The following is a 60948-nucleotide window of genomic DNA, read 5'->3' on the forward strand; positions in this document are numbered from 1 at the left end:
TTCAATGGTAGCTGTAGAATAAGGCATTGCTAATAGCATATGTAGGGCTCTTTCAACCGTTGGATAAAAATTTTCTGCGTGGTGAATCAAATCTGATACTTCCAAAGTTTGAAGATCCACATTTTGCATGTTTTTCCAATAGATCTGCCAAAGTTGAGCTTCTGACATAATGCCTTCTAATTCATAAAATTTGGAGACTTCTTCCATACGAATTTTTAACTCTGCAGCTGCAATTTTTGTAATCTGAGCAGGGTGTAACAAAGATAAGGCAAAAGCTGGCGATTGATCTTGGCTAAACCGCGCTTCTAATGAGGATAGTAATGAGTCCAAATAGGGCACATATAGCGAACGGCGAAAATATTCACTTAATGAAGCAGCTGGATGATTTGCTCTATAAATTTGACGTCCAATAGTCCGGGGAATAAGCAACTGTATATCTAAAGCTTCCGCTATTTCATTGGCTGTTTTTAAAAGTTCCTCACTACCTTCTTCCGCGGAAAGTCTGTGTTCTATAACAGCAGTTTTTATTGTTTTAATGTGATCTGAACACTTAATTATATCCAGAGTTTTAGACTGCAAAATGTTAGCCACTGGTTCAAGCAAGGAGTTGTATTTGTCTATTATACATAAGGATAATATACGTCATGGAAGTTAGCAACAGAATCAGAAACGAAAATCAAATTTTTACAGTCGCCCAGATAAGTTCTGCACGCAATCTATTTGTTTGCATATTGAAGGATTAAATCTGATTTTAAATATTTAAAATAAAGTTAAGAGAAAGACTATAATTACATATAGACAAAAAAAGTGTAGATTTTATTTTTTTTTCGGTATAAAAGATAAATGTTTGTTAAATAATAAATAACGTAAAAAAATCACAGTAATTGTTAAAAATTTTATTACACCTTCAAACTTGGTGTATAAATAAAAGATAATAAAATACACCATATATCTTAGAGACACACGTTTTTTCAGGGGATGAAGGGGTGTAAGCCACCCCCAAATAACTTAAAAAATTGTAGTAATTAGTAATAATTTTGTTACACCTTCAAACTTGGTGAATAAATAAAAGATAATAAAATACATGATATATCTTAGAGACACACGTTTTTTCAGGGGATGAAGGGGTGTAAGCCATCCCCAAATAGTTTAAAAAATTGTAGTAATTAGTAATAATTTTGTTACACCTTCAAACTTAGTGAATAATTAAAAGATAATAAAATACAAGATATATCTTAGAGACACACGTTTTTTCAAAGGATTAAGGGGTGTAAGCCACCCCCAAATAACTTAAAAAATTGTAGTAATTAGTAATAATTTTGTTACACCTTCAAACTTGGTGAATGAATAAAAGATAATAAAATACATGATATATCTCAGAGACACACGTTTTTTCAGGGGATGAAGGGGTGTAAGCCACCCCCAAATAACTTAAAAAATTGTAGTAATTAGTTATAATTTTGTTACACCTTCAAACTTGGTGAGTAAATAAAAGATAATAAAATACATGATATATCTTAGAGACACACGTTTTTTCAGGGGATGAAGGGGTGTAAGCCATCCCCAAATAGTTTAAAAAATTGTAGTAATTAGTAATAATTTTGTTACACCTTCAAACTTGGTGAATAATTAAAAGATAATAAAATACAAGATATATCTTAGAGACACACGTTTTTTCAAAGGATTAAGGGGTGTAAGCCACCCCCAAATAACTTAAAAAATTGTAGTAATTAGTAATAATTTTGTTACACCTTCAAACTTGGTGAATATTTAAAAGATAATAAAATACAAGATATATCTCAGAGACACACGTTTTTTCAGGGGATGAAGGGGTGTAAGCCACCCCCAAATAACTTAAAAAATTGTAGTAATTAGTAATAATTTTGTTACACCTTCAAACTTGGTGTATAAATAAAAGATAATAAAATACACCATATATCTTAGAGACACACGTTTTTTCAGGGGATGAAGGGGTGTAAGCCACCCCCAAATAGTTTAAAAAATTGTAGTAATTAGTAATAATTTTGTTACACCTTCAAACTTGGTGAATAATTAAAAGATAATAAAATACAAGATATATCTTAGAGACACACGTTTTTTCAAAGGATTAAGGGGTGTAAGCCACCCCCAAATAACTTAAAAAATTGTAGTAATTAGTAATAATTTTGTTACACCTTCAAACTTAGTGAATAATTAAAAGATAATAAAATACAAGATATATCTTAGAGACACACGTTTTTTCAAAGGATTAAGGGGTGTAAGCCACCCCCAAATAACTTAAAAAATTGTAGTAATTAGTAATAATTTTGTTACACCTTCAAACTTGGTGAATATTTAAAAGATAATAAAATACAAGATATATCTCAGAGACACACGTTTTTTCAGGGGATGAAGGGGTGTAAGCCACCCCCAAATAACTTAAAAAATTGTAGTAATTAGTAATAATTTTGTTACACCTTCAAACTTGGTGTATAAATAAAAGATAATAAAATACACCATATATCTTAGAGACACACGTTTTTTCAGGGGATGAAGGGGTGTAAGCCACCCCCAAATAGTTTAAAAAATTGTAGTAATTAGTAATAATTTTGTTACACCTTCAAACTTGGTGAATAATTAAAAGATAATAAAATACAAGATATATCTCAGAGACACACGTTTTTTCAAAGGATTAAGGGGTGTAAGCCACCCCCAAATAACTTAAAAAATTGTAGTAATTAGTAATAATTTTGTTGCACCTTCAAACTTGGTGAATAAATAAAAGATAATAAAATACATGATATATCTTAGAGACACACGTTTTTTCAGGGGATGAAGGGGTGTAAGCCAACCCCAAATAGTTTAAAAAATTGTAGTAATTAGTAATAATTTTGTTACACCTTCAAACTTGGTGAGTAAATAAAAGATAATAAAATACATGATATATCTCAGAGACACACGTTTTTTCAGGAGATGAAGGGGTGTAAGCCATCCCCAAATAGTTTAAAAAATTGTAGTAATTAGTAATAATTTTGTTACACCTTCAAACTTGGTGAATAATTAAAAGATAATAAAATACAAGATATATCTTAAAGACACACGTTTTTTCAAAGGATTAAGGGGTGTAAGCCACCCCCAAATAACTTAAAAAATTGTAGTAATTAGTAATAATTTTGTTACACCTTCAAACTTGGTGAATATTTAAAAGATAATAAAATACAAGATATATCTCAGAGACACACGTTTTTTCAAAGGATTAAGGGGTGTAAGCCACCCCCAAATAACTTAAAAAATTGTAGTAATTAGTAATAATTTTGTTACACCTTCAAACTTGGTGAATAATTAAAAGATAATAAAATACAAGATATATCTCAGAGACACACGTTTTTTCAGGGGATGAAGGGGTGTAAGCCACCCCCAAATAACTTAAAAAATTGTAGTAATTAGTAATAATTTTGTTACACCTTCAAACTTGGTGAATAATTAAAAGATAATAAAATACAAGATATATCTCAGAGACACACGTTTTTTTCAGGGGATGAAGGGGTGTAAGCCACCCCCAAATAACTTAAAAAATTGTAGTAATTAGTAATAATTTTGTAACACCTTCAAACTTGGTGAATAAGTAAAAGATAATAAAATACATGATATATCTCAGAGACACACGTTTTTCAGGGGATGAAGGGGTGTAAGCCACCCCCAAATAACTTAAAAAATTGTAGTAATTAGTAATAATTTTGTTACACCTTCAAACTTGGTGAATAATTAAAAGATAATAAAATACAAGATATATCTCAGAGACACACGTTTTTTCAGGGGATGAAGGGGTGTAAGCCACCCCTAAATAACTTAAAAAATTGTAGTAATTAGTAATAATTTTGTTACACCTTCAAACTTGGTGAATAATTAAAAGATAATAAAATACAAGATATATCTCAGAGACACACGTTTTTTCAGGGGATGAAGGGGTGTAAGCCACCCCCAAATAACTTAAAAAATTGTAGTAATTAGTAATAATTTTGTTACACCTTCAAACTTGGTGTATAAATAAAAGATAATAAAATACACCATATATCTTAGAGACACACGTTTTTTCAGGGGATGAAGGGGTGTAAGCCACCTCCAAATAACTTAAAAAATTGTAGTAATTAGTAATAATTTTGTTACACCTTCAAACTTGGTGAATAATTAAAAGATAATAAAATACAAGATATATCTCAGAGACACACGTTTTTTCAGGGGATGAAGGGGTGTAAGCCACCCCCAAATAACTTAAAAAATTGTAGTAATTAGTAATAATTTTGTTACACCTTCAAACTTGGTGAATAATTAAAAGATAATAAAATACAAGATATATCTCAGAGACACACGTTTTTTCAAAGGATTAAGGGGTGTAAGCCACCCCCAAATAACTTAAAAAATTGTAGTAATTAGTAATAATTTTGTTACACCTTCAAACTTGGTGAATAAATAAAAGATAATAAAATACATAATATATCTTAGAGACACACGTTTTTTCAGGTGATGAAGGGGTGTAAGCCACCCCCAAATAACTTAAAAAATTGTAGTAATTAGTAATAATTTTGTTACACCTTCAAACTTGGTGAATAAATAAAAGATAATAAAATACATGATATATCTCAGAGACACACGTTTTTTCAAAGGATTAAGGGGTGTAAGCCACCCCCAAATAACTTAAAAAATTGTAGTAATTAGTAATAATTTTGTTACACCTTCAAACTTGGTGAATAAATAAAAGATAATAAAATACATGATATATCTCAGAGACACACGTTTTTTCAAAGGATTAAGGGGTGTAAGCCACCCCCAAATAACTTAAAAAATTGTAGTAATTAGTAATAATTTTGTTACACCTTCAAACTTGGTGAATAAATAAAAGATAATAAAATACATGATATATCTTAGAGACACACGTTTTTTCAGGGGATGAAGGGGTGTAAGCCACCCCCAAATAACTTAAAAAATTGTAGTAATTAGTAATAATTTTGTTACACCTTCAAACTTGGTGAATAAATAAAAGATAATAAAATACATGATATATCTTAGAGACACACGTTTTTTCAGGAGATGAAGGGGTGTAAGCCATCCCCAAATAGTTTAAAAAATTGTAGTAATTAGTAATAATTTTGTTACACCTTCAAACTTGGTGAATAATTAAAAGATAATAAAATACAAGATATATCTTAAAGACACACGTTTTTTCAAAGGATTAAGGGGTGTAAGCCACCCCCAAATAACTTAAAAAATTGTAGTAATTAGTAATAATTTTGTTACACCTTCAAACTTGGTGAATATTTAAAAGATAATAAAATACATGATATATCTCAGAGACACACGTTTTTTCAAAGGATTAAGGGGTGTAAGCCACCCCCAAATAACTTAAAAAATTGTAGTAATTAGTAATAATTTTGTTACACCTTCCAACTTGGTGTATAAATAAAAGATAATAAAATACATGATATATCTCAGAGACACACGTTTTTCAGGGGATGAAGGGGTGTAAGCCACCCCCAAATAACTTAAAAAATTGTAGTAATTAGTAATAATTTTGTTACACCTTCAAACTTGGTGAATAATTAAAAGATAATAAAATACAAGATATATCTCAGAGACACACGTTTTTTCAGGGGATGAAGGGGTGTAAGCCACCCCTAAATAACTTAAAAAATTGTAGTAATTAGTAATAATTTTGTTACACCTTCAAACTTGGTGAATAATTAAAAGATAATAAAATACAAGATATATCTCAGAGACACACGTTTTTTCAGGGGATGAAGGGGTGTAAGCCACCCCTAAATAACTTAAAAAATTGTAGTAATTAGTAATAATTTTGTAACACCTTCAAACTTGGTGAATAAATAAAAGATAATAAAATACATGATATATCTCAGAGACACACGTTTTTCAGGGGATGAAAGGGTGTAAGCCACCCCCAAATAACTTAAAAAATTGTAGTAATTAGTAATAATTTTGTTACACCTTCAAACTTGGTGAATAATTAAAAGATAATAAAATACAAGATATATCTCAGAGACACACGTTTTTTCAGGGGATGAAGGGGTGTAAGCCACCCCCAAATAACTTAAGAATTCGTAGTAATTAGTAATAATTTTGTTAGACCTTCACACTTGGTCTATAAGTAAAAGATAATATAAATCATAGTATTTCATTAAAATATATAACAAAATAGGTTTATAATAATGTTCTAATAATTCGTTAGAATAATAATTACAGTCAACATCATATGCGCTTGAGGCTTAAGCGGACGGTTCTCTAGTCGAGATCGAGAAGCAAAAACCCGATTGCAAGGCGTCGCCGCTATTTATACATTGCCCCCATTAGATGCATTTTGCTTCGAGAAGACGGTGAATGTTAATATACCGACGACCAGGAGTCCAAATAATATATCAAAATTTTGGACTTAGGACGGTCAAGACTAACTTAAGCCGGATTTATATAATAATTAATCTAAGTCGGCTTTTGAATATATACAATCACTTTATTAAATAATATTTTAATTTACAAGGTTTTTATTGAAGTTTAATATTTAAGCTTAAATAAAGAGAAAATTTTTAAGTGTAATCGTTATATTCTGTGTGTCAAGTCAGTTAATCACACAATTTCAGTTATAATGGCAGGTATCCCAGGAAGACCGAAAAAACGTGGAAATGAATTATATATTTTGAAAATAGGAGAGTTTTTATCTAATATGAAATTGCAAATATTCATAGTTGTTCTCCAAGAGCAAGTCCAAGTTTGAAGGTGTAACAAAATTATTACTAATTACTACGATTTTTTAATATATTTGGGGGTGGCTTACACCCCTTCATCCCCTGAAAAAACGTGTGTCTCTGAGATATATGGTATATTTTATTACCTTTTATTTATACACCAAGTTTCAAGGTGTAACAAAATTATTACTAATTACTACGATTTTTTAAACTATTTGGGGGTGGCTTACACCCCTTCATCCCCTAAAAAAACGTGTGTTTTTAAGATATATCATGTATTTTATTATCTTTTATTTATACACCAAGTTTGAAGGTGTAACAAAATTATTACTAATTACTACAATTTTTTAAACTATTTGGGGGTGGCTTACACCCCTTCATCCCCTGAAAAAACGTGTGTCTCTGAGATATATGGTGTATTTTATTATCTTTTATTTATACACCAAGTTTGAAGGTGTAACAAAATTATTACTAATTACTACAATTTTTTAAACTATTTGGGGGTGGCTTACACCCCTTCATCCCCTGAAAAAACGTGTGTCTCTAAGATATATTATGTATTTTATTATCTTTTATTTATGCACCAAGTTTCAAGGTGTAACAAAATTATTACTAATTACTACGATTTTTTAAACTATTTGGGGGTGGCTTACACCCCTTCATCCCCTGAAAAAACGTGTGTCTCTGAGATATATGGTATATTTTATTATCTTTTATTTATGCACCAAGTTTCAAGGTGTAACAAAATTATTACTAATTACTACGATTTTTTAAACTATTTGGGGGTGGCTTACACCCCTTCATCCCCTGAAAAAACGTGTGTCTCTGAGATATATGATGTATTTTATTATCTTTTATTTATACACCAAGTTTCAAGGTGTAACAAAATTATTACTAATTACTACAATTTTTTAAACTATTTGGGGGTGGCTTACACCCCTTCATCCCCTGAAAAAACGTGTGTCTCTGAGATATATGGTGTATTTTATTACCTTTTATTTATACACCAAGTTTCAAGGTGTAACAAAATTATTACTAATTACTACAATTTTTTAAACTATTTGGGGGTGGCTTACACCCCTTCATCCCCTGAAAAAACGTGTGTCTCTGAGATATATGGTGTATTTTATTACCTTTTATTTATACACCAAGTTTCAAGGTGTAACAAAATTATTACTAATTACTACGATTTTTTAAACTATTTGGGGGTGGCTTACACCCCTTCATCCCCTGAAAAAACGTGTGTCTCTGAGATATATGGTATATTTTATTACCTTTTATTTAAACACCGAGTTTCAAGGTGTAACAAAATTATTACTAATTACTACGATTTTTTAAACTATTTGGGGGTGGCTTACACCCCTTAATCCCCTGAAAAAACGTGTGTGTCTGAGATATATGGTGTATTTTATTACCTTTTATTTATACACCGAGTTTCAAGGTGTAACAAAATTATTACTAATTACTACGATTTTTTAAACTATTTGGGGGTGGCTTACACCCCTTCATCCCCTGAAAAAACGTGTGTGTCTAAGATATATGGTGTATTTTATTACCTTTTATTTATACACCGAGTTTCAAGGTGTAACAAAATTATTACTAATTACTACGATTTTTTAAACTATTTGGGGGTGGCTTACACCCCTTCATCCCCTGAAAAAACGTGTGTGTCTAAGATATATGGTGTATTTTATTACCTTTTATTTATACACCGAGTTTCAAGGTGTAACAAAATTATTACTAATTACTACAATTTTTTTAAACTATTTGGGGGTGGCTTACACCCCTTCATCCCCTGAAAAAACGTGTGTCTCTGAGATATATGGTATATTTTATTACCTTTTATTTATACACCGAGTTTCAAGGTGTAACAAAATTATTACTAATTACTACGATTTTTTAAACTATTTGGGGGTGGCTTACACCCCTTCATCCCCTGAAAAAACGTGTGTCTCTGAGATATATGGTATATTTTATTACCTTTTATTTATACACCGAGTTTCAAGGTGTAACAAAATTATTACTAATTACTACGATTTTTTAAACTATTTGGGGGTGGCTTACACCCCTTCATCCCCTGAAAAAACGTGTGTGTCTGAGATATATGGTATATTTTATTACCTTTTATTTATACACCTAGTTTCAAGGTGTAACAAAATTATTACTAATTACTACGATTTTTTAAGTTATTTGGGGGTGGCGTACACCCCTTCATCCCCTGAAAAAACGTGTGTCTCTGAGATATATGGTATATTTTATTACCTTTTATTTATACACCGAGTTTCAAGGTGTAACAAAATTATTACTAATTACTACGATTTTTTAAACTATTTGGGGGTGGCTTACACCCCTTCATCCCCTGAAAAGACGTGTGTGTCTGAGATATATGGTGTATTTTATTACCTTTTATTTATACACCAAGTTTCAAGGTGTAACAAAATTATTACTAATTACTACAATTTTTTAAACTATTTGGGGGTGGCTTACACCCCTTCATCCCCTGAAAAAACGTGTGTCTCTGAGATATATGGTATATTTTATTACCTTTTATTTATACATTGAGTTTCAAGGTGTAACAAAATTATTAATTACTACGATTTTTTAAGTTATTTGGGGGTGGCTTACACCCCTTCATCCCCTGAAAAAACGTGTGTCTCTGAGATATATCATGTATTTTATTATCTTTTATTTATACACCAAGTTTGAAGGTGTAACAAAATTATTACTAATTACTACGATTTTTTAAACTATTTGGGGGTGGCTTACACCCCTTCATCCCCTGAAAAAACGTGTGTCTCTGAGATATATGGTATATTTTATTACCTTTTATCTATACACCAAGTTTGAAGGTGTAACAAAATTATTACTAATTACTACGATTTTTTAAGTTATTTGGGGGTGGCTTACACCCCTTCATCCCCTGAAAAAACGTGTGTGTCTGAGATATATGGTGTATTTTATTACCTTTTATTTATACACCAAGTTTCAAGGTGTAACAAAATTATTACTAATTACTACGATTTTTTAAACTATTTGGGGGTGGCTTACACCCCTTCATCCCCTGAAAAAACGTGTGTCTCTGAGATATATGGTGTATTTTATTACCTTTTATTTATACACCAAGTTTCAAGGTGTAACAAAATTATTACTAATTACTACGATTTTTTAAGTTATTTGGGGGTGGCTTACACCCCTTCATCCCCTGAAAAAACGTGTGTATCTGAGATATATGGTGTATTTTATTACCTTTTATTTATACACCAAGTTTCAAGGTGTAACAAAATTATTACTAATTACTACGATTTTTTAAACTATTTGGGGGTGGCTTACACCCCTTCATCCCCTGAAAAAACGTGTGTCTCTAAGATATATCATGTATTTTATTATCTTTTATTTATACACCAAGTTTCAAGGTGTAACAAAATTTTTAACAATTACTGTGATTTTTTTACGTTATTTATTATTTAACAAACATTTATCTTTTATACCGAAAAAAAAATCAAATCTACACTTTTTTGTCTATATGTAATTATAGTCTTTCTCTTAACTTTATTTTAAATGTTTAAAATCAGACTTAATCCTTAAATATGCAAAAAAATAGATTGCGTGCAGAACTCATCTGGGCGACTGTAAAAATTTGATTTTCGTTTCTGATTCTGTTGCTAACTTCCATGACGTGGATAATATGAATGAAGTTTGACCAACCGCAGATAATAGTTGGAAAGCTGCCGTTCGAGTACCAGAATTTCCTTCTTGAGAAAGCTGCTCTAAACCTTTAACAGTTTCGATAAAATGTTTCTTAAATAATGCAATACTTTTATATTTTTGGGACCACCTTGTTTCGCAGAGCAATGGAATTTTTGGTGCATATTTTCGACGCAAAACTGATTCCCTGAAAAAATTAATAGTATCTTTGACAGTTCCAATGCAGTTACGGATCTCAGGAACTTTGTTCAGATCATTCACAACAAGGTTTAGTTTGTGGGAGGCGCAGTGAAAATATAGACCCTTCTTGTATGTTTCTCTTAATATTTTTTGGACACCACCATCTTTTCCCGCCATTGTAGCACATCCATCGTAGCCTTGACCCACACATTTGTTAACATCAACATTTAATATATTAATGAATTTATTAATTTCGCATTTATGACAATATTGAAGACAAAAAGATACCTCAAAATTCCAAGAAATATACACATTTTTAAATGTAATTGAAAACAAATCCCGACATAGTAGGTACATTGGTATTGCCAAATTGCACCCATAAAATCATTTAATAATTTGAACTCTTGCGGAATGAGTGAAAATAGCTTTATGAGTTCACAAAAAATAATAGCACTTTAAAATTCAACAATGCAGCGTGCAGTCAGACAGCAAAATGAAGCATGTCTATATTTTAACTGTTTTGTAAAAATAAAAACAGATAATGCGTACACAGTATATAATAACATATGCTTATGCCTTATATGCTGTGATGCGTACAGACGACCGGACGCGGCTGCTCTTCGACGAGATGAAGCGGTGTTGTCATTATTTTGGATAATGCGTAATCTTCAATTCCTCAACCAGTATAACTAAACCCTGAGGCTAAAAAGTTATATTAATTAAACGACGAAAACATAAAAAAGTCTTGCTTACAATAAGTTATAGAAAAAGTACATGCAGATTGACTATCATTAAGGTCAATAAGTCAATAAGTCTTAAGGTCAACCAAGCTTCAATTTTACAAAACATTTTCAGAAACAATGAAATGTTTCAATTAAATTGCCTATCCTATTAGCTTTACGTAACATGGATTGGCATGAAAAATAATTGGGAATATTATTAATTTAGGACACTGGACACTTAAGGATATAGTGGAATGAAAAAGAAATAAACAGACCCACAACAAATATTACCGTATATTTTTGTAAACTCATCCATAAAATATCTTGGCATAATTATATCGTTATTGTGAAAAAACCATTTACAACTAACCACTAATAACGTTATGCTAGTTACCTATTATGGTCTTGTGCACGAATTAAACAAAATAAATTACGACTACTTAAAAACCAAAATTTATAGCTTACTACAAAACCATAGTCCCAAATAGATTATCCCAAATCAAACAAAAAATGAAACTTGCATTTTTTAAAGTACAAGAATATTTATAGACATACCTAAAACCTTTCCTATGAGGCTCAAAATTGAATGAAACATTTTGAAAGTAAAAGCTATGTCACATTAAAAATAGATTTTCGTGCACAATTGTTCTCGCATATTTAAAGTAATATTAAAACTGATAATTACAGTAAATGTTTCTTTAGTTATTCTTAAAATATAATCTCAATCTACCTTAGTATACAAAATTTTCCGTTTAATAATAATAACCTTGATTAAAGCAAGTATTAAGCATATATAAATATAAACAAATTAAGTCATTCTACCCTAATGAAATATTTAAAAAAGATAGGCCTCTAGCTTGATGATTTTTAAATTTTAGAAAATGATTGTAGAATTAACGAAAAAAAAGTATGAACTCTCAGTATATAATACATTGAATTCTAAAGCTAGTGCCAATGTTTTAATAGTTTGCAAACTAAAAAAATGATCACTTATTTAACACAGATGGTACACTGATGTATATGTGCTGGATGAAATGTGAACATGAACTTTCTTGTTAACCCTTTCGAGACTAACGGGACAATACATCCCAAGGCAGATTTGATTTAGACTAGTGGGAAATGTGATCCCAAATAAGGTTCACGCCAGTTCAGTCTTTTTAACGCCCAGGGTCATTTAGCCGTTGTTTGTTTACAAATAAAACAATTCATGTGGTCATGACCCTACTGTGTCATGTAGTACCTCTATAGTAGTATGTCTAATGTTAGCATCATATTTAACGTTTTGGCTGAGGCAATATGAATCATTTTTTTTTCGTGGGACGTTATATCCCAGCAGGCTACTTTGGTGGGATTATTTATCCCAGTAGGCGTGAACATGTTTTTTTTCTTTTCAGAATGAGTAAGGGAAAATTAACTCAAAAGGAGCTAGAGGCAATCGCCGTGGAAAAAAGACAGCGATACTGATCCCTATCACAATAGTGAGGATGAATATCCAGACTGGACCTGCGAAAGTGAGTCTGCATCTAAAGGCGATAACCAGTCTTTAAGTTCTGATGAAAGCGTCATCGAGACTGAAGGTAACGGGGATTTTTTTGATAATAATATACCAGATACAGTTATGTCCGACATCCCAAATGCATCAGCAAGTCCTCAAACAGGGCCTTCAACTTCATCTACATCAGACAACATAATATATATATATAACTATACCCCAAGGATATAACTTCCTATTGCAAGGAATACCGAAATTCTCTTGAGCTCTATAAATAGTCAGTCTACGGAGATTGATATTTTTCTAAAGTTATTTCCAAAAAGCTTATACATATACTTATATTTATATCTCAGTGTACTAATGAAAGATTAACAATTTTGGAAATAAAACTAAAAAAAAAGTTAAGCAAACTGATCCTTCTGAAATTATGATGTTGACTGGTGTTATGATTGTAATGGCTTACAACACGCTTCCAAGTTTGAGTTGCTATTGGTCAAAGCATACCTCCATGGGTAATACTGCAATAAAAAATGCAATATCACGTGACCGTTATAAACTACTAATATCCAAAAGGGAGATCGAGTCTAAAGCAGTATTTGCCATTGAAGCCTATCAAACGAGGAATAAAGTTATTGGTAAGAAGCGACTCTCTTAGCGGTTATGTATATGACCTCGATGTATATAGTGGAAAGCAGGATGGACAAGCAGATGGAATAGTAGGGGAAAGGGTTGTTAGAAAACTCACCAGCTCAATAATGAAATCTGATGTTGTGATCTGTTTCGACCGATTTTTTACATCGGTGACATTGATGAAAACACTGTCATATGCTGCAGTAGGAACCTGTATTGGTACGCGAAAAAAATATACCAAAAAGTCAGGATAAATTAGAAAAAAGTGAAGCAACATTTTTATGCACGAATGATGGGATAACCTTTACTAGATGGCAGGATACCAAAGAAGTATTGGCAATTAGTAACTGTCATGGGGATCAGCGTACATTTGTTGACCGAAAACAAAAGGACGGCCAAAAACTTACTGTCGAATGTCCCGAGATAATCTCCTTTTACAACAAGTATATGGGAGGCGTCGATTTGACCGATCATTTAGCTGGCCTTTATGAATTCGACCGCAAGTCTACCAAGTGGTGGAAAAAAGTTTTCTACAAATTTTTAATGATAACAGCCGTAAACTCATTCATTATTTACAATGAAATTAGACGTAAGAAGATACCATTTTCGGAATTCTTGATAGCCCTAGCCGAAAGCCTAATTGACCAAGGGAAAAGCAAAGCCGGTGTGAAGAGGCGTTCAACTACCGGACGACCATCAAAGCGACAAAAAACTATGGTAAATGTTGGCGACCATATGCGGATTGTCGAGCAGAAACGGAGAAGGTGTATAAGATGTTCACAAACCAAGGTGGAGAAACGCACAAGAACTGTTTGCAGGGTATGTAGTGTGCCTCTATGCAATGACTGTTTTACCCCTTTCCATATGTGAAATTATGCAATATTTTGATAAAAACTATTTGTTCTACTTATGTATGTCTTTTATTTCAGAGCTGGTGGGACATATTGTCCCAACGGAATGGACTGATGAGACGATATGTCCCATGCACACTAAAAAAAATTAACGCGTTTGAAAAAAAATTTGAAATAATTACAAACATCTCTAAGAACCTTTTACTTTTGAAATATGAAATCAATATGTAAATTATGCTTTTCATGAAAAAACTAAAAATCTGTCTTGAAAGGGTTAAAAAAAAATTACATAAAAAACGTAAATAGTATACAAGGGTTAACAGAACATATAGTGCAATGTGTTGTTTGTAGAAACCTACAGATTCCTATTATTTTTAATACTCGTAAAAGGACTATAACTTTATATCCCGGTAAGTTCTTCAAACTAATAAAATTTATAATAAATGTTTTAAATTTATTCAATAAATTCTTCCCCTTTGTGGAATTTTTCATAGTGCAATTTTAAATGGTGTTTAAACTTAAAACTTTTACTGCAAATATCACAGCCAAAAGGCCTTATTTGTGAGTGTATACGCATATGAGTCTGAAGGGTGGACCTTTGATTAAAACTTTTTTCACATACCTAGAAAAAGTGTCACATATAAGTTGCTATAATTAATATATCATATAAAATGAACTAACCTCACATTTAAAAGGTTTTTCACCACTATGAACGACCATATGCCTCTTTCTGCTAGTAGCACAGGTAAATCCTTTACCACATTGGCTACATATGTACCTCTTAACGCCATCATCTTTTTCTTTATGTCTTTTTATATGATCTTTTAATACTCTTTTACTATAAAATCTGTTGCAAATGGAACAGTTTACTTTCTGAAAAGATATCTAATTAAGAACATTTAAAAAAAAAAATTGTAGAGGAGGAAATTGATAAATACCTCATTATGCACATCATTTTTGTGTCTCGATAAGGCACTGCTACTAGTAAATGCATGGCTACATAACTCACACATGTAAGGTCTTTCCCCTGTATGTCTTTGCCTTGTATGAATTTGTAACTGGTCAGTATTTATAAATCTATGCTGACAGATTGTGCAAATCGCTTTCTTATCCCCTTTGTGGAGTTTCTTGTGTATTAAAAAATAACCAGGCGAACTAAAACAATATATGTCCAGATTTTATTGTTATATTATTTTACATTTATTATTATAAAATACCATGTTTTTCAAAAGAATTATTGTAATTTTTTTTAATTATGAATGAATAAATTATTATAAATACTATTTGTATTGAATTCCTCACTCTATTTAAGGTATTGAATTATTATAAAAATCTCTAGTATGGGAAATTTGTGTAATATTGACAAACAATTTAAGTACCACTCAAGTGGCAGGTTTGATGATACTTGTTTAATATTGCGAGTCAAAAAATAGTTTTTCAAGTGGAATATACTTTTTTCAATGGAGGAGCACATAGATTTAATTTTTAATTAACATCATTATTTCAACAATATATTGTATGCTCCTCAGGTCGCAACACATTTAGATTCCTCTTAATAAAATTGCTTTAGTTTATAATTATTAGATTGGCAGGCTAGATAAATTCAGAAAACGAGCCATTGTTTTCAAATAGACCAGTATAAAATTATAAAGACAAATAAAAAGCAAGTAAATGGTTGTTTACCTGCTTTTTATTATCTTCATAAGAGAGATAAAGTTTATTTTAAGACACAGATAAGTAATGTATGGTTATGTAGTTATTTCAGCCTTATAGCATTATTTAGAATGTTATAGACTAATATTTCGGATATGTTTTTTTAAATTTCAGATCTTGTTATAAAATAAACAATTTGGGACCAATCAAAGATTCAATTGTTGAACTGATTAACTCAGGTCGCAACACATTTAGATTCCTCTTAATAAAATTGCTTTAGTTTATAATTATTAGATTGGCAGGCTAGATAAATTCAGAAAACGAGCCATTGTTTTCAAATAGACCAGTATAAAATTATAAAGACAAATAAAAAGCAAGTAAATGGTTGTTTACCTGCTTTTTATTATCTTCATAAGAGAGATAAAGTTTATTTTAAGACACAGATAAGTAATGTATGGTTATGTAGTTATTTAAGCCTTATAGCATTATTTAGAATGTTATAGACTAATATTTCGGATATGTTTTTTTAAATTTCAGATCTTGTTATAAAATAAACAATTTGGGACCAATCAAAGATTCAATTGTTGAACTGATTAATTTAGTTTTGAGGTATAACAATAATGATAAGCTTGTTATTATTAGGAACATTCAAAATATCAAAATAAAATAACAGATGAGAAAAAATGTGACTATTGGGCCATACTAGATTTCTTTTTAGGAGTTTTCTTTAGTATTAAAAAAAAAACAGATTTATTTTTATTTTTGGTGACTAGCAACTACAGTAAGAGACAAAAGTATTGGCACATGTTGATTTTTATTAAAATTCGTATCTGTCCTCTTAAGCTACCAGACCTATTACATTTAAATATTTTCTAATTTAAAGTGTATACCCAAGAGCATTCGTTTCTTAATATTTAATACAAATTTAATAAATAAAGGCTTTACAAAAGAACCCATATTAAAATTCTATCAAAAATCCCATGGACAAAAGTATTGGCACACATGTTTACAAAGCGTTTAAAAATAGGTGCCTTGTATGTGAGAATTTTGAAGCAGTTTTTTTACATTCTTTAACAGAATATTTATATGAAGTAAAATATTTCTTTAGGTTTAGTGCTTATTTTAAGTGCATACATTGCAAATATGGGTCGCAAAGGCCAAGAAACGACGGAATCCGAGCGAAAAATAATTGTACAGCAGCGAAAAGAGGGTAAATCGTATTCAGCGATTGCCCAAATTGTGAAGAAAAGTCGATTTACTCTGCGTAGTGTCTTAAAAAGATTTGAAACTGCAGAAATTTTCAAAAATAAGCCTAGAACTGGACGTCCGCCAAAGTTAACGGAGAGGCAAGAAAGAAAAATTGTGAATAAAATTAAGCAACATCCTTCAACTAGCGCTTCTGACATTGCGGCTATATTGACAGAAGAAGTTAGCATCAACGTGAGCTCAAAAACAGTACGAAGAGTTCTTCATAGGGCTGGATATAGTGCCAGAGTAGCTCGGAATAAACCATTTATTAATAAGGTTAACCAAAAAAAGCGTCTTGAATTTGCGAATGCACACTTTCATCAAGATAATATATTTTGGGACAAAGTAATATTCTCTGATGAAAGCAAATTCAACATTTTTCATTCAGATGGGAAAGTGACTGTGTGGAGGAAGCCCAATTGTGAACTAGATGCACAAAATCTGCATAAGACATGGTGGTGGTAGTGTACTAGTGTGGGGGCTGTATGTCATCGGGAGGGATCGGAAATCTGGTTTTTATATATGGTATTATGGACAAAAATGTATATCTAAATATTCTAAAAAAAAACTTAAGAGCTAGTGCGGAAAAACTTAATTTGGCAAATGATTATTACTTTTAACAGGACAACGATCCGAAACATACAGCCTATATAGTCAAGCAGTGGATTGCGTTTAATGTCCCTCATACTTTAAATACACCTCCTCAATCTCCAGATGTCAACCCGATCGAAAATCTTTGGAGTGAGCTAGGAAAATGAATAAGGAAACACCATATTTTCAGTAGGGAAGAGCTTAAACGTGTTTTGCTGCAAGAATGGAATAGTTTTGAGCCTTCCTATACGCAAAAGCTGGTCCATTCAATGAAAAGGAGGCTCACTCATATTATAAAAAGAAAAGGAGGTCCTACAAAATATTAGAACTGTGATTGAATTTTATTTTTATTTGGTGTGCCAATAGTTATGTCCATTTTAAATAGAATGTAATTTATATTTTTTTGTTATGCTCTCGTTATGTTTAAGAAAATCTGTTTTATTTTTCATTATTATTATTGTACTAAATCTTTTATATGCTTTTAGTTAGATAGTTATTATTGGGTTACATAAATATAGTAAACATTAATAAATTACTTTATACAATTATGGTGTGCCAATATTTTTGTCCCTCACTGTATATGATCAGCGGAAGAGATTTTCTGTTAATCTGCTGAAGAAGCTGAAAAATGGCTAAAAATTGTTAAATATATAAAACATATGCATATTACTTCGGGATATAATAGAATACTTCAAGTAATAAGTGTTATCAGATATACTTGTCTCAAAATAACAATGATGTAACACAACATCTGGAAAACTTTTGGAGACATGTAACCTTACATAATTTAAACTCCTCGCCCAATAGGATGATATATTTAAGGTCAAGACATAGTTAATAAGTTTAAGGTGATAAGATCAAGACATAGGTAATCTGTTTGCTCTTCACTTAAGCATAAGCTTAATTTCAACTCTGAACTGACTTCTTTAATCGAGGTGTATGATAGCCCAAGACAACGTATTTCTAGGTCATGATGGTCTGAAAGAAATGCGTTGGCGCTCTAAAAAGCCATTACATTAGTACATCACCAGTTTCTCCTTGCCCTCTAGTGATTTTCCTGATTTCTGGGAAAAAAGCTTCTGAACTCATCTGTATAAAATTAGGTACAGAAAGGATGTTGCTAATGATAGAGGCATAAGTACTCACTCTGAGATTTTGAAATTATTTGATAGTCTTTTTTCATAGATAATATAATTGTGGATGAACAGCATGAGTTTGTTATGGGTCAATCAACCATAACTAATTTGCTTACCCTTCATTATTGTCTGTTGGGCACCTTTGAGAAATATTGTCAGGTGGATAATATTTACACTGATTGCTCAAATGCGTTCAACAGAGTAAGTTATGAGCATATTACTAGCAAGTCATTAGCTATGAGTTAGGTATAAGCTTACGCGTAATGAATTAATAACTTTTTATCAAATTGCACTTAATTTGTACAAATTAATAACTTTATTTCACATGAAGTTTATGCTTTCTCTCTGGTGCCACACTGGTCTCATTTTATTCAATCTTTTTATGAATGATATACTATGCAGCATCATTCATCGCTATAATTTCTTATTGAAAGAAGAAAAGAAAGAAAATGTGATTTATTACGTAAGACAACAACATCTTGTGTACAAGCATCCTAAAAACTAAAAAATTCCAAATTCACTTTAAATTTCAAATTTCAAACAAACATAACATCTAAAACACTTAACCATAAAATTTACACACATTACCAAAATTAATCATAACAAAACAGATTGAGAAAAAAAAAGCATCTTTTTGATAAATTTCATTAAAAAATAAGTAAAGCTGTCAATAAAACAGAATTTAGAAGAACTAAATTAAATTATTTAACAGGAAACAAAACTAAAACACTAAAATGATGTCAGAACACAGGTTAAAAGGTATCATTAAAAAAATCGTCAAGGCTATAATATGCCCTGGATAATAAAAGTGATTTTAATTCCTTTTTGAATCTCTTAACTTCTAAAATTTGTCTGATACATAGAGGAACATGGTTGTAAATTTTTTTGCTAAGGTATATAAGTGAGTTCTTGGTGAGGGAGGATGTAGGGATTGGTAAGGGAAAATCGTTAACCTGGCTAGTCATATGACCAGTGTTAGAGGGAGGTTTAGGACATTTATGAATAAGAGTAGCTGTTTCTAAGATAAAAAGAGAAAAAAGAGTTAGGATTTTTTGAGATATAAAGAGAGGTTTACAAGATTCTCTTAACCCAGCAGAACATAGGTATCTAACTGCCTTTTTTTGAATCACAAAAATTATGTTTAATAATCCCTTGTTGCTTAAACCCCAAAAAGGCAAGCCATAACGAAGGTGGGACTCAATAAGAGAAAAGTACACTGAACGTGCAACCACCCCACCCAGCTCATGCCCCGCCATTCTTACTGCAAAGCATCCAGAGGATAATTTTGATGCAAGATTTAGGATATGATCTTCGAAGCGAAGGCGACCATCAATGGTAATACCAAGGAACTTACAGCTTTCTTTGTTTTGCAAGGGGGAGTTTTCACTAAACATAAGGCCCTGAACGTCACACTTAAATCCCATAATAAAGGTTTTGCCCACATTAAATACAAGCCTGTTTGCAGCACACCACTCCGATAAAATCTTAAGATCCTTAAAAAAGCCATAATCATTGAGCTTAGACAGCAGTATTCCATCATCTACACAATCAAATGCCTTGGATAAATCGCAAAACACTGCCGCCGCGGACTCTCTAGAATTTAAGGACACATAGACACTCTCCAAAAAGCCGAAAACAGCGTCATGAGTCCCTTTTCCCGTTTGAAATCCAAACTGATTTGCAGATAAAATGCAATTATGTTGCAAAAAAGATAAAATTCTGATTTTTGCAAGTTTTTCAACTATCTTGGAGAGGGTAGATAATATAGAAATTGGACGGAAATTACAAGGCTCACTCACATCTCCACTCTTATAAAGAGGGATAACCACTGCCTCCTTCAAACATGCTGGAAAGATGCCATTATAAAAGGAATTGTTTATGGCAGAAGCTAAGGCATTCAATGCTGAGTCAGGCAAAAGGAGTAGTAATTTTGATGATATTCCATCAGCTCCAGCTGATTTATGGTTTTTTAAGCTTTTAATTGCATCTCTAACATCAGTTAGGCTAACAGGATAAAAGAAAAAAGAATTTTGAACTGACACTTGTCGAATATAATGCAAAGGATCAATATTAGTATTCACATCCTTGAGCAATAAATGAGGAATATTACAGTACTAATCATTTAAACTATTTGGTCTTACTTCTGGTTCTGAAACTTTCTTGTGAGAATGCCTGAAGTCATTTATAATTGACCAACATTCTCTCTGCCTATTTGAGGACATATTCAAGCGGTCACTATAATATTTAATATTTAAATAATTATTGTTTGCTGAAAACCTTAAAACCTATAAAGATGTAAAGTCTCCATTACAGGCATCCCAAGGTCTTTTAAGCCTAAAATTAATAAAAAAAATAAATATCTGATACAGTAAACTCTTATTTATTGCAATGTCCCCGAAGCTGATGTTTTTTGGTTATTAAAACTCGAGAGGGGCCCCCACTCTGCCTCTCATTTCAATGCGACAGCACAGCATATCTGCCGCACTTGATTGGTCGACGCAAAGCACTCTAACCGCGCCACAACTAGCGAAACCTAACCCATATTAATTTTATTAAATTTAATAAAATAAAGCTTTAATACAAATAATTACAATAAATAACGTCTTTATTATTACAATATTATTAGAAAATAATTACGTGCACACTATGAAGGGCACAACTGGCGAAGTTTAATCTTGTGGCCATTCCTCCACTTAACCAATCGCGCCGAACTAAAATAAAATTAAAACAAACCCAAAACAGAAATAGATATTGTGACTAACAGCCAATCAATGAAAGATAAATAAAAATATATAAAAATATTTCAATTAATGAAGTTCTAACAAATATTGTTTAAATTCTAGTCTTGGGTAACTAAAATTGTACTCTTTAAATATCAAAGGCAGTTTATTATATAAACTAACTGAATTGTAGGTAAACCCTCTCTGAAATAATTATGTTCTTTGCTGAGGCATGTTTAATAATTTTTTATCTCTTAAACTACGACTATGTACACTATCCCTAAAAGTAAGCTTTTGATATAAATAACTAGGTTCTTTTTTACAATCAGTTTTCTATGAAATAATACAAAATTATAAACATATTGTTAAATACATATATGAATTTGCATGTGATATTTCATTTTTTTATGATCTACATTTATTTATGTAAATCTTGGTTTAATTTAACCAATTAAAACTCGCTCCACTTTCACTTTGGTATTTAATTAGTCAGAGTTATGATACACTGCAGTTTGGTGGGGATGAAGCAAGCATTTGGCGACAGTTGTAATAAATGGGAGTTGCAATAAACAAGAGTTTACTATATTTATTACTGTTGCAATAACCAAGTATTCTGTTGTTGGGATTATGTTCTATGTATTGGGTTTCTGGTATGTATTAATGGTCTAGATGAGTATATTTCTATGTGACATTTCTTTATCTTGTTTTAGGTTTTCATATTTCCTTTTTTTTTGTTATTCTTTTCTATAAATTCTCAGGTTCTTTCTCTTTTAAATTAAAAAAATTGAAAAAAATAGAAATAAACATTATCTTCTTTATGTTATAATTTGGATCAAAAAGATTTATTTCTCATGTGAAAAGAATAATTTAAGAAATCTGAATCTGTTGCATCCTGAGAATGACAATACCGAAACCAACCATATTTTACCTCAACAAGTCATATCATCAATTTTGTTTAGGAACTACATGAAATTTTTCTTTTTATTGCAAGATCTTTTCAAGATATCTATAGAAAAGCAAACTACTAAATAAGGTATTCATAAATATGTATATAAGACTAGTTTCCTTACGCAAATGATTTTCCACACAATTCACATGTAAAAGGTCTTTCTCCGGTATGAAGTCTATTGTGATAAGATAAGTCATATTTTCTAGCAAACTTTTTGTGGCAAAGCTTGCATTCAAATTTTCTCTCCAAGTGTTTATAGGCATTGTGGGCTTCCAAATGGCTCAACCTTTTAAAGCTTTTCAAACATTCTGTACATTCCAGTTTTCCATCAATTGTTATAGCTGTTTTTACCTTTGCTTTCTTTCTTTCAACTATTTTTTTTGAAGCTTCTTTAACTGTAGGAATATTCTCTTCATATCCTATATTACATTCTGATTTTATTTCTTTGTCAACTAAGAAATTTTGAGGAGAATTTGCATTATAATGACTAGTGGTTTTCTTAGCAGGGTAAGTACTCAGTTGTTCTTTTAAAACTTTATCTGAGCAAATAATTTTTATTCGAAAATTATGACATTTTAATAAAGTAGTGAAACATTCATCACAGATGAATTGTGGTAGCATGTCATTATCTAAAATCTAAATATAATTAATTGTTAATACTAAGTTATAGTGTTCTTATACAAACTATACCTCTATTAAAGATATTGTTACTATTGCTTCTAAAATACTACTAGTATTCTCATTTAGTTTTTCTGTTATGCTCTTACATTTATTTCTTGAGTGGTCTATCATACATATTCTACATTTTTCAACCATGTCGTAAATACAATTTAGAAGGTTAACACTGCCGGGAGGTAATATTATAACAAACATTAATTCTGCGGTATTGGTTTGAAAAGTTAATTAAAAACAATAATAAACATAAAAATAAAAAACATATGACCTTTAACCAATCAGGTAAGAGTATTCTGTTGCTATTAGTCTTGAACAAAACGAATTTGACTTATCAAACAAAGATTAGTTGTCATTCATGACAATCTGTCATTCAATTTCCTCATCTCATCAGGTTCATATGACATATTCCACACTTCATTTATTTACTTTTTGTTATTAAAAATCCAAAATATATTATTTTACTGTTATTCATTAATTAAATTAATAAAAATCACTTATTTAAGAGCCATGGCTCGGCATAGAGATATCCGTAATATGGATTATGAAGATGGTAAGTGACGTGAAATTAAAATATAAATTTAAGTTCCAATATTTTAAGCAAAAACCATATTGCATGAATTTCAATCAGTCCTTTTGATTTTTAACTAGAATACGATGGTTACGACGATATATATGGACACTCTATCGACGACGATTACTACATTTCTCCAAGCAACCGACAGTTCATTTATAACAGAGAAACTTCAAGGGATGCAAGATTAGAACCCGCAGATGATATTCCTGAGGTGGATACAATTGATGAATTGTCTGACACAGACAGGGTCAGGTTGGAGTCTTGTTTAGATGAGATAAAGAATACTTTAGGACCAAGCAAAGTTTCAAGGGGTGAACTGATCAATTTGGTGTTGAGACATAACTATAATGTTGAACTTGTTATTAATGCAATTTTGGAGGATCCAAAGTATCAAAATAAAATTGGAGACAAAGAAAAAGGTGACTATTAAATCATACTTTTCATGATTATTTGATAGTTTTTAAGATGTCTTATTTTTCATACATGTAAATAGCAATGAAAATGATCAACAGAATAGTTTTTTGTTTTATGAATTCTCTCATTTTACAACAAAATTTCTAGGTGTACCTGAAAATTATTAAAATTATTGTTATGAAAATATATATTTTTAAATGTGATTTGAATTAGTAGAAGGATTTTAAAAAGGATAAATGGTGGTAGCTAAAGATTTTATTTGCAACATTTGACATGTCAACTTTTTAGTTTTCATTGACCTTATATATTTTAGTAACACATTTGTTTCCATAAAGAATTTCTTTTTATATAAAAGTGGTTTTCAACAATTAAAGAATATTTCTCATAGTCTGTTGCTGATTATGTTCACATGTTACTTTGTAGTTATTCTCTTTAAATTATGATTATTCATTTAAATTTAATTTAATCTGAAATAGACATAGGACCCACAACTGTAGAATTGCAATGTCAGTCAAGGTAAAATTTTCAATAGTGTTTTGAGAATGCCTTCATTCTATTTTTGTACTTTGTGTAGAGACATTTCTTGTAGATTCTTTTGAAAAATCAAAAGGGGTCTTGCCGATTATACTGCTTTTAGAAAGGTATTTTATAAGATTACTCATACAATTTGTGTTTCTCAAAACAACTTGGCCAACCATTTTCAGCAAGTCTTTTATAAATGATGAAATCACGAAATGACCTTGAACCTCTTAATGGACATCTATTTTCTTGTTCACTATACTCAATCAATGGTATTACTTTAAAATAGGTTAAATTGCTAAAGGTTGGAAGTTTTACTGGAATTAAAATTAATTTTTTTTACTCTATTAAAAATATAATAAGTAAAACAAAAACTTTTTTAGAAGCATCATATATAACCTTAGTTATATTTAATCTAAAATTTCTCTCTTAGTGGGCAGACTCAGTAATACATATCTCTTTATACTTTATCTAAAAGGAGAGAAATTTGTAATATGTTTGTCTTATAAGAAATTGGTATTCTTAAGCTTTCTTCCCATTACATGTTAGTTGTATGTAGCAAAAATTATTGTTACATGTCTTGTTATTACCCTGTCGCCTAATTCAATCACATTAACAATTATTTGTAAACACCTAGGCTGATCCAATCTTGGGAATCAGTTTATGCTTAAAATAAGAAACTATTTTATAATATATGAGAATTATTTAAATCTACACAGATAGATATATAACCTTGTCATTTGTGATTGAGTGAATTTTGACATCCATTACTACTTTTCTCACTGCCTAAATCCAATCAGGAGTAGATCTTGTTTTTTTATTAGCAATTACATCATAAAATCTTGAAATTTGTATTATTTGAATATGATGTTGTGACTGGAATCCATCTTGGTGTTTCATTCTTAACCTTTTTTTCTGTCCATTTCAAAAAATTGAAATTTTTAAGTGTGAGATTTTTTTTTTGGAATTTTGACCTAAAACTGCCAGTTGATGAAAAGACATGTTATTATTAATAAGGTGCATATGAATGCATGCTCTGATTAAACAAAAATCTAGTATAAAAAGCAATTGCTTGTTGTTTTAAAATTTTCTGAACTTTGTCTACCCTCTATACTATAAAAACTTAGTAGATGGGTTTTTGTAATACATATTTTTATCTTTGAAAAAAGTTTGTATTTTAATTTATACACCTGGTTATAGACCAAGTTGATAAATACAAAGTTGATTAGAGTTGATGTGAAGAAGATGATTAGCTGATTACAAAAGATCCCTCACAGTAATGTACCAAAATTTAGATTTAGTTTAGATCTCCTGTCTAAAAATAAAAGATGGCCTCAAGGGCCAAGATTAGTGTATCATACAGAATTATAGTTGGGAGGGACTCACTAAACTCCAGGTGAGTAGTGTACACAAGAAAATAATTAAAAAAAAAAAGTATATGTTCTAATGCGATTCTCATGTGCTTTCAAAATATATTGTAATTACAAACAAACAAAATTTCCTACATTAACATGTTTTTAATTCTAGCTCTGTTTTAACAAATTTTATCTCCAATAATATCAAGATTAACCTGCAAAAAGGCCTTGTTGCTTTTCTAAGTGATTCATTTCTTTCTTTGATAAACATTGCCACATTTCTACTGCGTTGAATTAGGGCCTCCCGAGTTTCGACTTTACTCATTTTTAAACCAGCCCCACAAACAATAGTCAAGTGGTGTGAGGTCTGGACTTCTTGGAGGCAAACTGATTGGGCCATAGTCCTGGAAACTCTTCGCCCACATATTGCTTGACTTGAAAGAAATATGCGAGAGCTCCATCATGCTGATAATACATTTGCATTCTGATGTTTAGAGGAATTTCCTCGATTAATACAATCAGTAGTTCTCTCCTGTGAGACGATTTTCTACAATGTGTGGGTCAATTTAATAAATATAGACCATACCACAGCACACATTTACTGAAAACTTGGGCTGAAAATTAGTTTTAAACTGTTAAGTGACCATACATTGTGAGTATTAAGGCGGAAACAGACTATCATCACGTCACGTGAGCTCACGTGTTGTCACATGAAACCCCACATGCCGTCACACCTATAATCACACTATTTAACATGTCATATCACTTGTAACCATACAATTCGCTGTTTATATTTTTGTGTGTCTTGCAAAATGGAAAGTGAGACCTCAACCAGTTCCTCAGATTTTGAAGAAGACTTAGAAAACGTGGCTGCATTTTTAATAGTTGATGATGGAATAAAAAGGAAGTGGGTGCACGAAATAAATAAACAGAGGGAAGAATTAGGAGAATATCACAGATTAGTTAAAGAGCTGAATGAGCACCCAGATCGATATCATATGTATTTTCGGGTTACCAAAGCAGAATTTGATTTTTTGCACAGACTTGTTAAAGAAGATATCAAAAAGCAAAATACCCAATTCTGAAGGGCGATAAGTACTGAAGAGAGATTAGCGGTATATTTAAGGTAAGTTCAAGTAAATAAATGCATTTTCATCTTTTCGAGGTCATTTCTTAAAGCGTCGGTTGTCGCTCTTGTCCTGTTTCCAAGCAGTATGTGTTTCTTGACTTTGATAAATACTCATCATCGTGTTCCAGATAATTTTCTGGTGAAAAAGTTGATTGCACTGTAGACGATGACTGTGTAGAACTCAAAGGTGTAGGAACGACTCTGGGTATAGGGTGATATGATCGCCTTTCGCAGGTTCTTTGTTCGGCTTGAAGTACCTCATTGCTAACCTGTATTTTAACAAATGTTTGTTCAGGTTTAGATATTTTTTTTGTCATTTTTGCCATACTCAAAAAAAATAAATCGATCTCGTCCATATTTTCCAAAGAATATTTGTTTTGTTCTTTCTTGGCTTCTACCCTTTTTTCTCTATCTTCGTATTTTCTTTTTCTAAGATTGCTATTCTCCTGCATAATTTGAACTACTTCTGCCGCAGCATTTTTTTACTAACCTGTTTATGTTGTTGTCTTTTTTGTTTAAGTTTTTGTAACGCGTCCGTATTTTCATTCATATGTATTTGTTCCGAGACTTGTTCTTGATATTCTTCGACATCTGATTCTCCATTATCGTTGTCAATTGTGGGATCATTTTACGCCAGGATATCATCCGCATCATTAACATCGTTCTCCAGATTGCCGCACGTCCTTGAAAGAAGAATAGTTGCCGTCAGTATGATAATAAAGAATCATATTTACTCAAGGTATTTTTATTATTATTGTTATTATTATTATTATAATAAGAAATTTAAATTTTACCTTCGACCTTCAAGGTAAGGCAAAATAAATGCCATTTGTTGTTCAAACTTCCAGGGGGTAATATTCTTAGTAGCCTGACCACTTTTGGTTGCAAAGCGCCGATTCCTGGTATTGTTATAGCATCTTCTAAGTTTGTCCCACATTTGTTTGGCTTTATCCGCTAAAATAAAAATCACCTTCTTTGTTTCAGGCATCTCGCGACAGGCAATTCATTTAGAAGTATGGTTTTCAGCTATAGACTAGGATTTAGCACAGTTCGAGAAATAGTCATTGAAGTTTGTAATGCCATCTGGAAGAACTTGGAACCCATTGTAATGTCTAAGCCAACGACAGAGTTATGGAAAAAGTCTGCGGCTACATTTAGTCAAATATGGGATTTTCCGAATTGCATTGCTGCCAGAGATGGTAAGCATGTTAATATTCAGTGCCCAATCAATGCAGGCTCTACATATTACAATTACAAGGGGAGTCATTCAATAGTTCTTTTGGCCTTGGTTGATGCCGACTATAAATTTATCGCCATTGACGTTGGATCCTATGGCAGGAATAGCGATGGAGGTATTTTTGAGAAATCAAAAATTGGTAAGAAGCTTCAAAACGGAAAATTAGGAGTACCGGGAGATACTCCCCTCGAAGCAAATGGATTACCACAGCCCCATGTTATTCTTGGCGATGAAGCATTTCCACTTAAAACTTATTTGCTATGTCCGTACAGCAGATTTTATTTGGGGGGAAAATAAACCTAATAAGATATACAATTATAGGTTATTAGGGGCTAGGCGCATTGTAGAAAACGCCTTCGGAATTTTCGTCTCTCGTTGGAGAGTGTTTCGTAGACACTTCGAAATACAATCAGACTTCGTGGATAAAGTTGTACTAGCTGCATGTTGTCTGCATAATATGTTGAGTACAGAATCAATGGAGCCCGACCTTGCTACTTTACGTTCTCCAAAAGCAGCCCTCCTAAATATTCAAGGAATACGGAGAAATCACGCTAATGCTGCATTCAGAACTCGAGAGGCTTTTAAAGAATATTTCAATTCATCTACTGGTTCTGTGCCTTGGCAAATTGGTATGGTTCGTAGAGGAAGAATTTACAACGAAAATGATTAATTGAGTACTTATTACAACTACTTATTCCTAACTAAAATAAATAAATGAAAATCTGAGATTACCTGTTATTTTTAATTGTCTGCCTATTTCTTCCCAGGACTCCTGTCGTACTCGCTGATCCCTATATTCGCGCGATGAGTGATTATATAAACAATCATGTTGTCTCACTGTTTCAATTAATATTTCTTCCATATTTTACACTTCTGAGATATCTGAAAAACACTCCACAAAACTTTAAATACGTGACCTCATATGTGCCGAAAATGTAAATTTGCAGATATGATTCCGTGCTATCACGTATAACTTGTCATGACCTGCGTGAGGTGACAATAGTCTGTCTTTAACCTATTATTAAACATGCAAAATTGACTGCAGATATTTGGCGCCTGCCATGAGCTCACGTAACATGACGTGAGCTCACGTGACGTGATGATAGTCTGTTTCCGCCTTTATTGATGCTGTCATGGGTGAATGTTGCTAATAAAATGGTAAAAAGTATCCGCGACACAACCGGACGATTATTATTTATCCAACCACAAAATTGTATGCCCCTATAACATAATCTTCTGGTTGTAGGTGCTGTAGGCCTTGCTTGTGGAGCATGTTGATTATCTTTTCTGTGAAATGTGAATACATCATCTACCAAGATAGTCTACTGCTTCTAAACCTTGTCGAGTGGCTCGTTCAAATTTTATGTTAGTTAACTCTGATAAAAACGTGTTTGTTCGAATTTCTTCAGTGTGGAAATCGTCGACGGTATTCTTGAACAGCAGCTCTAGCATTCCCATTACAAAAGCCGTAAACAAAAAGTGTATTTGCATATTCTAAATTTGAATAGATGTGTGGCATTTTATACTACTTTTATCGTAGAAACTCGAAAATAAGCGAGTCAAACACACTGACACTAACACATATCAGAATAGCAAAGTGGTCCAAACAATCGGTACCTACAGCATACATGATAAGAAGCGGTCAACCATTTAAAACATTTTAATTATGCTATTATTTAAAAACAAAGAATCAAAAGAACATATCAGTTTTTTTTTTAATGATTTTCATATGTATGTACAATACTCACCTGGAGTTTGGTCCATTCCTCCAGACTCATCCTCTATACGCTGACTATACTAAATTTCATTCATCGATACAGTCAACCTTTAACAAAGTAAAAAACCTCTAAGAAGTAGAAGTAAAAATCTTATATATTGTATTGAACATAGTTATAGTAAGTAACTTTATGAAAAATGTCATACATGTTTAACATTAATTTTTTTTCTATTTCATGTGCTGTTCTTGGTGTTTTTATGGAAGGTAAGATGATACTTGTTTACTTTTTAGTAAAGTTATCAATCCAGACATGAAACCATATAATGAAAGTATTGTTAACAAAGAACGAACCAATTTTCAAATACCTAGTTTTAGTATGAGCAAACTATCTAGTAGTCCAAAGCCCTTTGTTATACCCCGCATATTTGATACCACCAAAGAGAAGCAAAGTGGTAGTCCTAACAAATCTAATATATTTAAGTCTGAATTGACCAAAAAATCATTAGAACAAACTGGAAGCCCTAAAAACTTTACAATACCAAATATATTTAGTTCTAAATCAGAGGGAAACTGTTCTATTACCGGTAGCCCTGCTAAATTATTTAATATTCCCAATATTTTTAGGCAAAATGAGCAACCAAGTGACCAACCTTTTGAAAATGGCATGCAAGTGGATGAGGAAAACTTTTATACCTTATCTGATCTAGTATCTAGCCATTTAAAAAATAACATTTCACTGTCTGAGGTACCTTTAACTAACCCTCAAAATTGTACAGACACTGATATTGATAGTGTTTCAAAAAAGATTTGTACCTTAAAGGTTGTTGAGCAGCTAGATATATCAAAGTCAGTTTTATCAAGTGAACTAAAAAATAACTTTAATATAGATCTATCCAAAGCTCTTAAGCCTACTGGAAGTCTACCAAACATATTAAAAAACAAAAAAAATAAGTTGAAAGAAAAATTTGATATTCCTTTTATTGATAGTGATATATTGATGAATAAAGATGCAATTCCTAAAGTCATTAAAAAGACTCTATTGCCTTGCAATATGGACATAAGTAGGAATTTTGATATCAGTAAAAAATATGGAAAAAGACCCTCAAGGCTTGGCAAAGTATTAGGGAGAAAGTATAAACATACAAGGGAGGGCGTGTTCCATCTAGGAATGCATTTTGATAAGACTTCTTTTCTAACGGCTGTAAAAGTATTTCATTTCAATACTCAATCTCCAGATGATTATATACTTTCCCACTTGCAAAGATAGCAATAACAAATTCTTTATTATGTTTAATTTTTTAACTAATTAGTAGTGTGACTATAAATAGTTGGTTTTGTACAATGTACATTTTGAAAATTTTAACTTTTTCTAATTGATTAAATAACTATCAACTGGTTTTATATAATGTACATATTGAAAAGTTTATCATTTTGAAGTTGATTAAATAAATGTTAACTACATTTTTTGGTTTGTGAAACTATTTACTTTGATTTTTTTAAGTTGTGTCCATATTTACATTTTAGGGTATTTTAGTATGTACTGGAAATTACCTGTACTATACAGTGTGTCACAAAATTCGATGCAAATGTTTTAAGAGTGTATTATTAAAGTAAAAATAAGTCTTTTTTTCCTATAAACAGATATAATTTGAGGAGATGATTCAGGGAGGCTTACCCTTCTGATGGCACGTACCTTATGTTTGTGATAAGAAATTTAAAATACCACCTACTAATTAGCCATGATAAAATCTAAAAGTTTTGTTTTTTGCATTTTTTGGGTAAAATTAATTATTTTCGAGAAAATCCCTAGTGAACGAAAGGACAGCACTATTAAACCCGATTAAACTATCAAATTAGAAAAAAACGAAGTGGACCGTGACTGCTTTAATTTTGGACAAATCAAATTAGTAGTATCAAAAAAATGCAAGAAACGATAATTTTAGATTTTTTCAGGGCTAACTAGATTGTGTTCTAGATTATCAAATTTCTTATTGAAAATATAAGATATGGACCATAACTTTCCCTAAATTAGGATTTAGGTACACCATTTTTAGGACGAAAAATTACAAGAGAACCCAAAAAAATAGGAACTGCTAAGTTTTTAGAAGATTTAACGCATAACTGTAGTCAATTAATACATTTTTCTTAAAGGCAATTTACGCAGGCTGTAGCTTTTGTGATGCATTTTAGGACACATGTTTATACGAAAAAAGTTGTATTTTGACTCCGAAAATACGCTTTTAAAATCTTTGTACCGAATTTTGTAACACCCTGTAAGTTTACATTTTGCTCGATATAAAAGAATAATCACTGATCATTGAATTTTTTTCTCACCTGACATAATCTTTATATTTGAAAAAGGAGCTTTTCAATGATTATGAGTTTTACTATTATTTTGTCTTTCTAGGTGTTAAGGGTATATAAATTTGTAATTATTTATTGTATAATTTTGGTTTAGGACAAGAAAAGACATTGTTTTTATTTAACAAATAAAATATTTATTCAGGATATATTTTTTTTGTTCTTTATACAGGGTGTCCCATTAGTGCGATAACGGACGATAGCTCCTTATACAGTGATACAAAAAAAAAAATTATGCAAGGTTACTTTACTGTCTAAGGTGCATAACATAAAAATATTTTTGGATATACAGGGTGATTCATAAATATGATATGATACACAACTTTTTTAATTTAAATGGAACACCCTATATTTTATTACATTTTTGGATTGCTTTAAAAATTCTGCCTACCTTTTATCAAGCATCGTCTATACCAAAACTTACCCGTTTGTGAGATATTTAATATTTTATCAAAAAATCGACGTTTGCACGTCTCCACAAAAACAAAAATAATTCACTCATTTGGGATCCTACAAGCCAAATCTTTTGTAGGTTGTTAGTTCATACTTACACTTACTTTATGGTCCTATGAGAATTTGATAATATTCTACAGGGTGTTCGCAATACACCAAAAACAAAAAATGTAAACAACCATATCTTATTTTTTTCAAATGGAATGACCCCTATTTTTTTATCTTAAAATGTTCACAATGTGATAAGCTTTCTTTTTTTGTTAAGCATGTCCTATACCTATCTGTAATAGTTATCGAGTTTTTTACACTTTTTCCTAATTTCGCCCTTAAAATCCACAATAGTCGCGTTTTAATTTAAAAGAAGTTTGCTTAGTTGGCCATGGAAATAACAATTGCACAAAAATCAAGCAATTACTTTGACAGAAGATTTAGTGTTGTCAGTTTATCACTAAAGCGAAACATTTTTTCAATAAAAATGAATTTTTCGAAAGAGGATATGGTGAAAATGATTTACTGTTTTGGTGCAAGTGAGAAAATTTGTTTACTGGCAAGCAGAGTTTATGCACAGAGATATCTGGATGAAAATCGATGATCAACAAATCGATTGGCATTTGAAAGACTAAAGGAGAGATTTGAAAGAATTGGAAATTTAAATTATGAAATGTCACAAAGACAAAAAACAGGGGCAAATCCACAAAATGAAATGCTTGTTATGCAAGCCCTAGTAGAAAATCCGCATGTCTCTTGTAGGCAAATTGAAAGGCAGTTGGACATTAAAAAATCCACTGTTAATAGAATCACCCGGAAACATAAATTTCATTCATATCACGTACAGCTTGTACAAGAATTAAGCGATCAAGATTTTGCTAATCGCCGGGACTTTTGTCGCTGGGCTTTGCATCAAATCCAACTGCAACAGGACTTTTTTGACTTTGTGTTGTTCACTGATGAAGCGACATTCCATAAAAATGAATTTGTAAACCGACACAACTTCCATTATTACAATGATGTAAATCCAAGGCATGTGATACCACTGGATCATCAACATAGATGGTCACTTAATGTATGGGCTGGTATCATTGGGACAAAGCTTCTTGGACCATATTTCTTTGATGGGGCAGTGAACGGTCAGAACTTTCTACATTTTTTGCAAAATGAATTCGAAGAAGAGCTGGATGATTTACCATTACAAACAGTAAGACGAATGTGGCTACAATTAGATGGAGCGACTCCTCATTTTAGCCGTGTTGTGAGGGTCCCTCTAAATGACCATTTTCGAAATAAATGGATTGGCAGGAGAGGACCAGTTGCTTGGCCGGCCAGATCTCCTGACCTCACAAAACTCGACTTTTTCTTGTGGGGGTTTGTGAAAAATCGGGTTTATCAAAGGCCTGTTACCACCAAAAACGACATGAAGCAAAGAATTCGGAATGTTTTTCAAGAAGTAACTAGAGAAATGTTACGGAAAGTAAGCAGTTCTTTTGTTAAACGAATTCGTTTGTGTGATCAATGGTGGACATGTAGAACATTATTTATAGTTTAATGTACATACCTTTTTGGTTTAGTCATTTGTTCTTGTTATTGTTCACAATTTTAATTTTTTTCATTTAAGGAATATTTTTTTGTTGATTTTTCGACTAGTTTTAAGATTTTATTAGTTGGTAAATTTTAAACAAAATTTCTTTTCTGTACATTTTGGTATCATTAAATTTTTTGTAATTTAATAAGATGCCAAATTTAAAAATGCTTTTCAATCCGTTCCGTTTACTACTTTTAAAGTTTTCAAACGTCTTTAAATGTTTAGCAAAATCTTTATCAGATAATTCTTGCATAATCTGTAGGTACCTACATAAAAACATGTGATTCTGTTAACAGTGGATTTTTGAATTATCTAACTGTGCTTGCCAATAAACAGTAAAGTTACCTCAATTGCATCCAAACAGTTGAAACAGTAAATCATTTTCACCATATCCTCTTTCGAAAAATTCATTTTTATTGAAAAAATGTTTCGCTTTAGTGATAAACTGACAACACTAAATCTTCTGTCAAAGTAATTGCTTGATTTTTGTGCAATTGTTATTTCCCTGGCCAACTAAGCAAACTTCTTTTAAATTAAAACGCGACTATTGTGGATTTTAAGGGCGAAATTAAGAAAAAGTGTAAAAAACTCGATAACTATTAAAGATAGGTATAGGACATGCTTAACAAAAAAGAAAGCTTATCACATTGTGAACATTTTAAGATAAAAAAATATGGGTCATTCCATTTAAAAATAAGATAAATGGTTGTTTACATTTTTTGGTTTTGGATAGAGTGTTGCGAACACCCTGTAGAATATTATCAAATTCTCATAGAACCATAAAGTAAGTGTAAGTACGCACTAACAACCTACAAAAGATTTGGCTTGTAGGATTCCAAATGAGTGAATTATTTTTTTTTGTGGAAACGTGCAAACGTCGATTTTTTGATAAAATATTAAATATCTCACAAACGGGTATAGACGATGCTTGATAAAAGGTATGCAGAATTTTTAAAGCAATCCAAAAATGCAATAAAATATAGGGTGTTCCATTTAAATTAAAAAAGTTGTGTATCATATGACATTTATGAATCACCCTGTATATCCAAAAATATTTTTATGTTATGCACCTTAGATAGTAAAGTAACTTTGTATAAAATTTTTTTTTGTATTACTGTATAAGGAGCTATCGTCCGTTGTCGCACTAATGGGACACCCTGTATACATATACGGATTGATAACCTTATTCTTCGCCATTTTAACGGGGCATAAATTAGTTATTTATGAGGTAACTTTTTAATTAAAACAAAATTGTAAAAAATCTTTAATTCAGTTCCATTCATGCCACCCTCAACTGTGGTAGAACCTGTACCACCACCAACAAAGGTGGTAGCCTCGACAGCTACAGCCACCAATGTAGTAAAAGGCTTCAATGTTCCACAAAAGGATGAAGAAACGTCTGTAAAACGAGCAGAAACTCCGCAGAAAGTGTTTGATTTAAAGTTAATTGCTACTCCTAGATCACCCAGCCCTGCTTCTGGTAGGGGTACTCCAGTATCAGCTCCAGGGGAAGGAGATGAACCAAAAGGTCAGTAGAAAAAATTGAATTATCTGTTGTTTTTATATTTATATTATTTTATGTTTTAGTTTATACCATTTTGATTATGCAAAAGTAATTAGGACTGTGAAATAACTCTAAATCTTCATATTCTTTGTATGACAATATATGACTATATTACAAAGAAATTATAGAAGGTTGTGCTATTTGTGCATATCAAGCGATATTGCCCAATTAGTACTGAAAGATCGAGAAGAAAGTGTACAATAACTTAATAAAATAAACACTTGAAATAATCCTACACTTTACAACCTTCATTAAAAAAACAAATAGACTAAACATTATTTATATAATTAAAAAACCCAATTCTTATAAAAGTTTTAAATGTGGTACATAATTCCATTAAGTCCAGTTAGAAGTTTTGCGACATTCATTATTAAAAATCCCTCGTAGCGATAGAAAAGCAAGTTGTGAAATCGACTGCAATAGCGTTTAACTGATACATATTGCGCAATATTATTTTATTTCGCGTTATACCGTTGAGCGTGTTGTTATTGTTACACTTGTCGGATATAAACAGTAACAGGGAAATATTTCTGGCAGTATATAGTTAGACTGCCACTGGTTACTAGTTTAAAACTTCCCAAGGAAATAGCTTTTTGTACCAAAAAGACTGAAAAACATATATGTGATATTTTTAGTGATTTTACACAGCATCATTCATCTCATAAATCATTTATTAAAACTAGCGACAATAAGCAACAAAATACTCTCCTTACTCAAAAGCATTCAGTATTATTTTATGAGCTTTGTCTTAAATTGTGCAGTAGGAAGAAGAGAACAAAAAGTGGACCCTGAAGCACAATTTAAAAAAGAGCGAGGGCATGGAAAAGAAAATCTTTATATGGTCGTTATTGGACATGTGGACGCTGGAAAAAGCACTTTGATGGGTCGATTACTGTATGAGTTAGGACAGGTAAGGAGGCATTTAAAAATTATACATATAGGGCTAATACAATGAAGTTTGCAGTAAATTAGTTTACTTAAATAGAAACAGTAAAGTTTTTTATGCCATAGAATTTTATACAGTGTGGTGACTTTAACTGGAATAAATTCAGTTAAAACTGATCAAAATTTATCTTGCAAAATTCCTGAGACCCGTCGATTTTTGTTTATTTTTTTTCACATTTCAAGATAGTTTTTGTATTTTTTCACCTACAGGGGAGGGTCCAAATTAACCCCAACTTTTTTTTTCAAATGGAAAGCCACTTTTTTTAAACTCTCATTAAAAAGAGCCCTTTTTCTTGATTAAATTGCCCTATTTACTTTTGTGATAGGATCGTGTGATTGTCGGATTTCTTGCCTAATACGTTCTTTGAGTTCGTCTAGGTTTCCTGGTTTGCTCATATAAATTTGACTTTTCAAATATCCCCACAGAAAAAAATCAAGTGGGGTGAGATCGGGAGAACGTGCCGGCCACTCGATTGCACCCCTTCTTCCAATCCATCTGTTTGGAAAATTGTCATCTAAATACTGGCGTACATTACGGGCATAACGTGGGAGAGCACCATCTTGTTGCATCCAGTTTCTTTCATCATACAAATCTGGATCGAACTGACTCGGATATAAGGCACGTAAGACTGGAACTAGTTCATGTTCAAGAAATTCTAGATATCTTTCCCCAGTTAAAGTATCATTGAAGAATATGGGCCCTATAACTTGCCTGCCAATTATGCCAGTCCAAACATTAGTTTTCTGGGGATATTGTGTATTAGTTTCCCTTACCCAGTGTGGGTTCTCGTCAGACCAGTAGCGACAGTTCTGCTTATTAACATAGCCATTTAGGGTGAATGTAGCCTCATCAGAAAAAAGGATCCACTCCGAAGATATGCGATTTTCGTCAATGGCGTTCATCATTAATTCACAGAACTGAACTCTGCGATCTGGATCGTCTTCCAATAACTCTTGAACGGGTTGCATTTTATAAGGTCATTTGTTTGCACTTTTTAAAATTTTTAGCACAGATTTATGATGAATAGAGTTTTCGCGAGCTACTCTTCTGGCTGCAGTTACCGGATTTTCTTCCATCGCTAACAATACATTTAATTGGGTGTTTTCATCGTTTTTAGAAGACCTTTGTCTTGAAACATCCCTCAAGCAAGATGAAAGCAGATTCCTTCTCGAAATCTGCTTTCGATTTTACTAACCGTACCTTGGTTAATAGGTGGTAAATCTGGATATTTCTGCCTGAATAAGTGGACAACCTCTAGCTGAGTACGACTTCTGTCCCCATAACCAATCATCATTAAGATTTCAATCTTGTGGGATTCGGATAAATAATGCTTTTTTTCAATATAAGTTAACTTATTTAGCAAGTAGTTGAAATTCACTTTACACAGTGACACTACAACAATGTCAGGAAATGTCTCGATACCAATAAAATAAACAAACACGCCAAAAATTTACCAACACAAAATATTTCGAGACTTTTAATAATTTAATGGTTTTTATTTATTTTTTCGTATTTCTCCTTTAGATAATCACAAAAGTAAATAGGGCAATTTAATCAGGAAAAAGAGCTCTTTTCAATGAGAGTTTAAAAAAAGTGGCTTTCCATTTGAAAAAAAAAATGTTTGAGTTAATTTGGACACCCCCTGTAGGTGAAAAAATACAAAAACTATCATGAAATGTGTAAAAAAATAAACGAAAATCGACGGGTCTCAAGAATTTTGCGAGATAAAATTTGATTAGTTTTAACTGAATTTATTCCAGTTAAAGTCACCACACTGTATAGCTTGGTAAGAAAGAGACCTTGTATAGTAACTTTAATTATAATGAGCGCACTATTGAATAACATAAAATTTTTTATTGCTATTCTGGGGTTCAGACTATTGTATCTTCTATCCCCACAATTAATTTGTGAATTTTTATGTAAGTTAATTTTTGTGCAATAAAGCTTATTCTGACTCGATATTGCACGCGAATATATTTAAAAAAGGCAGGTATTGATAAACATGAGTAAATACTATAAAACTTAAATGTTCTAATATTTATGTGGTGTTTATTAGAATCATACAAATTTCGTGGTTTATAGGTAAACAAGAAAACAATGCACAAATATGAACAAGACAGTAAAAAGGTGGGAAAACAAAGTTTCATGTATGCATGGGTTCTTGATGAAACCGGAGAGGAAAGAAACAGGGGTATTACCATGGACGTGGGACGACATTTGTTTGAGACAAAGACGAAACATGTGAGTTACTTAAAAGCAGTTATTTTTTGTATAATAGTTTGAAATATTATAGGTAATATTTACCTAGATAAATTTTAGGTTTATTAGACTATTTATTTATCCAAAAGTTTTATATCAAAAGAAATTATGTTAGCTAAATGCTTTTCTTGTTATTGTTAGATACAGCGAAACGTCATAAAACTGTAAATGATTTAAATAGAGATAATTAATCTGTCGTGATTCATGTAACCTTAATTAAATTTGTGCATATTTTCTGTCTAAAGTAAATTTCCTAATAAATAATGATACATCTTATCCTGTATTGCGGGTTTTCTCTAGCTATGGTTCGAAGGCATATATCACTAAAATTACTTGAATTAACAAACAACTCAATAATATTTTCAGTAATATTATCAGAGTAACTTTTTGGGAGAGTAATATCTCAGATCTAAAGAATTGTCTGCAGGGGAAAATGAAATATGTACCATTAGAATAATAAATAAAGAGGATTAACACGAATATTAAGAATTACTCATAATATGTAAATGATCTTTATGTCTGGTATATACAGATAAAAAAGCCCAATAATATATCAACAGTATAAAAATTAAAGAAACTATGGTAGATATCTTGCCAATTATTTTTTAAATAAAAATGAAATAGCAAATTCTAAAACTAAAATTAAAAGTACTTGAAGCATTTTAAATACGGATATAAACAAAAAAATTATAGGACCAAATTCAACTTAAAAGGAAATAATGGTGAAAGAATAGAAGATCCACAGGCCATCTCCGAAATCTCTAGCAATCAGTTTCATCTTTCTAAACAATCATCGCAACCCCTGAGTCCCAGCTGCAATGTTAATTGAGGCGGGTCATTCCAAAGTGATTCTTGTCCATTTTGAAGAATTGTTGGCAGATTGAAAAAAACGGATAAGTTGAGGTTTACCAGCATTGTTGCTTAAATTAACACTTTAATATTATAAATTTTGATATTCGAAAATGTACAAAGATTGTCCCATAAATAAGTTTTGCTTGGAATGCCTTAAAAATAAAATTGAATTTTGGACAAGATGCATTTTGAAACACTGCTGTGGATTAGACGCATTATGGAATAACAAATTAGACAAATCTTGTAGTATTATACCCATAATTTTTTTAGTTTATTTAAACTCAATATAAAACAAAAGGCCAGCATTAAACTAAATTAAACATTTTATTTCGTATGACAAATTTTAATTTATCAACTGAAAAACAAAAAAAGTGGTTGATAACAAAAGTGGTTGTCAACAAAAAAAACGCTTTAAAAAACTAAATTTTAAGGTCTTTAGGCTCCTCTGATAATCGGCAGAAGTTATCATCTTCTTCCTCTTGTATAGTATCAGAGTTTTCCATTGTTTCTTTCGATGTAATACAGCCTTCCATTAAGTTTCTAAAAAACTCACACTCAGAATTGTCCATCGACTGGTCAACAAAATGAGAGTTCAATAAGGTTTGAATATCTTTAACTTTCGCAGGTTTCATGGGCACTCCTTTTGGAAGATTGTAAAGACTTATATTGGAACTATTTTTTCCGCACTTCCATAGACTCGCAGACTTGCCAAAATCACTTCTATAGAATTCCTCTCCTCGCACTGTCACATCTCCTTTCTTGTTCTTCGTAAGAATGATCCTCTTACATTGAGATATTTTAAAATGCCACGACTGCACTCCTTTAAAACACTCTTTAGCTGTTTTTCGCCGTCTCGTACCTGACAATCTTCTAATTTAAAAACTGTTGCTTTTTCTGCAAAGAGTTCTATATAGGTGTTTGGGTTTGTTATAGTAGGCATCTTTTTTAATTTTTTCTCTATTCTGCCAAACACACGGTCGGATGGTAAAAAAGAGTGACCCCTGACTGGAAAAACTAATTCAATTTGTTTTAAAGAAATTGAAGAAATTTTACTCAAATAGTAGACCAGCATGCCAACCATTACTGAGTTTCTATTTTGTCCTCCGCATCCGTCTGCACAAAGTCTTAGTTTCTTAATGTTGTTCATATCAATAAATGAAAGCAAGTAAAATACTGCAGACGCGATTTCATTTCATTCAAACGAAAATACGTTTGTTTTTGAAAATTGAGAAGAAGATGTCCCTTTTACAACAGAAAAATTATAAGTATATTATAAGTATACTGTAATATGCTACTTGATCAGGTACTTTCGGATTTACTAAATATTTTTGACAGTCATAGGAGAAAGTCAACATCCCATCTTTCTCTTCCTTCAAAAAGTCATAAAATGTTTTACTGCGCAACTTATGTACTTTTGTTGTCTTTATTTGCTCTGATAGCGAGATACATTTTGAGCAAGCATCGGTAACTGGTGACCCAAAGCCAATATTATAATCTTGTGTGAAAATTTTTCTAAAGAACCTTCTTTTTACTTTTAAATTATTGGGCGCAGTATTATTGTACATGTCCATTATTTTTTTAATAGAAAGATCACAAGAAATGTACTGTCTCATACTTTAACCTCTACAGTAATGACTTTCTACACCTTTTAATCTTTCAATAAAAGCCTTCACAGAGTTCCTTTTCACTATATTTAATTCCTTTAATCTAGCGCCACCTCTTTTTTCAACAGGCATTTTACCAGTTTTAATATAGCGATTAGCAACCCTTTGAACTCTGCTCTTTGTTACATGTAAAATGCCTAAAAAAGTTTTTTGACAGACTTGTATATGGAACTTATCAGTATTGTACACTTTGACAAAATAATTTATTGTAATTTGTTTTCTTGATGAGGTTGGTTTTGTAGCTCTGTCACGTTTTGGCTTTCTTATATTTCAAAATAAATGCATCTTGTGCCTGTTTTTTCTTAACTTCGTAGAATCTTTCATGAGCATGTTTCACGTCTATCATTTTTAGTGAATGACATCGATAAGTAGCTTTGGTGGAGTGATTATAAGTCGGGTAAACCGGTGGTTTATTGGCAGAATACCTAAAAATAAACACAAGTTGAAAAAAATCTTAACTAAAAAGACCTAACAATAACTAATAACCCTTAACCAAATTAATAATGTAGCCAAAAAAAAAAACAACAAAAAACTAGGAATAACAAGCCTTACCTCTTTTCTTTTTTAATATTCTTTTCCCACAAATTTGGATCGGACATTTTTTTTCGTCCTCTACCACGTGGTACAGCTTTAATTGTTTCTTCCGCCATTATTAAATTTTACAAATGACCACTCTGCTAACGTCTTACTCGCGTAAAAAGTTGCAAACATTAATGACGATAGGAATAAAAAACGCACCACAACAAAGACGACAGATTATAACTACAATAACAATAATGTCCACGTTAGATTTCGCGCGCGCTTTAAAATCCGACTTTGTTATTGGTTAGTTGGATATGACTCGCTTTGAAACAATACCTCTCGCGGATAAGAAGCGCTTTGGAATAACACGCAAAATATGAATGCATTTTTAATGGGATTAGAAGCAATTTGGAAGAAAATTATGTGTTTCAGCTGGAAAATGTATTTTTGATATAGGTATCAAACTCAATTTTGAAAAAAAGTGGACAAGACGCACTTTGACCCTTTGACGCACCCGCCTCAATTACCCTAGTATTCTAGATAGCAATTGACCCTATGGAGTTATACACAATTTTTATGAACCTGCCAAACTTATTTTAGGACGGGTTTGAAGGAATTTCTGTGATAATTCTAAAAAATATAGCTTGTTTTATTTGTAAACAATTAGCTTTTATTATTAATGATTGCTACAGTTTAGGCAAATTTCCAACTTATCTTAAAACTGAAAAATTAACCCCTTTTGAAATTTATGAAAAAGGTAATACCACTAATCCAACAAACTGCCAACCCATCTTTATTGTCTCTTAAGTCTTTGAGAGATCCATACACAACCGTATTATAAACTTTCCTCATCATCGTAAAGTACTAGTTAGTGCACAATTTTAGCTTTAGCTCAGATCTGTCCACTAAGCTTGCAATACTGGGAACACTTTTTTTTATAACAGATAGCCCAGATAAGAATAATGTAGTTACAGGAATTTTCTTTCATCACTGTTACCCTTAGAGTACTGGTTTTTTTTTTGAAATGTATATGTTGCTTCTATGAATGTAAGTCTTAGGCTGGAATAATTTTGGCTGTTTTAGTTCGTCAGGATACTTTCCTGATTTTAATATGTTGTTGATAAGCTTGACAAAAGTGGGTGCAATTATATTCAACAATAGTAGAAGGTCCTTTTTAATAATTTTATCTTTCCCTGGAGCACAACTATTTTTCAGTTTTTTTTTTAATCTTATTTCTTGTTTATTTGTTGGCTTTAAGTGTATGCTTTGACTGTTTTCTTCTTCTAACAAGTGCATAATGTACTCATTTTGTTTTATTTTCTCTGCCAGTATTTGCCCTACCTTTCCGAAATGTTGGTTACACTCTATCTCCATCTGTTTATTTGTTTCTATCTTATTGTTTATATTTTTTTAATATTTTGATGTTCGTGTCTATAGCGGTTGTATTATTTCGTCTATTACTGTCCATGTTTTCCTGCAATTTCCCTTGACCTTGTTAAACTTTCTTTCTGCATATGTTTTTTGTAGTTTGTTTCGTAAATTATTTAGTGCATTTTTTATGGTATTAAATTCTTTTTCACTTTTTCATTTTGTACCCTCTTCCATCTAACATAAAGCCTGTTTTTTTTTCTGTCTAGTTTAGCCAGGAATTCCTGGTAAATTATTTCCTGTGTAAATTATTTTGATTTATTTTAATTCGTTTTTCCTTGTTACATTACTCTTTAGTTGAATTTATAATATGTGCAAGGTCTTTAAAAGTGTTCATATCTTTTTTTTCATATGTTTTTTCATAGCCATTTTTTCCATAAGTTAAAGTTTTTTTATTACTGTTTTTTGTTATACATATTTGTTTTTTTACTTCTATATACATTATTTTATGGTCTGATACATAAGGATCCTTAGGTTTAATGCTACAGGTTAAGTTGTTATTCGTCATGACATGATCTATGATAGATGCTGAGTTGGCAGTTATTCTTAATCCATTTTGGATTTTAAATTTCAATACAGTTTTTATAGTTTATAATAGTTTAAGAATGTTTCAACAGGTCCAAATTAAAACTTCCAATTATGATAGATGTTTTTTTCTTTTCGAGAAGCTCATCAAATTGTGTGTTTTGAAAATTTGCGCATTACTTTGTGGAGGTCTGTATACACCAAACAGAGAAAGGTTATATTGTGGTAAGTAAGCAGATGCAATATTGCAATTCTCTATCTGATCCTGATACTTGTCATTTTGCACAAATTGCAATTCTTCTCTTATGTAGACACTACAGCCTCCCCCTTGAGTGTCTTTGCAGTTATGTACCGTTACTTATTTTTTTATGTTTAAAGTAGTTTAGCTCTTTTGGATAAAGTCATGTCTCTGTAAGTATTATGAAATGAATAGTTACAGAGCTTTGTAATATAATATCATTACTTTAATCAAGTTCGAAGCCTTCTTATGTTTATATACAAAATATTTAAGTGTTGATCTATTTGAGCAATCAGTTTCAGTCTTTTTTGTTACAGTTTTATGTTTTACAATTATAAATATTAGAATCTACTCAGATCACTCTCACTACTCGCTCTTATAGGTAAATCACTTTTTCCTTTCTTGACATAAATTTTTCCATTAGCCACATATGCAGCAAAAAGTCTGTTATCTGTTTTATGTTCTTTGGCTTTTTTAAGTGATCTAATGTTCAAAAAACTGTTATAATCTAATGCAAAAACAGTAACAGTAATATATTTTTTTTTGTTTTGTTACTCCAATATTTGAAAACAAAATTTAGGTCCAATTGCCTAATGAATTTTTTTAAGCAAATTACGTATTAAATTTAATGAAATTATAGTCATTTTTTGTGCGCGACTAGTAGATCGTGAGGCCAGGGGACAAAAATGGTTCATGGTAGAATACCATGTGCCATTTGGATATATGAATATTATGTATGTACGAATTAATTTATTTTTAAAACTACACTCCCCCCTGAGCTTTTCTCGGAAAACCAAATGAAAAGTTGTATGAAAATTTGTTGTTTTTTCACAGTAGTATACCATGTGCTTATGTTCGTAAAAGAATGTTTACAATAAACAAATGCCGCAAAATCATCGGCACACGTGCAGGACTGCCCCTAAGGGGTCTAACGGATCCCTTAACTTGTTAATAAAATTACAATTTTTTCATGGGAGTATGCCATGTGCCTTTACAAAATATTGAGTAATTTTGACACAAAATGCACGTATACCAAATGGCACAGTGATCGGCGGAGCCAAAATATTTTTTAACCTTATAAACATTTGTTAAAAATGTAGGTTAAGTTTTCATGGTAGTATACCATATGCCATTTTAAGAACATACAAAATAAGAATGTATTAATCATATGCTGTATTGGCACATCGATCATACTGTTCTTAAGTAGTGGCACAGGTAAACAAACCCGTCAAAAATTGAGATTATGTTTTCATGGCAGTATGCCTTATGCCATCTTGGTAGCTATTAAATAATGATGAAATAAAGTGGTTTTTAAAAAGGCAAAAGGTTCTCGTGGAGCATAACCTCAAAAATGAACATTAAAGTTGCCAAAAATTTAAGTTAGGTTTTCATGGTAGTATACCTTGTGCCATCTTGTTTGCTATTAGATAATGATAAAATAAAGTGTTTTTTAAAAGGGCACAATGTTCTCTTTAAGCATAACCCTGAAAATGAATTCTAAAGTTTGAAAAAGTCAAGGGTCCCAAGAGGTCGAATCGTGCCGTGCCGTTCGTTCGGACGTTCGGCGATATATCTCTTAAAATCCTTAAAACATTGGTTAGGTATGATGCAAAGAAGATATACATCGCATTTGACGAATACAAGACTCCTTCAATAAAGGACTGTGAACATGTCTTTCGGGACAACTTTGTTCGTGATTTTTGTATAAAAGGTACGTTAAATTTTTATTTAGAAAAATGTAGCATATTGGTATAAAATATTGTCCTAGAAGTAGGTATCTAATTAAAAAATTATATTAACAGGTCTAGAACAAAGCAGACCCAATGATTTCAGAGCTGAACTTAAGAATACTGCCTTTAAAAGTGCTTTGGTATTGTTCCTAATCGATCATTGGTCTTCGACAGAAGCATGTAGCGTAATTGGCGACAAAACCGTTATAATTTGTTATAATAAATGCTTTTCATACTCTGTGCAACATGGAAAGGTCATCGTTCAAATTTTGCAAGATCTACAGTGTGATCAACACGAAGAAGCTAATATAAAAGTTGCTTTTATTATAAAGAAACTGCAAGACTGCAAAACCGTTGTTGTTCAATGATCCGACACTGATATACTTATTATTCTGCTAAGTAATTTCACACGATTCGCACAAGACTTACAAATTTGGATCTTGCTTGGGGTTGGAAATAAGCGGCAATACGACAATGTATATAAGATTCTCGGAGATAAGATGTGTAAAGCTTTACCCGCTTTTCATGCATTTACTGGGTGTGATTTTACTTCGTCGTTTTTCAGGATGGGTAAAGCAAAGCCATGGAAAATTTTTCAAGGTGACGAAATATATATTGATGCCTTGGAAAGTATAAGCGATGTCGCGTGCGATATAAATAGTAAAGCGTACGAGTCCTGCTTAAAAATCATGGAAAAATGTGTGTGCGAGATGTACGCCACAAAAAAAAAATGGTTTGATTAAGTGCAACTCGGTGAATGCCGCTCGTAAGTCTTTGTTCCAGTGGAACTTTGCCATGAGTCACAACACCGAATTATTTAAATCAACAGTGACCAACTTCGAGCCAAGTATGATACCTCCATGTTAGAGTTAGCTGCAGCAACATTTATTGCGTACAATGTATATCAGTAGCATGTGGTGTAGAGCCACCGCATACGCACCCACCATATTAAATCCACTTGATTACGGATGGATATTGAAAAGCGAACAACAGTACGGTATTGAATGGTTTAAAGGGGACCAAATGCCAGACAACGTTATTGATATTTTAAATGCATCAGTTGAAGAAGGTAATGAACTTATACACACTATAAGTTAACGTTGATTTTAAATTCACCTTTCAATTTTTAGAAACAAATAAAGACGTCTTGGTGTAAATTGTAACTATGCAAAAGTAGCAATAAAAATTACATTAAACAAAAATACTTTCAGCTTATGAAACTCCCGAACATCGTGATGCTGCAATCGCTGCCGAAGGAGGTAAATACAATTTTATAAAGTACCTAATAACGAATTACCTATAATTAAAAAAAATAAGCAGTTAATAACGTATACAATACATTGAAAAGCAAACTGAATTAATGCTAGCACTAATAAATAAAAAAAAAATAGAAATATCGAAAGAAGATGATGACGATTTAGATGATGACAGTGAAGGAGAAGGAAGTGAGGAACAGGAAGAAATTAATTATGACGTTAGTGATGATGATCCGGACAGTAGAGAAAGTGATGCAGATGATGAAGCTGATGATGGTGAAATAATTTTTGTTTAATTTATAGGGCAGTAATAAATTAGTTTTAATTAATTTACTTCCCTAAACATAAAGTATGAATAAAAAATTTTGAAAATCTTGTTTATAATCATTTTTTGCTTATTAATAAAGTTATTTAAATTCATTTTTAGGGTAATGCTCAACGAGAACCTTGTGCCTTTTTAAAAACCACTTTATTTTATCATTATCTAATAGCAAACAAGATAGCATAAGGTATACTACCATGAAAACATAACCTAAATTTTTGGCAACTTTAGTGTTCATTTTTGAGGTTATGCTCTACGAGAACCTTGTGCCTTTTTATATATAGTTTATACACGATCTGAAGTTTTATTTTAACAAGTTTTTTTACGGTATACTACCATGAAAACTTTACCTAAATTTTTAACAAATGTTTATAAGGTTAAAAAATATTTTGGCTCGGCCGATCACTGTGCCATTTGGTATACGTGCATTTTGTGTTAAAATTATTCAATATTTTGTAAAGGCACATGGTATACTGCCATGAAAAAATTGTAATTTTTTTAACAAGTTAAGGGATCCGTTAGACCCCTTAGGGGCAGTCCTGCACGTGTGCCGATGATTTTCCGGCATTTGTTTATTGTAAACTTTCTTTCTTCTACCGTGAAAAAACAACAAATTTTCATACAACTTTTCATTTGGTTTTCCGAGAAGAGGTCAGGGGAGGGGAGTGTAGTTTTAAAAATAAATTAATTCTTACATACATAATATTTATACAGATATGATCATTCTAACTTCGCCTAAAGGAATTATATATCGCGGTAGGTCTGGCAACGTTGTGACAACATACTTGCACTAGCGGACCTCGCCGAAGCCCGCCCGAAACCGAAACCACAGATGTAAATAGCTCCGCACGTGCGGAGCTATTTACATCTGTGCCGAAACCTTTCAGTATTCTTAAGGCGTTCGAGAGGGAATGCACTGCTCTGTGGCAAATTTAAAAAAAAAATTGTTTCGTTTGAGTCTTTGCTGCTGCCTGTCCTAACAGCAAAAAATAAACTAAAAATCGACTGCAATAATGTTGTAAACATAAATTAACTAAATTATTGGACAGGAAATCAAGGAAAAAATTAAGTTAATTTGATAATATTAAATAAAAATTAAAATTATCTTATGCCAGGTTCAAAAAGGCCACCCTGTTTGGCAGTGCAGTACGTCAATCGATCATAAAACGACCTTCTCGTGTTCGACAACATTTCAATGGAGATACTAATAAATGCTTGTATAATTTTAACACAAAGCTCTTCTAAATTAGTAGCCCGTTCATTTTCGTGTCTATAAATTTGTTCTTTTATGTATCCCCAAAGAAAAAAATCATTGGTGGCTAAATCTGGGCTTCTGGCGGGCCATTTAATAGTACCGTTTCCACTGATTGTTCGATCAGGGAAAAACGTTTCGAGAAATTGACGTACCACTAATGCGTTATGAGCAGGACAATCATCCTGTTGAAACCAAACTTGTTCTAAATTGATATTGAGCCCTCGAATAGCAGGAAGAACTTCATCCTTCAAAAGATTAAGGTATTTGTTGGCATTAAGGTTTCCATCGCTAAATCACCTAAAATGCCAGCCCATACATTAACCTTTTGAGGGTATTGTGTACGTGTTGGTATGCTTATGTGCATATTTTCCCTCAAATAACCCACTGTAATGGACGGATTATGTTTACCACAAATAGAGAAAGAGGACTCATCTGAAAACAAAACGTTACTAATAAACATTTCGTCCCGATTTGCCCTTTCCAATTCCTGTGGGAAAATTTCTTGGGTTTTTTTGCAACTTATAGCACTTGTACTTATTTCTTTTTAAAATTCTTCTAACCTTTAAAGGCTTAATACCCGTTTCTTTGGCAATGGTTGTAACTTGTACTATTGCAAGGAAAGTTCATTTCAGCAACAGCACAAACATTAACCTCTTGAAGCTCCCTTTCTTCGCCTAGCCGTCTAACAACAGGTGGTTGCTCATTTGCATAGCATTTCCTACAATTCTGCAAGCACCCAAAGGTCTCAAAACTATGGATAATTGCAGAAATTGTGCTGCGTACGGGAATGGGCCGATTTGCCTGATATTTCATCGACAGAACTGCCAGCATAATACCACTTAATATTCTGCTTTTTTTACTCAAGAGAACACATTTTAACAAGAAAATAGCGAGCTTATATTTAATCTTTGCTGATTAAGCAGGAAACTAAGCATAAAAATAACGTTAAACGTTTAAAATGCAATCTCATATTGGCGGTGCAGTGTGGTGGTGATAAGAATTGTCTCGTTTATCGATGAACCAGCAGGGAGCCGTGCGGCAGAAGTATCAGTGTTGCCAAACGTATTAATTTGGAAACGGCATGTATTGTGCCCTCTGTCTGTCTCATGCGGACTCCATATATCCCCTCTCGCTTACGCTCATAGACTATTTCCTATAGGCGAGGTTTGAATGATTATATCTGTATATCCAAATGGCACATGGTATTCTACCATGAACCATTTTTGTCCCCTGGCCTCACGGTCTATAGTACTATAATAACTAAGCGACAGTACAGTAATTTTTGCTTAAAAAGATGGATCTTTAATATCTAACCAAATGTGCCAAATTATATATCTAAATTAGTTTTGAAAATATAATCAAATTTAAATGTTTTGATTGAAACTTTGATAGCAAACCCAAATAAAAACATAAAAACAACACACAAATTGTTCAATCTATTTTTTTTAGTGCATAATATTATTCAGTTTCTAATCAACTTGTCTAATTATGATCCTTCGATGGCTCACAGACATCAACTACTATATTTTAAAATCTATATAATTTTACTTAATTCTAGGTGACCCTCTTAGATGCTCCTGGACATAAAGATTTTATCCCCAATATGATATCGGGAGCAGCTCAAGCAGATGTAGGTTTACTAGTGGTAGACGCGACTCGAGGGGAATTCGAAACTGGTTTCGACTTAGGAGGACAAACAAGAGAACATGCACTTCTAGTAAGATCTTTGGGAGTTACACAGCTGGCCGTTGCAATTAATAAGTTAGATACAGTCTCTTGGTCAAAAGAAAGGTATTGAAATAATAGATAATTCAATGATTTTAATTTAATGTATGGGTTCAATTGTAGATTTGATGAAATAGTTCAAAAGCTCAAGTCGTTTTTAAAACAAGCCGGATTCAAAGAAAACGACGTCACTTTTGTGCCGTGCAGCGGCCTGACTGGGCAAAACCTAATTAAACCTCCCACCGAAAATGAGTTACTTGAATGGTACAGTGGGCCGTGTTTAATTGAAGTTATTGGTAGATAAAAATTAATATTTTATTAATTAAAAAATTAACAATTTTTTTTTGTAAATAGATAAATTTAGATCCCCACTAAGGCCCGTATCAAGACCGTTCAGATTTACTGTAAACGACGTGTTTAAGGTATTATAATTGGTAAAATATATCATTTATTAGAGAAAGTAACAATAAAATCAATTTTAGAGTACAGGTTCTGGCTTTTGTGTTGACGGAAGGGTCGAAACAGGAGTTGTGAATATTGGGGATAAAGTCATGGTTTGTCCTAGTAGAGATCAAGCAGTTGTCAAATCTTTGGCGATCGATGAAAGTCCTAAAACTATAGCATTTGCAGGTAAATGAAATAACTGTCCAGGAGTAAATTTGCTAACGTTTCTCAATTTTTTTATTTCTTTTTTAGGAGATCAAGCAACCATCACACTTTCAGGAATAGAGATTCAAAATGTTTCAATAGGAAATATCCTTTGTGACCCCAATCAGCCCATACCTGTTGCAAGCAAATTTGAGGCTAGGATTGTTGTTTTTAATGTTGCTATTCCAATTACCAAAGGATATTCCGTGAGTATTTATTCATTTTAATTAACTTGCAGATAGAATTGTGATTTAGTGGTTTAAAAACTTATAAAATAAATGTAAATGATATATGGGGTGTCCGGAAAAAGGAGACCAATCCACCGGCCACATATAGGGTGGATCAAAATAATGTGACTTTTGTCATATTTTATTCTAGAGGGTATTGTCAGCGACACTCTGAGGTGATAAAAATGTGTACAACTTCTTTGTGCCTCAGTGTATATAAGTTTTTCATGAAAATCTCAGCTTTTCAATTAATGTTACTCTAAAAAGGTATACATTTGACAAGTCACTCAGAGCGATCGTTTTCGAGTATTAAAATCTTAAATTTCTAATACAGCCTAAATAAGATGTATGTTATTTACGATTTGAACTTTTTTCTATAAGGAAAATTTAGTTTTTCATTTTTGAATTATTTAAAAAGACATTTAGAGCTAAGCAGTACTATACTTGTGTTACCGAACAGATGGGGTGGTCACGTGATCGTTCTGCGCCGGAGGAGTGGCCTAGAGCCTCGATAGGATTCATGACTTGGGGTTTTATTTAATTTTATTAGTCGAGCGGCTTTAGATCGTTTTGGTTGAATTCTCTGCTATTCGAATATTTGAATCTTCGCAGTATTGAAAAGTTGAGATTGTGTTTATTTTTTTGTTAATTTGTTTGTTAACAAATAATGGCTGACGCGCCACGTGGGGTGTACGTGGCGCGTTCATTGTCACCCCCCAAGAAAAGAGTACGCAAACATTTGACCATTGCTGAAAAGGAAGTGATTATGAACATATCGATACATCAGTTCAATAAAGTAACAAGTCCAAAAATTTCAAATTTTACTTATTATATCTATGGCTATCAGAATATACTAATTTATCAGTTGCCATAGTTAAAAAATCATATTTTGTATTGTATTTTAAAGATTGTGCCGCCTAAATATGCAACAACTCTAAATTTATATTTGTCTTATTTCTATAATGTAACACTCGACTTGCTACGGTATAGAAATATGTTGATTTTATTATTTTAGTAATGAGGTGTGTTTTGAGTTGCTTTAGTATTTATAAATTAATAAGTGAATTTATATTAAATAAAATGGCTGAAAGTCATTCAATAGAAGAAAATATGGTGGGTTTAAAAACAATTTTAAGAACTTATTTTATTAAAAATACAGTTTTAAGATCTTAGTTTTTTTATTTTACTATCTTTATGAAGACAGTGATGATAGTGTAGCAGCTAGAAAATATAGACCATCGGCATCCTATTCATCTATAAAAGTAAATTTCATCTATTCATCTATATTATATTATAAAAGTAAATATTAATATAATTTATTGAAAAAAAATATACTGTCAAGGATAAATTAATTATATTAAAATAAGTGACAACACCATTCAAGTTTTGTGTTTTGATCTTCAGTATTTATATATCTTGTAGTGAAATTAATACTTTTTATAATTTACAAAGAATAAATTTTGCTTTTTTGGCATGAAAGAATTGCTAAAACAGGAGCAAATGACATTGCCAGTTCTGTGTAAAATTTTTTAAAGTGTGAGTCATGCAAGAGTAAAAATAGTTGCACAGGGTAAGGTGTACCTGTTCTGTATGGTTAATTCAGAAATCTTTTTTTTTTTTTTTAATAGAAAATATAATATTTAATAATATTTTATCGTTAAAGTCCATAATATATTTATTATCAACATGTTTACAAAAAATTTAGTTCATTATTATAACGACTCATCGAAAGTAAAAATTTCTTAAAAAGTTTAAATTACTTTAAATAAAAAATATCCAAAACCTATGTACCGTTTATACCTAGACTTTTATTTGCATACATACAAAAATACAGTAGAGAAACATATTTTGGCTTATAATGCATAAAATTCAATATTCTTTATTTTCTTAAATATCGGTCATTTTTATTTGTTACGTTATTGAATTGAGGTATCGATATATAAAACATGTGATAACGAGCATCCAGCATACAACAAAGTGCAAAAAGTCCAGTTTACAGCAGAAGCAGCAGGTAATAAATATTTTTAATATACAGTGTGTCCCAGGATGAGCGAATTTATACGTGAAAATGACAAAAAATGTTGTGGTTAAAATTTGACCGAACATTTTTTAAATTTTATAAGTAGGTAAAGTAGTAATTCTAGGCAAGATATAAAAAAAACTTTATAAGAAAAGGTTGTTTAGAATGCAAAATTATGCCCGAATACCGCATTTTATAACCATAGACCTACTTTGTTTTTTACGTTTTGTATACCAATGAATTTTTTTATTCATATTTATTAGAGATTGAAATTTGTAAAAATCAAAGTAGGCCTATGGTTATGAAATTCGGTATTCGGGCATAATTTTGCATTCTTTTCGGTAAACCTCAATATATTAACATAACTTTGTATAACAAAATAGGTACTTAAAAGGGATTATTATATCATTACCTGGCACAACCTCAAAATCGGTTTGGACCCATTTTACAGGCGACCGTATTATATTTTAAAAAAAAGCTGCTTACAAAGCAAAGCTATACGGTAAAATAATTTAAAGTAAGTAGGCATAATTCTCCTCGTCTAAATCTGCCAAGGTTGCATCGATGAGCGGGCCTATATTTCGCGCACATCATTTACTCCATCTGTTCGGTAATCCGACTATAATCGAAACTAGCCTAAATAAAAATAAGCGCCCCATCCTGCATTATCGAATCCATGACCTTTGGATACACGTCAATTTTGCAATCTTTTTATAGTAGCCTTTGATAGAAACAAATTAATGTTGGGACCGCGCGGTATGGTGATATCAAATATTATTTTTGTCTTTAACTTTTGGTGCTAGATTAAATGCGAAACATGATATGCGGATATTTCCAAGAAAATTTTAACGCACGAAAAACCCGCTGACGATATATGGATATGTTTCCAACTAAAAGGCATCCTGATTTCTATGGTTAGCAAATCAATAATTCCAATATTCAACTTATTTCACTCCTGTTCAAAATTTGCTACCCGCCAGCCTAGAAGACTAGATAGAAGATGACTAGAAGAGACTTGATTTTGCTCGTTTCTGTCACGACCAGCAAATTGCTGACCCATAAGATTTTGTTTAGTGACAAAGTGACTTTTACTAGAAGAGTAGTTTTCAATTTCAGCAATAAACATGCTTATCCCAAGCATTGGGATGGAATGCAAAACCCGCATTTGAAAATGGAACGTCACTTCCAGCATGAATTTAAAACAAAGTTTGGTCTGATTATTGGTAATTATTTTCTGGGACCAAAAGAGTTACCACCGAATTTAAATGGCGAATTCTATTTAAACTTTCTACAAAATAAACCGATCGAGCTTTTGTAACATCTTTCATTGCAATTACAGAAACGCATAATTTTCATGCAGGTTGGGTGCTCACTTCTTCAGACCTGTGATGGAATATCCCTATCGAGAATATTCTAATCGCTGGATCAGTCACTGGTAGCAGCCAAATGCCTTGGCTGAATGGAAGCCCTGATTTTAAATCCCTTGATTTTGACTTTGGGGATATATGAAATCAGTTGTTTATCAAGACACAATCAATAGTCGGGAACAGCTATGGGAAAGAATTTAGAATGCTGCATACCACTTTAAGCATATGTTATGAGATAAAAAAATTAAATTTCCATTGCTGTTGATATTGCCGTTTTGTTCTTGTTCGATATTTTTCTATATAATCATATTATAATAAGAAATATTATTTATTATGTAATAAACTATTGTATTCAACATAAATTTGACAATTAAATTAAGATATAATTTGTTTGAATTATTAAGAAATAATTAAAATAAATTTAAAACTTTAATATCCTCTATCTCAGTTATTATTAATCTTCGGACTCGAAAAATTTGGTCAAACAGCAATATTTTCAATCAAAGAATATGCTGTGGTTCTATCTTCACTAAATTAGGGCACTCTGTATTTTTACAAATGTATGGTTAAGCCTTTCTTAGTTTGCGCTCGATATTTCGAAAAGAGTTCTAAAAGAAAGTTACATAGTACAGAAGAAATATACGGGTAGAGATATATTAGAATAAACATAGAACATTGAAAGGCTTGAAGTAGCATGCCGTGGAACTATGGGCAGGTTTGTTTGCTTGCAACATTTTTGATGCAATAATGCCAAATGCTTATAGAGAAATGGCAAAAATCACTTTATAATATCATAAAAATTTTCAGTTGTTTCCGAAGGCACAAAACAATACTACTGATCCCCTTTAATAAAATATCAAGCATTTATGATACTCTATATCGAAGTCAATATACGTTAAATAAATGAAAATAAAGTACGAAGAAACGAGAAAACAGTAATGGCATCACAACGCCGCTCGATCGCATTGTTGATGACACCGATAGCACTCAAGCGACAAGCACTCTCTACCAGTGACGTCGTCAACAAATATTTACCTGATAAATTTTTATTAATTATTATAGATTTGAGTGTAAGTAATATTACCATTTATGAGCTATTTATGTGTTTTTTTAACGGACTTCATTAGAGGAAGGTCCTAATAAAAGGCAGCACTTTTATGGAAATTAAATATTTTATTATTATATTATAGATTTCTCAATAAATCATGTTTTAAGACATACATTTTTAACATTTTGCAAAATTTTATTGTTATTGTTATACTGGACAAAATTCAGTTTTACATCACATAATTTATACTTCTATAGTGCTGACTTTTTCAAAGGGGCAGTATTGCTTCAGCGGAAAGAGTTAAAATTACAAGGATGTTCAAATTGTGAAGGAGTTGCAGGAGTTATAGGTTATAAGATTTTTATTATGAGTATTTAGCCTGTACAATGGTTTTGAGACATTTAACAGTGACCTATATAATACCTAATACCAATTATTATATGATATTAATTTATACTAAAAAACAAAGCTTACCTAAGCATAAAGACTATGTACAATAGATTAGATTAGATAGTTTATTAGTAGTAATATACAAACAAGTACTTTTACAAGTCAAATAAAATATGTAGTATTTTGGGGTTTTTCGAAAATCATGCTATTATTTCTTAAGTATTTTAATAATGATTTGAGACATCTAATTCAATTTCTTTGGCGCAAATTTGTTTGTTGCAACCTTCGAATTTAAATTTTTTGTTCTTTATTTTTTTTCCATAATTTGGTGACAAGTGATTTAGCTTTTGAAACGGTAGAATCATCAGTGCTTAAGTCCTCAGGATATCATTTTGATTTTACCCTGGAATAATATACATAAAAATATAGTATTACCAAAATTAAAAAGAAAAATTTTAAAAAATGTATTATGACAATCCAATTATTCAATAAAATGTATGTTATTATAAAGAATCTTTGTAATATCATACATTTGATTAATTGCATTTAATTAAACAAATATAACACAATAAAATACTATATCACTTTTAAATAAGATATATAGAATAGGATGATACATGGCATAAAACTAGTAGTCTATTTTGAGTGTATTTTTACCTTTTCCTTGGCAGAGTCAGGGAATGTGTAACAGTTAAACAAAAACGGCTTGGATGAGAAATTGTAATTGTTGACCTAGACCCCATGGTTACTGTAGAACTAGTAACTCAGATGCAGTTATTATTGATGATGAATGATCAGAACTGTAATTATACAAAATTTGGTGTATCAAGAATATTAATCTATTTTAATTAAACATACTTGTCTATATTAGCTTCACTGTTTGTACTATATAACATTTTGGAAGCTAAAGAAGTTTTAGCACTCTTCAAGAAAACTACCCCTGCAGCTTTGAAGGGTAAATCACTTGGTAAATTAACTGAATTATTGGCTGCTGTGTTTTTAACCAGTGCATCAGAAATCCTAGTAAAAAAATAAGTACATATTAGGTATAAATAAAGCTTATATGAGTAACACTAATACTTTTTTGATGAAGCTGTATGTTTTACAACACAGCCCAAGCACAAGTTTTAAAAGGTTGTTTTTTTAGCTTACATAATGTAGTAATCAAACATAGCATTTAAACCTTTATCAATATTTATATACTATAATATATATTACTAGAAAAATAAATTTAAAAAACATTACCTTTGAGGTAGAGCTGATTTTTTTAATAAAGTCTGGCTACTGATAATATTATTTCCCTTATATAAGAAATCACTTCTAAGGATGTGATCTGAACAAACAAATATGTTCTTTTTAATTGTGTTGATTTCCATTAATAAAATCCATTGTTCCCTTTGGGCATATATTAGGCAATCTATAATAAGTATTTGATATTTAATCAAAAACCAAAAAAAATTACAGTAATAAATTAATATGTGGTGCCAATTACTGTATATATTATTGTAAGTTCCAATATGGTAAAACAAAAAAAAATATCGACCAAATTTTAGGGAAAGGCAAAATTAACTTTATACATAGATATCAATATCTAAATAAATTTCAAATTCTTTAAAGGCAATAAAAAATTAGTAATTTCCTCTATCTAACTAATGTCTATATTAAAAAAACATAACTATATATAGATATGTACATAGGTATTATGACTTCGTTCCGCCAAAACAACAAAAAAACATAAAATCCTGTAATAAAACCAGGGACAAAATTCTAGTTTTATATTTTTTATAGCCTATTAATAGAGGAATATGTTCAAAAAAATATTTAGATTTAAAAATATAAATATTTTGGTATTTATGCACACTTTCACATTCAACTTTTCATTAGGTTTATATCTATAAGATCCCCTATTCTACGTTTATGATGATGGTAACCCCATGATGTGATGTTATGAAAGTATCGGTACTTACTTATGAAAAGATCGGCTTGAATCACCTTTTTATCATGATGCGGCACAAACGACACAAGTTTTTTCTATCCTAGCAATTTAATAAAAAAACACTAAAGCGTGGCCTTTTTCCTTTTTTAAACCAAAAATGAAAGAAAATACACGAATCCCGAATATAAACAAAAAGCCGTTTGACAAATGACACAACGCGTATGGCTCAGGCGCTTAAGGTCCTTTTTGTTTTAAATTTTCCTATAAAATACAACACAAATAAGTTAAATTAACGTTATAATGGTTGTTAAAATATAGCTAAAAATTTCCTTCGTTGGAAATTTGCAACACAAATTGACAACAGAGAATCGACAAAGATGTTTGTAAACAAAACACCCCCTGTTGCCCCTGTGCACATGTTGGACTCAAACAAAGTTGTTGTTTACTAATTCTAGCCTTTCAATGTTCTAAGAGAATAAATTTACAATTACTAAAAATAAGGTGAGTCTTACTAGAAGTGTATAGATTCTCATTCTAATGAATAAACAAGTCTAAAATAAAGTTTGAAAGTAAAGTAGTATTATAAAATAATTTATCAGGAAATACTAAAATGCAATTATCCAGAGAAATAAAAGCCAAGAATTTAATGTTTTTTTTCTTTTTCTCCATTTTTTCTTCTACCATCTTGTCTTGAGCTCGCGTGACTTTGGACGGCCGCCCAGGTTCAATATTTGTTTTGATTTTTTGTAAACACAAAAGCAATGCCCATGCTTATGCCAGGATTCGAACTTGATAATTATTAATTAAGAGCTAAAATATAAGTTAGTCAGGAATACATTTTGGAAGCAGAATTTCTCTTACTAGGAACCTCGATAGATAGACTTATGTATTAAACAGTAAAGGAATAAGGATATTTTTATCAGATACTTATCTATACTTTTGACGGAAAAATTTTCAAGAGTTAATTTGCACTATTTTAAAGATTGTTTTAATATTTTTACTAGTTGGGTGAGAAGTTAAGCGACCGACCAGTCATCATGTTTAAATAGTTGATGAGTAATAATCATTCGTAACAACAATAGTTTCCTTTATCAGGCTTTATCAATATAAGTTTTCTTTAGTGAGCTTACTTTTTAAATGTTTTAATATAAAAGTTCTTGCAGCCTTTAGAATATTTGTTTTTTTTCTGTATTGCGTTAAATTTTAAAAGCCGTGTTTTGTATTATATTTACGTTGAGTTTAGGAAAGTAAGCCTTTTTAATGTCAACTTAAATTTTTGTATTTTTAAATTTATGTACCATGGTTTTAATAAATGAACGCCATGCATTTTATTGAAAAAAAAACGACAATCTTTTTTAACTGATGAATATTTATCTCTTTCGTTTCAAATATGAACTTCTTTATTATAAATTATTATTTTAAGTTTATCGTGAAGTTTGAAAGAATGCTCTCTGGAATAAATGTCAGTTGTAAAAAAATTGAAATATTTTTGGACATTCACTTCAATAAACTTTTTAATGTGATTTTAAAATGTAGATTTTTTTAAAACTTTTTTTTTCTATGATTTCAGGTGGTTTTACATCACCAGTCTCTAGTAGAGCCAGCAGTGATAAGTAAACTGATGTTGCAGCTTAATAAAAGTACAGGGGAAGTACAGAAAAAACATCCTAGATTTTTAGGTAATACACAGTAACTATTTTGTAAAGTTGTATATTACCTGAAAATTATGTAAATTTAGGTAAAAACTCTAGTGCTATAGTAGAAATAACAGTCTCGAAACCTATAGCCCTGGAAGTATACAGCGAATGTAAAGAATTAGGGAGAGTGATGCTCAGAGTTGGCGGGGTGACTATCGCAGCTGGACTGATCACTAGGATAATTTTATAAATTCATGTCTATAATTGTGCTATATAGGTACTATTGTACTGATGATTGTTAGGCTTTATTAAAATTTCGACAATTTTGTTAAGGTATTGTATATTATAGTGATAAACCCTAAAATTGATTTATTAAATTTTAGAAATGCATTATTAATGTGTTAGTTTTATGGGTTTGTTTTATGATAAAATCTCATGTTAAAATGATTTTTTTTTTAATTAAAATAATTATTCTTTATTTAGAAAAAAATTTTTAAATAAATTGTTTGGTAAGTACCCTTAAAGATTTTAAAGTACAATTTAATTATTCATTTATATGTTAAAAAAAAACAAAGATATATCTAACTTTATCTAAAGAGAAATACCGATACCGCAGTATTCATATGCGGGGGGGGTCCAGCAACCAGTCGGGCGCGTTTTCGGGTGGCGGATATGAGGAAGATCGAGGAGCCAAAAATGGGGCCCCGGTTAACGATAATTATAATTGCAGCCGACGGTCTAAAACTTGTCTATGCTGTTTGAAGGTCA

At 31.4% G+C, this 60948-nt stretch overlaps 2 protein-coding genes and 1 long non-coding RNA gene across 6 annotated transcripts; 2 read left to right on the forward strand and 1 right to left on the reverse strand.

The window, feature by feature from the left end:
- Positions 1 to 11454: 11454 nt before the first annotated feature.
- LOC126733439 (zinc finger protein 62 homolog) lies at positions 11455 to 23604 on the reverse strand. 2 transcript variants are annotated; one of them, XM_050436748.1, is made up of 5 exons: positions 23299 to 23604; positions 22730 to 23244; positions 15250 to 15466; positions 14993 to 15184; positions 11455 to 14933 (listed from the first exon to the last, which is right to left on the reverse strand). In XM_050436748.1, exons 1-5 carry the CDS (start codon positions 23479 to 23481, stop codon positions 14766 to 14768), a joined length of 1275 nt encoding a protein of 424 aa, XP_050292705.1. In that variant the 5' UTR covers positions 23482 to 23604; the 3' UTR covers positions 11455 to 14765. The 2 variants fall into 2 exon arrangements, with proteins under 2 accessions (XP_050292705.1, XP_050292713.1); XM_050436756.1 differs by having other exon boundaries at positions 22730 to 23237; positions 23299 to 23536.
- Positions 23605 to 23665: 61 nt separating this feature from the next.
- Positions 23666 to 60570, forward strand: LOC126750730 (protein HBS1). Of its 3 annotated transcripts, none has more exons than XM_050460444.1 (12): positions 23666 to 23833; positions 23932 to 24276; positions 35895 to 36149; positions 36947 to 37095; positions 39214 to 39372; positions 50741 to 50973; positions 51031 to 51203; positions 51262 to 51329; positions 51390 to 51537; positions 51604 to 51761; positions 60114 to 60222; positions 60282 to 60570. In XM_050460444.1, the coding sequence occupies exons 1-12, from the start codon at positions 23791 to 23793 to the stop codon at positions 60428 to 60430; spliced, it is 1989 nt and encodes a 662-aa protein (XP_050316401.1). In that variant the 5' UTR covers positions 23666 to 23790; the 3' UTR covers positions 60431 to 60570. The 3 variants fall into 3 exon arrangements, with proteins under 3 accessions (XP_050316401.1, XP_050316410.1, XP_050292687.1); XM_050460453.1 differs by having other exon boundaries at positions 36950 to 37095; XM_050436730.1 differs by lacking the exons at positions 23666 to 23833; positions 23932 to 24276 and adding an exon at positions 30471 to 30492.
- On the forward strand, positions 26788 to 29242 carry LOC126733452 (uncharacterized). The gene is made up of 2 exons (XR_007659715.1): positions 26788 to 27271; positions 28259 to 29242. It is a non-coding gene; the product is annotated as an uncharacterized LOC126733452 (long non-coding RNA).
- Positions 60571 to 60948: the final 378 nt, after the last annotated feature.

The sequence above is a fragment of the Anthonomus grandis genome, chromosome 1, assembly GCF_022605725.1.
Source record: "Anthonomus grandis grandis chromosome 1, icAntGran1.3, whole genome shotgun sequence".
Lineage (NCBI taxonomy): Eukaryota > Metazoa > Arthropoda > Insecta > Coleoptera > Curculionidae > Anthonomus > Anthonomus grandis.

Bases quoted from the DNA above. Each gene is read 5' to 3' on its own strand.
- LOC126750730 (XM_050460444.1), top strand. From the start codon at position 23,791: ATGGCTCGGCATAGAGATATCCGTAATATGGATTATGAAGATG. The intron at 51,762-60,113 runs GTGAGTATTTAT...CTATGATTTCAG, and splicing joins CAATTACCAAAGGATATTCC to GTGGTTTTACATCACCAGTC. The intron at 60,223-60,281 runs GTAATACACAGT...ATGTAAATTTAG, and splicing joins AAAACATCCTAGATTTTTAG to GTAAAAACTCTAGTGCTATA.
- LOC126733439 (XM_050436748.1), bottom strand. From the start codon at position 23,481: ATGTTTGTTATAATATTACCTCCCGGCAGTGTTAACCTTCTAAATTGT. The intron at 23,245-23,298 runs GTATAGTTTGTA...AATTATATTTAG, and splicing joins TAACAATATCTTTAATAGAG to ATTTTAGATAATGACATGCT. The intron at 15,467-22,729 runs GTAAGGAAACTA...ATATTGTTTTAG, and splicing joins TTGTGTGGAAAATCATTTGC to TTCGCCTGGTTATTTTTTAA.